Genomic DNA, 72,089 nt, shown 5'->3' on the forward strand with positions numbered 1-72,089 from the left:
TAATTGATACATTTTATGTATCAATTTATTCTTTGCTTCTATATCCAATCAGATTTATATTGAGAGCTTGGGAGTCAAGAGTTTTATATTGTTTTGTCTGAGTGGTTCATCTGTGGAAAATGTATACCTCAACATTCTTTTCAAACAAATGCAAAGCTTTTATGAAGACAGATATATTCTGGACCATAAAATGAGTGTCATAAACTTAAAGAGCCCATTTATACAAAATATATTCCCTAACCATAGAACATTAAATTATAAATCAACAACAGAAAAATATCTGTGAAATCCAGAAATATTTGGAAGCTAAATAACAAACTTCAATCTAACAGGTATTTCAAAGAAGAAAAATGTTTTTAAGTATATGAAAATGCAAGCATGACATATGAAAATTAAGGCATGCTACGAATGCAGTAACTAGGTGGAAATTATAACCACAAAAATCCTATAGTAGAAATAAAAAAAGTCTCAAATTAGTGTCCATAGCATTATCCTTGAGAAACTAGAAAAGCAAATTGAACCCAAATTAATCAGAGAAAGAAAACAATAATAAAGGCAGAAATCAATGAAATAGAAAACAGTAAAAACAATAATGAAATCAATGTAACAGCAATTCTGTGAAATAATCAATAAAATGGATAAACCTCTATCTAGCCAGGCTAAACAGGATATGAAGAAGGAAGACACAAATTATCCATACCAGGATTGAGAGAGGTGGCATCAATACAAATTCTACAAGCTATTAAAAGGATAATAAAAGAATATTCTTAATAACTTTATGGCCATAAATTCAACAACTTAGATGAAATGGTTAGATTTCTTGAAAGACACAAACTCTCAATACTCGTACAATAAATAAAGTCTTCTCTATGTTAAAAAATATTCTGAAGAGAACTATATCCATTCATTGTATTTATAATTGCAAACTTTTCCACAAACTCCAGGCTCCGATCACTTCATTGGTGAATTCTTCTAGACGTTTAAAGAAGAAATAATACCGAAACAAATGTTTCCAGAAAATTTAAAAGAAGTTAATACTTAGTCAACACATTTTCTGAAGCCAGCATTACCCCAATTCCCAAACCCAAAGACATCACAAGAAAAAAATAACTACAGACTAATAGCTTTCATGAATATAAGTGTAAGCAATTCTTAATGAAAACTTAACAATTAAACATAGTATTATGTAAAAATATGACAGCCTAACAATATGGAGTTTATCTCAGGAATTCGAGGGTAGTTTTATATTCAAAAATCAGTCAATATAATTAATATGTCAACAAACTAAAGAAAAACATATGATCACTACAGTAGATACAGCAAAAGCACTTAACACAATCTCAAATTCACAGCTGATATGACATGTTCAGAGAATGAAAAGACAAAGCAAAGATTAGGAGTGCTGATTGGTGCATTTACAAACCTTGAGCTAAATACAGAATGCCGACTGGTGCATTCACAATCCCTTGGCTAGACATAAAGATTCTCCAAGTCCCCACCAGATTAGCTAGACACAGAGCGCTGATTAGAGCATTTACAAACCTTGAGCTAGACACAGAGTGCTGGTTGGTGCATTTACACACCTTGAGCTGGATACAGAGTGTCGATTGGTGCATTCACAATCCCTTAGCTAGACATAAAGATTCTCCAAGTCCCCACTAGACTCAGGAGCCCAGCTGGCTTCACCCAGTGGATCTCGCACCGGACCACAGGTGGAACTGACCTGCCAGTCGCGCGCCGTGCCGGCACTCCTCAGCCATTGGGCGGTGGATGGGACCGGGTGCCGCGGAGCAGGGCGCGGCGCTCCTCGGGAAGACTCAGGCGGCGCAGGAGCCCACGGCCGGGGTGGGGAGACTCAGGCATGGCAGGCTGCAGGTCCGGAGCTCTGCCCCCGGGGGAGGCAGCTAAGGCCCGGCGAGAAATCGAGCGCAGCGCCAGTGGGCCGGCACTGCTAGGGTACCCGGCGCACCCTCCGCAGCTGCTGGCCCAGATGCTGAGCCCCTCACTGCCCGGGGCTTGCGGGCGGGCCAGCTGCTCCGAGTGAGGGGCCGTCGAGACCACGCCCACCCGGAACTCGCGATGGCCCGCAAGCGCAGTGTGCAGCCCCGGTTCCCGCCCGCGCCTCTCCCTCCACACCTCCCCGCAGGCTGAGGGAGCCGGCTCCGGCCTCGGCCATCCCAGGAAGGGGCTCCCACAGTGCAGTGGCGGGCTGAGGGGCTTCTCAAGTGCGGCCAGAGTGGGCGCCGAGGCCGAGGAGGCGCCAAGAGTGAGCGAGGGCTGCGAGGGCTGCCACCACGATGTCACCTCTCAGTTCTAGGCAAGTACAGAGCTGCAGCCGGAGATCCTGGGTTGGGGGTGAGGTAAGGGGGTGGCTGGGGTGCCAGGTGGCGAGGCCCTGCCCAACAAGGAGTAGGAGGGGCGGGAACCTGCATGGAAAACAGTCTGCCACTTTTCCATGAGGCAGCTACGCTGTGCTAAGGGTCTGCGTTAGTCCCTAATCACAGCCCTCCCTCATGAGGCTGAGAGCAACAGAAGTGCAGCCATGATTCCTATTTTATTAATAATTGTGCTGATGGTTTAATGCATATATTCATAGGTCAGAATATTAAAGTGTCCCTTCAAAATGTGTTTTTATTTTATGTCAATTATACCTAAATAAATATTTATAAAATCTCACCATGCAAGTAACATTTAGCGTAAGAAACATTGTGTGGAAATACGAGAGTGTACTCAAATATATGGCTGTCTGTGATGTGTGCCTTTCCCCCCTCTGAATTTACTTGCATATTTAATTTTATGTATGTCAGTTAATTTATTATCTTTAGTAACCTATATTCTGCTCCTTGCAATTTTCTTATTTCCTGTCTCTGGCATAGTTTTGATTTGTCTTCAGTTTGTTTCTTTATCTCAAAGTGTAGGGCTTTCTTTTTTTTTTTTTAAACTCTTTCACTGTTTAAAAAAATCAAATATATGGTCAGAGTAAGTTTTTTCCTAGTCTTAGTTGTAATTTTCAGAGATTCTTTTCTATTCTTTGGTTTTGTTTGTTGTTGATGTTTCAGTTTTTTTTTTCTTTGCTTTACGTGATGCATTTTCCTCTAATTGTTTTTTCTCTCTTTTTCTGCGAGAATGTTTAGTACTGGCAGCTGCATTTTTCTAATATTGTGGGGAGTAAATTATCTTGAGTCCATCCCCTCTTTCTTGAGCTCTATCTTCTCCTTAGGGTGTGAGGATTTAAGTATATCTTCTGTTTCAGGAAGTTAATGGCAAGGAAGAGATGACCTTAGTTGGAGTTATATAAAACCTCAGAAGAATTGTGTTTCTACTTTTCCTGTAGATGTTAAATTTCCTGTCATGGTTCACTTCCCGTACTGGAGCTAGGGCTTGGAGTAGGCAGTGATGTAGTGTTTCACGATGTGGGGTATGCCTTAGAAGCATTTCTTTAATTCAGTTTGATACTTTGTAGCTTGTACTTAAGTCAGAGAAACTTGTCCCCAGGAGTTGCTTGCTTAAAAGCCATGTTTACTTCCTGCTAGTCAGGTAGGGTAATTTGTATGTATTACAAGAATTCTGACGATCATTTATATTCAGCATTATGATTTTGGGGCAAAGAAAATTCAGAGCCATGTCACGCAAAACTTTTAGTATCGTTTTGTGTTTCCTTGTTTTGAGTTTTTGGCAAATTAGGTATATTATTTTTAGTGGTACTTTTTTTGTAGCTATTTTGTATTTGTATAGGGAGAATATTTTACCAGGCTTGACTTCACTATCTTTATGCATAAATTCCAAAGATAAACTCCATATATAAATATCTGAATTATCATTTAAAAGAATTTGCCAATGTATCAATTACTTAAAAATGTGATTTTAAATATATAAAATGGTTTGAATTTTAACCTAAAAAAATTAATTTTGCCCTGAGTGGATAGATCTATTAAATGAAATTCCAATGAGAATTCCTAAGAATTTGTCTAAGAAAGAGCTCTAAATCCTGGAGAGCTGATATAAAGTTAATTTTTAAAAATGTCTTCTCTGAGCTTTCTTTATTTAAATTTTTCAGTTTGGGGTGGTGGACCTAACAAATATGTACTTTGTTATTGCTGGAGTTCATGTTTCTTAGAATGCCCTTGGCAGGGCAACATATTTAATGAATAATGAAACTGGTGAACAGGGGCAGTGTCCAAAGATTAAGAAGCTCTAAGTAAGGTGACACTAAATTCCTCATTTGCTTAATCCAGCCTAAAATCATATACATTTTTTATATTAAAATTACAACATATTCACCACCTTTTATACCATCCTGAGAATTGTGAAAAGGGTGAAGAAACAGAGTTAGATCTTACGTATTGAAAGATCCTATTTCTAGTGAGAAATTGACACTATTAAGACTATTTTTAAATTTTTAAAAATTATGATAATCAGTATGCTTTTGCAAAGATCAAGTCTGGTTGAATATCATTAATCACTGGATAAATTTAATCTACAATGACTTTAATAAAGCTTTTGATATATTCTTGAAAGATGCTTATCAATTAACCAGCATAATATCATATGTAGGATAATAAAATATAGAGCGATAATTTTTCAAAATTTCATTTTATTTTGTTTTATGTGAGGATCCTATTTGTTTCAGCATTGAGAATTTCATCTCTTTTTTTGCTTTGGGTAATTTGGGGTTATAACCACTTGATTTTTCAGTGGCTCTGCATGAAACAGGTACAGCATGATTCCATATCAGGATTTAGGGCAGCCTCAAGAGCAAAGATTTTGAAATCATGCTCTGAAGATCCTTTGAATTTTTCTTGCCATCTTATTATTATCAAAAGTGTCAAGTGGGCAGGAACAGCTGTTAATGAGAACAGCTCTTTTATTAATGCCTTATATACTGGGTTTCTTTGTTAAATGCAGTAGCACAAAGAGTTGTGCTCCTACAAAATTAAACCTAAACTCAGTGACTACAAAATGTCAGTGAGGGAGATATTTCTTAGATTAGATGATCACATCCAGAGTGGACATGGATCTCTTTTGCCTAAATTCTATTCTGGAACTACAATATTTTAACATTAACAACCTATATGAAAATAATTAATATGTTTTGAAACAAAGTAGAAGGGGTGATAGTTATTAAGAGAAAAGCTAACATAATTCAGAAATATACTACAAATATCAAAAAGAATAAGGCTGCATATGGAAACTTAAATGGGAACATGACAAGGGCAGGAGACATTCTCAAATTAAAGATGGGTAATGATAAAGTATGGCCAAGTGTCATCACAACCTAACCATCAAAAAGAATCTTCTGTAAAGAACGCCTTACATTTAAGCATGATATTGTGTAATCAAAATATAAACACTAAAAATAAACCAAAATTCACTAGGCATCTATTATGAATTATATTAATGATAGGTAACTTGGTTTTTTAACTTTGGAAATTAAATAGAAGCATTAAGAGATTATCTAATTGGGTGATAACACACTATATTCATTGGTGGAATCTCAAAACTAACAGAATCTATACTTAGAAATTACTTATTAGATGCTCAGTGAAGTAACAGTTGGGAAAACAAACTATGAGAAAAATAGTGAGGAATTTTTAAACAGATGACCAAGTTTAAGAGTAATTCCAAGTAACTTGCTAGACAAAGGATGATGAATGAATGTTAATTTTCTCTGCTGAAAACCAAACTGACATACAGAAACACACACCAAGTCTTGCACAGATATGCAGAAGTGTTGTGGGACTTAAGTTAGACATCTAAGGGATAAAGTGAAAGTGAACTTTACCATGAAGTGGCCAAAAACACCAAGAATATATAAAGTTTTGTTTTTCTAAATTTTATTGAAATTGACTTTTTTTGCTGAAAAGTGGGATGATAATGCATAGTAGTTTTATTGAATATTAATATATTTTTAAAAATTTCTCATAAATAACATTTCAGACAAAAAACAGAAGAATAGAGAGCAAGAAAGACAGCAATATGTGAATAAATGGATATAATTATGAGTTTAGAAATTAGATCTCATTTCTAGTTAGGGAACATTTTGAGCAGCATTTGTTTGCATTCTTGGGCCCTGTCATGGGCAGTTTGGATTGCTATTAAAAATGGAGAAACCCCATCTCTACTAAAAATACAAAATTAGCCAGGTGTGGTGGAGCATGCCTGTGATCCCAGCTACTTGGGAGGCTAAGGCAGGAGAATCACTTGAACCCAGGAGGCAGAGGTTGTGGTGAGCGGAGATCACGCCGTTGCGCTCCAGCCTGGGCAACAAGAACGAAACTCCATCTCAAAAAAAAAAAAAGTACTATAGACTGGGTGGCTTAAATAACAATTTTTTTCCTCATGGTTCTAGAGGCTGGAAAGTCCAAAGTCAAAGTGCCATAGACCTGTGTGAGAATTAGGATGTTGGTCTCTTCCTACCCAGAAGTCCTAGGCACCTATTTACCTACTCACTAGTGACCAACTATACATGCTAAGGGGAGGGTCATATTTTGCCAAAGTACTAAAAGAAAACAAAAGTGTTTTCCCTTTGAATAATAGATTTCTTCTTATCATAATTTGGCTTATAGAGTCTTTCATAGGAGGTTCATTCCAAGTTGACTTGTGGTCCTTTACTCTTAGACATCAGGTAATATAATTTTGTGGACACCTTTCAAAGAATTGCTTAATCTCATTGACTCTCTGCTTTAATAGACACCCCATTATACCAATAATATTCCCGGTGGGACAAGCACCCACATATACACACAGAATTGGCTGTAAGATATTGTGTTCGTTTGCTAGGGATGTCATAACAAAATACCACAGACTGCATGGCTAAAACAACAGAAATTTATTTTGTCACAGCTCTGGAGTCTGGAAGTCTGAGATCAAGGAGATTTTTTTCTGAAGCCTCTGTTTGTGTTTGGCTTATAGATGGCGATCTTCTTGCTGTGTGTTGACATGGTTGTCTCTTTGCACATGCAAGTTTTTGGCCTCTCTGTGTGTGTGTGTGTATGTGTGTGTGTGTCTCAGTCTCCTCTTATAAAGACACAGTCATATTGGATTAGGGCCTACCCTAAGACTTCATTTTAATTTAGTTACCTCTTTAAAGTGCTAACCACCAACTGTGATTACATTTTGAGGTACTAGGATTTAGAACTTCAACATGATTTTTTTTTTTTTGGTGGGAGGAGCACAGTTAAGCCCATAACAGAGAGAAGAGTAAGTATGACCATGAAAGGAGAAGTGAGCTGGTGTCCTTAAATTACAATGTTACAATGAGAGTTCTCAGAGGTCACATGTGGAAAACCATTCCATGAGTCAAGCTGCTGAAACAATGAATGTACTTACTGGCAGATTTTATTATTGGATGCTGACTCTTGGAATTATACTGATTATATTATCTCATTGTAGATTTGATGAGATGATTTTTGAGGGCTCTTGTTAGTCTATAAGTACAGATGAAAGGAAAAACAGTGAGGAGACAAAGGGAAGAACTGAATGACTTAAATATGTACTCAGCTTGATCCACTTGCTGAAATGATTATTATTGTCTATCACTACTATATTATTTGCCCTTCCTCATTTCCTCCTAAGAATTTATTTACATGTACACATCAAATGATAGCATGAAATATCCAGGACTCTCCAACAATAAAATTAATTTGCTCTTTTCCTGAATGTCAAAGGTAGACATTTGTGGGGGTGAATTATGATATACCACCATTTTACTCATTTTATAATGTAATATATGCCTTAGACTTTTAAATGTTAATTCTGTACCAATACTGTGGAGGAATTTTTATGACATGAAATTTTAATGATCTTTCATTGTGATAAGCCAATAAAAAGAAAAAAGACAGAAAACCAGGTCTAAAAATATAGTAAACTTCAGAGCCTCAGCAGCTGCGACCATAATCATGCACCACATAATGATGTTTCAGTCAATGACAGGCCGCACAGAGGACAGTAGTCCCATAAGATTATAATATCATATTTTACTCGACCTTATCTATGTTTAGATACACAAATACTTACCATGTATTATAATTGCCTACAGTATTTATCACAGTAACATGCTGTGCAGATTTGTAGCCTAGGAGCAATAAGGCTATACCTTATAGCTTAGGTGTGTAGTAGGCCACACCATCTACATTGGTATAATCTGTGATGTTCACACAATAACAGAATCACCTAAGGACACATTTCTCAGAATGTATTCCAGTCATTAAGCAACACATAATACTGCATTTATGATCAATCTTGATAATGAGCTGATAATAGGGTATTTGGTATAAGGAAAGTTTCATGCATACCACATTCCAACATTATAACACAGCCACCTTCCTCTCCACTCAGGTTATTTGTCTGGATAAGCTAGGTTTTAAAGCTTTTGTTTACTTTTTCTGTAAAAAAAACACTACCTTCCATTTGCAGTAATTTAGAAGCAGAATGTATTGAGTTATATACTGTGCAATTTCATGTAGCAAATGAAAACAAAAACATATTTTGATGGGTATTTATAGCCTAAGTAATCTCATTTAAATTATGCCCTAGTTTGGTTTGGGAGGTTTTTTTCTTTCTTTCTTTTTTTTCTTTTTACTTTGAAGGGTAGTATATGCAATGGCATTTATAATAAGATATTCCCAAGCGTGAGGAAAAAAAAGAGATAAAAAAAGAGAATTTTTCTTTATCAGTAATTCAACAGAACTCAAAGAATGTACAATTGCAGAAAAAAATGGGTCTTTTTGATGGTTAACTTAGCAAGAAAATGGAATTTTAACATGGATACAGTTTTTTCCAAATAAGAATCTCTTGCTTAAATCTGTCATTGAGAAAAGTATCAACCAATATAATAACAGAATTTATAGCAATAACAATAAAACTTGTATTTGTTTTGCCTTTTATTTCCTTCCAAAAAGCTTATTGTCCTTTATGAATCAGATTTTTAAATCTCCCTGGTCAGCGGATTACTCTGAAGTGGGTATTAGTCTTCATTTTATAAGCTGCAAAGACTCATGTGCTGAGAGGAGGCTTGCCTGAGATCATGTAGAAAGTCCATAGAACTAAAAGGATTCAGAATTTGGGGCTCACAAATCAGTGCATTACTCTTTAGATAATACTGTTTCCCAGCAAATCTAACTTGTGTGTTAACTAAAAATTTGCTGTTTTGAAGTTTTTATTCACTGAAATAACTAACAAAATGGAAAATGCATAATAGCTCATTTACAGAACATTTTATATCCTGTAATTAAGGCTCTATGGATCAAATTATGCAGTGTCAGCTCTATTTCTTTTAGCAGATATCATTGAAAATGAGGCAGTTAGCATCTGCCACTGACTTTGACTTGGAGACAGCTAAATTAACCTTTTGCTTTTATAACAATCCTATTGGCTAAAAATATAGATACTTTCATATAGAGTGAGTATAGATGTCTGGCAAGAGTAACACATAACCATATTATTTTCTCATGCACTAGTTCTTTTATGATTCAGTAATTAGTGAATATAACTGTCAACTTCTTAGCGATATGCTTGAAAACATACAGTAGTTACCTTTTATCCATGGTTTCACTTTCCGTGGTTTCAATTACCCACGGTTAACCATGGTTCAAAAATGTTAAATGAAAAATTCCAGAATTAAGCAATTCATACATTTGAAATTGCATGCCACTGTGAATAGCATGATAGAATCTCATGGCATCCAGCTCTGTCCCACCTGGGACATTAATCATCCTTTTGTCCAGCATATCCACGCTGTATACACTTCCTGTCCCTTAGTCACCTAGTAGCTGTCTGTTACGGGATCAACTGTGGCAGTATCACATTGGTTGTGTTCAAGTAACACTTATTTTACTTAATAATGGCCCCAAAAAGCAAGAGTAGTGATGCCAAAGAGAAGCCCTGAAGTTCTTTTTTAAGTGAAAGATGAAATTCTTGACTTAATAAGGAAAAAACATAGTGTATGTAATGCTATGGTGGGAGTGTAAACTAGCTCAGCCATTGTGGAAGACAGTGTGGAGATTCTGCAAAGACCTAAAGACAGAAATACCATTTAACCCAGCAATCCCATTACTGGGCACATACCCAAAGGAATGTAAATCATTCTGTTGTAAAGATACATGCACACTTATGTTCATTGCAGCACTATTCACTATAACAAAGACATTCAGTCAACCTAAATGCCCATTAGTGATAGACTGGATAAAGAATATGTGGTACGTATCCATCATGGAATACTATGCAGTCATAAAAGAGAATGAGATTATGTCCTTTGCTGGGACATGGATGGGATTGGAGGCCATTATCCTTAGCAAATTAACACAGGAACAGAAAACCAAATACCACATGTTCTCAATTATAAGGGGGAGCTAAATGTAGAGAACACATGGGCACATAGAGGGGAACAACACACACTGGGGCTTTTCCGAGGGTGGAGGGTGGGAGGAAGAAGAGGATCAGGAAGAATAACTAGTGGGTACTAGGCTTAATACATGTGTGATGAAATAATCTGCAAAATAAACCCCGATAACACAAGTTTACCTATGTAACAAACCTGCGTTTGTACCCTTGAGCTTAAAATAAAAGTTAAAAAAAAAAAAAGAAAAAAACATGTTGTATATAGGCTGGGCTCACGCCCATAATCCCAACACTTTGGGAGGCCGAGGTGGGTGTGTCATGAGGTCAGGAGTTTGAGACCAGCCTGTCCAACATGGCAAAACCCCGTCTCTACTAAAAATACAAAAATTAGCTGGGCGTGGTGGTGGGTGGCTGTAATCCCAGCTACTCGGGAGGCTGAGGCGGGAGAATCACTTGAGCCCAGGAAGTGGAGGCTGCAGTGAGCTGAGATAGTGCCACTTCACTCCAGCCTGGGGGACAGAGCGAGACTCTGTCTCAAAACAAACAAACAAACAAACAAACAAACAAAAACCCAAAAAATAGTATATATAGGGTTCAGTACAATCTGTGGTTTTAGGCATCCCCAGAGGGTCTCGGAACATATTCCCCACAGATGAGGGTGAGCTACTATAGTTTCAAATTACTCAAGTCATTTTAGCAGCATTCCTAATTTCTTATATTTTACTAAGTTTTGGCACTCTGGCAGTTGTTTTAAATCATGAGCAAACTGTGATATCTGTCAGATATCTAACTGTGATATCTATCAGAGCAAACTGTGACCACTATCAGAGTCAGGTCAGTATATAAATGTATGAATTAGATCTGGGAAAATAACAGGTAGGGGTGAGGGTTTGACTGAGCTGAAGAGTTTATGCCTCCTCTGTCAGAAGTCTAGTTCAATATATATTTTTTTGAGACAATGTCTAATTCTGCCTTCCAGGATGGAGTGCAGTGGCACAATCATGGCTAACCACAGCCTCAAACTCCCAGGCTCAAGGGATCCTCCTGCCTCAGCCTCCCAAGTAGCTGAGACTACAGGTGTGCACCAATGTGCCTGGCTAAATTTTTTAGTTTTTGTAGAGATGAGGTTTCACCACATTGCCCAGGCTGTTCTTGAACTCAGGGGCTCAAGTGAATTTCCCGCCTAGACCTCCCAAAGTGCTAGGATTACAGACCTGAGCCACCATACCTAGCCTTAATTTTTATTGAAGACTTCGTCAGCTTGAAAAAGCATTGTATATATGGGCTGTGTCTTGCCCGCTAATTACCACAGGGCAACTCCTACAGTGAGTATTTGGCATGGTGTAATTGCCACTCCAGGACATTTCTATTCTAGTGACCTGAACATTTTAAACCCTTATTTATAGTTGCCTAACTTCAAACTTAAATTGGAAGAAGCTATAACATTAATATAGAAAAGCCATTAATGCAGCAAAAAATCAATTGTTACACAATTGCTTTAGATAAAAATCCCATGCAATTTGTGTAATCCATATGAATTGTATTTGACATTAGAAAGGTGATTTAAGAAAAAATCAGAGAGTGGTGTGAATCATAACTTGTTACCATTTCTCCCATCCAACTACTAACCAGGCTTCACCCTGCTTAGCTTCCAAGATTAGGTGTGTTCAGGGTGGTATAACCATAGACAACATATCAACATTTCTGTTCATCAAATTTTATTTTTCTGCTTATTTAACAAAGTTATGGAAGCTATGAATATTCACCAGTGACATTGGGAATTGGCTGGTCTCTGGATTTTAGTTTAACTGCCTCATCATTCCAGAGTTGATAGTCTCCACAGTGGCAAAAATCCTTCCCCAAGTTATGTATTATTGTGCATAGGAAGTATATACATCCAGTGCCAAGATCTCTCTGTATTAGTTTGTTCTCACATTGCTATAAAGAACTACCTGAGACTGGGTAAATTATAAAGAAAAGAGGTTTAATTGACTCACAGTTCCACAGGCTGTACAGTAAGCATGGTTGGGAGACCTCAGGAAACTTACAATCATGGCAGAAGGGTGAAGGGGAAGCAAGCACATCTTCACATGGTGGTAGGAGAGAGAGAGAGTGAAGGAGTGATGTGCTAGTCACTTTTGAACAACCAGATCTCACGAGAACTCACTCACTATCACAAGAACAACAGTGGGTAAATCCACCCCCATGATCCAATAATCTCCCAACAGGTCCCTCCCCCAACATTGGGAATTACAATTCAATATGAGATTTGTGTGGGAACATAGAGCCAAACCATATTCTCCAAGGAAATCGTGACTCCTTAGCACTTCCACACATATTAGGAAAGAAGAAAAATACCATGTAAATCAATTGTACACATGAGAAAACTTAAAGGGAGGCTAAGGTTGTTTTCTAGAATCACACAATGAACACAAATTAGAATGGTAGACTTTGGTCTCTTGTTTCCTCCTTGAATCATCCATTCTGTAGGTTTTTTTCTTTTTTTTGAAGAAAACATTTGTGGAAGTTTGTAGCATAAACAATATAAAAGAAAAGAGAGACGCATTTCCTAAAATGATGGAAACAGATCTATTATGTAAACATTAATTGATGGAACCAGGAGTGACCTGGTTGTTCATTCCTATGGAATAACTGAGCATGCCTTATGGCAGAGCACATTGTAGTGTATCAGAGTGTCTGCATATTTTTTAATGAAACAGGTTTACTTGATCTGTCGTTTACATCTAACCATCTCTCCAAATCTATAATCTATATCTGTATCAGTCATTTATACATATCAATCATCTATATTTATTCATCTGTCCTCTGTATCTCTCAGTTATCTATTTGTCTGCATCCATCAGTTCATCCATCTATCCAACCCTTTATCAATCATCTATCTTTTTTTTAATAGAAAAAGAAGTTTACTTATGAAGTCTTGCAAAGGGGCATGCTTTAAGTGGTGTTCAAATAAATATTCCAATTTGTATTAGAACCTTGAAATTGTGAAGTTGTGGAGCTCGCGGGAGGCCCTTTTTACCTTCATGTGCTTTAGCTTTCTTGGCTACCCTCAGGTGCCATGTGGGTGCTATTCTTGCCTGTCTTGGGCTCTGACTCCCCATAAAATATCCTCTTCTGCTGCTGATACTGATGCCATCTTCACCCTGTCTGGGCTCTGATACCCTTCACAAGTGCACTCCTTTGACAGATATCCTCCTCACCCTCTTAGACTGTAACTCGTCATGCTAAGTCTTCCCCTGCATGGATGTCTTTATCTGAGGCCCATGCAGGCTGTTCTTTTAGTAGGACATTCTCTTTGCTCTCTTGGACTCTGACTCCCTGCTAGATCATTCTCCAGAAGGATGTCCTACTCATCTTGACTGGACTCTGACCACCTGAGTATAGACGCTGCAGCTATTTCCCCCCAATCACCACTACAGACACCTGCTTTTTGTATACCACGTGATAGCTGTAGAATGGAATTGCTTAGGAAAGGAGGGAAAGAGAGGATTAAAAAGAAGGGGGGGGAGAAAGAGAAAAAGGAAGCTAAAATATACTTAATAAAATACTAGTTCAGATATTTACGAATGCCAGTATTTTATCTGCCAGCTACATTTACACAGAAGTTTGGCTTTGGATTTAGGGCTTATCAAATAGATGCTCTGGTGCTTTGGTCTCAGATTCAGCATTTGGAAAGCTGAAGACCAAATGCATGTTCTGCTTTAATTTTTGGTACCTCTGAACCTGTTTGTGAACAATAGTCATATAATTATGTTAGATCATGTTTAAACAGCATTAAAAAGTAGTCATTGAAATACGCCATCTGCATTTTGCTCAAATCTTATAGGTTAATATCTTGTAATTCTTTCAATTATAAATAAGAATTCCAGCTGTAACTTAAAATGAAAATCTCCTCAAGTGCTTTATATGCCGAAATTCTATTAGTTGGGTATATATAAATGTGTATTTATTATTTCCACATTTATTGATGATTATGAAAGTGGATAATTTATGTATAAATATTATTGGGCATATTTATCTTAAATAATATACATAAATCATCTGCTTTCATAATCAATAATTAAAATAGGACATTTTAATTTAAATAAATAATAATTATTTAAAAATGTTAAATAAATAGGACATTGTAAAACAATGTTTTGCAAAACATTGTTGGACAATTAATATGAATATTATGTAGCACAGTGCTAAAATACTGTGAGGACTTTAAATCCTTTTTGAGCCTTATACCCATATAACCTTACATATCCATGAGTAATAATTTAAGCTGCAATGATGGAGATTATCTTATTATCCATATTCTAATCTTTGTGCTAATATTTATAACATTAACCAGAAAAACTTTACAATTTAAGAATTAAAGTTTAGCTATTATTCCACTCAGGCCTGAAACATCAAAGAAAAAGTCCTATCTAGATATACTTCACATTATAAAAGAAGAAAACTTTCACTTCTCAAAAATTTATAAGAAAGGAAAATTTCAGGGATGAAGCCCACTTGATAATGGTGGATAAGCTTTTTGATGTGCTGCTGGATTCGGTTTGCTAGTATTTTATTGAGGATTTTTGCATCAATGTTCATCAAGGATATTGGTCTAAAATTCTCTTTTTTGTTTGTGTCTCTGCCCGGCTTTGGTATCAGGATGATGCTGGCCTCATAAAATGAGTTAGGGAGGATTCCCTCTTTTTCTATTGATTGGAATAGTTTCAGAAGGAATGGTACCAGTTCCTCCTTGTACCTCTGATAGAATTCGGCTGTGAATCCATCTGGTCCTGGACTCTTTTTGGTTTGTAAGCTATTGATTATTGCCACAATTTCAGATCCTGTTATTGGTCTATTCAGAGATTCAACTTCTTCCTGGTTTAGTCTTGGGAGAGTGTATATGTCGAGGAATTTATCCATTTCTTCTAGATTTTCTAGTTTATTTGCATAGATGTGTTTGTAGTATTCTCTGATGGTAGTTTGTATTTCTGTGGGATCGGTGGTGATATCCCCTTTATCATTTTTTATTGCATCTATTTGATTCTTCTCTCTTTTTTTCTTTATTAGTCTTGCTAGCGGTCTATCAATTTTGTTGATCCTTGCCAAAAATCAGCTCCTGGATTCATTAATTTTTTGAAGCGTTTTTTTTTTGTCTCTATTTCCTTCAGTTCTGCTCTGATTTTAGTTATTTCTTGCCTTCTGCTAGCTTTTGAATGTGTTTGCTCTTGCTTTTCTAGTTCTTTTAATTGTGATGTTAGGGTGTCAATTTTGGATCTTTCCTTCTTTCTCTTGTGGGCATTTAGTGCTATAAATTTCCCTCTACACACTGCTTTGAATGTGTCCCAGAGATTCTGGTATGTTGTGTCTTTGTTCTCATTGGGAAAATCTCCTTAAGCTGATAAGCAACTTCAGCAAAGTCTCAGGATACAAAATCAGTGTACAAAAATCACAAGCATTCTTATACACCGATAACAGACAAACAGAGAGCCAAATCATGAGTGAACTCCCATTCACAATTGCTTCAAAGAGAATAAAATACGTAGGAATCCAACTTACAAGGGACGTGAAGGACCTCTTCAAGGAGAACTACAAACCACTGCTCAGTGAAATAAAAGAGGATACAAACAAATGGAAGAACATTCCATGCTCATGGGTAGGAAGAATCAATATCGTGAAAGTGGCCATACTGCCCAAGGTAATTTACAGATTCAATGCAATCCCCATCAAGCTACCAACGACTTTCTTCACAGAATTGGAAAAAACTACTTTAAAGTTCATATGGAACCAAAAAAGAGCCCGCATCGCCAAGTCAATCCTAAGCCAAAACAAAAAAGCCAGAGGCATCACGCTACCTGACTTCAAACTATACTACAAGGCTACAGTAACCAAAACAGCATGGTACTGGTACCAAAACAGAGATATAGATCAATGGAACAGAACAGAGCCCTCAGAAATAACACCGCATATCTACAACTATCTGATCTTTGACAAACCTGAGAAAAACAAGCAATGGGGAAAGGATTCCCTATTTAATAAATGGTGCTGGGAAAACTGGCTAACCCTATGTAGAAAGCTGAAACTGGATCCCTTCCTTACACCTTATACAAAAATTAATTCCAGATGGATTAAAGACTTAAACGTTAGACCTAAAACCATAAAAACCCTAGAAGAAAACCTAGGCATTACCATTCAGGACATAGGCATGGGCAAGGACTTTATGTCTAAAACACCAGAAGCAATGGAAACAAAAGCCAAAATTGACAAATGGGATCTAATTAAACTAAAGAGCTTCTGCACAGCAAAAGAAACTACCATCAGAGTGAACAGGCAACCCACAAAATGGGAGAAAATTTTCGCAACCTACTCGTCTGACAAAGGGCTAATATCCAGAATCTACAATGAACTCAAACAAATTTACAAGAAAAAAAAAAACAACTCCATCAAAAAGTGGGCAAAGGATATGAACAGACATTTCTCAAAAGAAGACATTTATGCAGCCAAAAAACACGTGAAAAAATGCTCATCATCACTGGCCATCAGAGAAATGCAAATCAAAACCACAATGAGATACCATCTCACACCAGTTAGAATGGCAATCATTAAAAAGTCAGGAAACAACAGGTGCTGGAGAGGATTTGGAGAAATAGGAACACTTTTACACTGTTAGTGGGACTGTAAACTAGTTCAACCACTGTGGAAGTCAGTGTGGCGATTCCTCAGGGATCTAGAACTAGAAATACCATTTGACCCAGCCATCCCATTACTGGGTATATACCAAAAGGACTATAAATCATGCTCCTATAAAGACCCATGCACACGTATGTTTATTGTGGCAATACTCACAATAGCAAAGACTTGGAACCAACCCAAATGTCCAAAAATGATAGACTGGATTAAGAAAATGTGGCACATATACACCATGGAATACTATGCAGCCATAAAAAAGGATGAGTTCATGTCCTTTGTAGGGACATGGATGAAATTGGAAATCATCATTCTCAGTAAACTATTGCAAGGACAAAAAACCAAACACTGCATGTTCTCACTCATAGGTGGGATAATGAGAACACATGGACATAGGAAGGGGAACATCACACTCTGGGGACTGTTGTGGGGTGGAGGGAAGGGGGAGGGATAGCATTAGGAGATATACGTAATGCTAAATGACGAGTTAATGGGTGCAGCACACCAGCATGGCACATGTATACATATGTAACTAACCAGCACATTGTGCACATGTACCCTAAAACTTAAAGTATAATAATAATAGAAAAAAAAAAGAAAGGAAAATTTCAAAATCGAGTACAATTAATAGTCAGGATAAGTCAATGTTGATCAAGAAATAATCAAGCATATAGGGAGTTTAGAGATTTAAGAAAATGAAAATATTACAAAAAAACAAAGTATTCTTCAAATAGCTGACTCTTCCATGGCCCTTAGGTGAAAATAAGCACCCGTAAGTACCATTTTGTACCACCAATCTTCATTAGATACTGCAGAAATCTAACTGTTGAAGGTGCTGAGAAAGTATTGTTCCTGTATTACCTGCATTATTAAATTAAAAATCAACTTGTTAAAAATTGTTTTTTAAAAATATTTAGATTATATTTAAAATTCAATCTGTATTATATTATTACTTTCTCATTCTATTCATAATGATTTTGGCTTTGTCTTCATTCAGCCATTCAACATTAATCTAAAATGTGTGTTAGTAGGAGCACCTCTAAGCCATACCTTTGCTTGAAAAGAAATCTCTTTCGAAACATAGATAGATGCCTATCATTTTCTCACATCACAGATTTGCTCCTGACTAATTTGTGTTTATTAGGACAGTGGAAATTGCATTGAATCAGTTTGGCTAAGCTACTGAAATTTCTCAGATAAACTGTTTGTTTTGCAAATTGTGTAAATGCAGATACCCTCAGAGGATTTCTGATACTTCCTGATTCTAGTCTCTTCCCAGAGCATTTGTAACTTCTGTAGGGTGTATTGTTTTATGTTTTCATCAAAGCTTCACTGGAATCATAGGGCACAGTCAGGGTGATACTGATTCAATAATCCTTCTTTCCTTAGTACTTTATAAGAATCACTCTCTTTTATTGCATTTGGTTTCTTTGAACTTTCAACAATTTCTCTTGGGCTTTCTGGAATATATTAAGATGTATGAAACACTAAAATATGATGTCTGAAACCTAACAAATGAGAAAATCATACTGGCTTCCTATGATAAATGTACTCAAGATGAATATAAGAGTTTAGTTTAGATATCCTAAAAGAAATTTAAACAGTAAATCACTTTAATGTGAATTATTTTCTGAAATCTTTGTCATCGTGTAATCTTTGCTAATCATTCAGCAATTGCATGCCTGAACTATTAATTTTTTAACGTGTTAGACATTTAATGAGTCACATAAAATTTATTGAGTTTCTTTCTATATATTATCTAATTTATTCATCACAACTCTGTGGAGTCAGTACTATTAATATCACTATTTTACAAAAGAGGAAATTGATGCTTAGTGAGGCTATTATGCCCCAAATTATGCTGGAACATGTAGAGCTAGATTTGAACTTAAAGAGTCTCATTTCAAAGCTCGGCCCTTTATTCATATGCTACTCAGAATATAGTTAGTGAAATCAATAAAATATAGTGGTTTACATAATGGTGATTCTTAACTCTGAGCAGTTAGATTCCTAATACCAGTAAAGACAGATAATATGTGGCTTAGGGTGAACATACAGTCATGGAGGAAGTGATTGGGACAAGGTGGGTGGTAGTAATATTGGATGAATCTCAGAAGCTTTTGTATACCTTACATAGCTCATTAATATCTCTTTTTTTAATCATTTCCTTGTTTTTTATTTAAAATAAACTTTCAAATTAAATCATAGTAAACTATGATTAACATTAAAGTTACTATTTTAAAGTTGTACAATAAAGTTTTTAGTATATTTACACCACCACCACCACTATCTAATTCCAAAACATTTTCATTACTACTAAAGAAACCCTGGGCCCATTGAACAGTTCTCTCCATTCCCTGCTCCCCGCAACACCTGGTAACCTCCGTTTTACTTTATGTCTCTATGAATATACCTATTCTAGATACCCAATATATGTGGAATCATATAATATTTGTCCACTGATGTCTGGATTATTTTAATTAGCATGTTTTCAAGGTTCATTTATGTTGCAGCATGTGTCCCTCATGGCTTTTAATGGCCAATCTTTCATTGTGTGTGTCTGTGTGTCTGTGTGTGTACACACAGTACATTTTGTTTATCCATTCACCTTTTATTGAACACTTGGGTTGTTTCCACCTTTTGGGCATTGTCAATAATGCTGCTGTGAACACTGGTGTACAATTACCTGAGTCCCTGTTTTCCATTCTGTGGGTATATACCTTGGAGTGGAATAGATAGCTCATATGGAAATCCTATGTTCAGCTTTTTGAGGAACCACCAAACTTTTCCACAATGGCTGCATCATTTACTTTACCACCAGCTATTCAGGAGGGCTCCGATTTCTCTATATCTTTGTTTACACTTATTGTTTTATATATTTGTTGTAGTTGTTACTGTATTATAGCCTTCCTAATAAGTAGGAAGCTTTATCTCATTGTAGTTTTGATTTACATTTTCATTATGACTCATGATATTGAACATCTTATCATGTGCGTATTTGTATATCTCTTTTGGAAAAATATTTGCTCAGATCTTTTGTCCATTTTTGAATTGGGTTGTTTTGCTGCTGTTGAGTTGTAAGAGTTTCTATATGTTCTGGATATTAATAGTTTGTCAAGGATGACTGTAGTCAACGAAGTTTACAATAATATGTTATATGGTTTCAAAAAGCTAGAAGGAGAATATTGAATGTTCCCAACACAAAGAAATGATACATGTTTGAGATAATGGATATGCTAATTACCCTAATCTGATCACTATACATTATATGTGTGGAATCATCACTATATACCCTATGAATATACAATACGTACAATTAATTGTCAGTTAAAAAAATAAAATTTAAAAAGATTAAAAAATTTTGTACTTCAAAGAACACTACCAAAAGAGTAAAAAGAAAATACACAGAATGGGAGAAAATATTTGCAAAGTATATATACATTAATATATTTCACTGTTGACAATTAGGATGCCGTCAGAAACTTAAATGGAAATTGGAATAACAGGTTTCAAAATACAGGTTCTGAAGCCTGTTTGAACTCAAATCTTGACCTTTCACTTTTACTTACATTTGACATGTTACTTAACCATTTTGTGCCTCAATTTCCTCACCTGTAAGATACAGGTAATGATAGAACTTATATCATAGAATTACTTTCAGGAGTAAATAAAATTAATACACGCAAAATACTGAAAATGATGCCTCCTCCATTGCAGCTGGTCTGTAAATATAAGCTATCATTAAATGTAGAATACATATTTCTGGGGCTCATAGAAGGTGACTCTTCTTTTGTTTATGTGTAACATATCCTCTTAAAGGAACAATAGTTGACATACGTGGCTGCACATCACAACAAAATGTCCTCACCAATAATGTGTCTAGATTTCCATAAAAGATTGAATGTAACATTTAACTTGAGCAAGGGATGTGGTTATATTTCCTCAGACAAACTCATCTTGGAGAGAGTTACTGTGGGCTTTATGGAGCTACTTAGTGTACCAGCTTTATTTCCTCAGAGAATTATAAAATACAAAACAAAACAAAACAAAACAAACTCTCTAGCTTGTCGTCCACAGCTACAGCATAGTGAAAAAGGTTTATTAACTTGCTAGCACAAAGATGACATGGTTGACAAAAATGTGAAAAGGTGACAGTTCAGGTTCTAACTTATATAAGGTATATGTGTGTGTGGTAATCTCAGGCAGCATTCTAATTTGTCTTGTTGACAAGAAAGATGTCCTTTTTTTTATCGCCACAAATAAAATATCTGAACTAAAAGCCTCAAGATTAAGATATCTTCAGTAAAATGAACACATGCAAATTTAGGTGGTACATTTCTTTATCTGTGTATGGACTTATGTTCCCTGGAAGATGATTTGTTTCTATAGTGCTGACAGGGATGCTACTAGATTATTAAGGTCCAAGACAGGGTGATATAGATGCAAGTTTTGGGAAGAAAATGATAGATTTATTTTACAAACAATATATCTGATTGTGTAAAGTAAAAGGCTGAGACTGTACAGCTGGGTGAAGGTTGGGCTATGAAGTCTTGTGAAGGGGTGTGACAGAATTCATTGATGAAAATCTCAGATCAGCAGGAAATAGTTTGAGTATAGGCTAAGTCTAACCAGGATGAGGAACTTGAGATCATAAAATGGAAACTGGCATTAATACACTAGGATTAGTTTGGGGTGTCATGTAAAATAATTCTTAAGACAGATATTTAATGAATACTTTTTCAGCCTTACCCTTTCTAATAGAAACATTTAAGCTTTGTATTTATTTTTGAAGTCACCCTGCCCCACAAATTTTCATATATAATATTTGTAGTTTCATTGATTTTTGTATTTTTTCAAGTTTTCATTATGATTAATTTGCTGACTACTGTTTTTTGGGAAAATGTTCTAAAATATCCAAAAGTATGCCCTCTGTTAAGAACTTGTTGTCAAATTTTATTTGATATTTGCCATTGCTATATACGATATCAATGGTGAGGATTTTTCACTTTAATTCTTCTGTTGTCAAAAATCACAGTCTGTATGATACAGAACTTACAATATGTTCTAGTAGATTATAAGTTTTCGTAAGCGTTCTGTATATGTTGAAGAGGAATGCCAATTTTATAGGGTTCTGTATATATGTATGTGCATTATACCAAGCTACCTAATTATGTTGTCAAATCTTCTGAATTGTCACTAATTCTTTGTTTGCTTCAAATTTTGATTACTAGAAGAAGAATGTTAAATTCTCTCACTAAAATGGTAAATCAGTTAAATCTTCTTTATATTGTGTCAGTTTTTGCTTTATATATTTTGAGTCTATGTCATTTCTTCAGATAAGTTTAGAATGTTTTTACTTCTGGTGAACACATCTTTTACATTATTTATTGAGACTCTAGTATTCCTCCTGATGCCACACTATAACTATTTCTGCATTATTTTCTTTAGTGTTTATTGCTATATAATTTTTATTCTTTTACTTAAAAACTTGTGATTTTTAAGAGGAATTTATAAATAGCACAGGAAAGAATTTTCTATTTTTAATTACAATCTGATCATCTTTGCTTATTGATGCCTGAGTCGATTTACTTTTGTTATGATATCTGATACATTATTGAATTATTTTACAATATTCAGTTGGCATACTTTTTTGATCATTTTATTTCACTTTCTTCCTTTTTGGGGTTGTTTTTATCGTTGCTAGTGCTGCTACTGTTGTCACTTATTATAATTCCCTTAAACCAACTTTAGTTTGGAAGGTTTACTATTATAATTTAGACAAAATTAACTAAAAGCTTAAGTTCACACTCTTCTTAAGCAATGAAAATATTAGAAAATTCTTGAATTCTAACTATACTCTCCACATATTGTATGTGTTAATCTTGAAGGGGCTTTTAATCTCTTTGAGTATCTCATAAATTTAACATTGATATTATTTTATATACTAAATAATCGTTTGTATTGCCAAAATATATGAGAATATATTTTCTCACCATTTCTTCTTGCGACTCAGATCCTCCTTCTGGGATAATTGTCTTTGTTTTTAAATTATTTCCTTTAGAATTCCCATTAGCAAGATTCTGTTGTTGGCAAGATCCTTGTTTCCTTATCTGAAAATATTTTTATTTTACTTTCACTCTTGAAAGATAATGTGCTTGGCTTTAAAATTCTGATTTGCTTTTCTCTATCAATTTTGAAGATATTGTATTATTATCTCATATCTTTGATTGTTGTTGTTGAGAACTCCTCTGCCATTTTAATTTGTGTTTCCTTGTAGGTAATCTGTTTTATATCTCAGCTAAGATGTTTTATTTCACCTTTTTCTTTCTGAATTTTACTGAAATATTTTCTTTGAGCTGGGTTTATTTTTGACATAATTTGTTTTTCCTCATATATTATGATAATGACATTTTCTTCTTGAGGTTTGCTGTGCATTTCAATCTAAATATTCATTTTTTAATTTCTGGGAAACACTTTAAAATAGTCTGTATAGTCCCCATTATCTCTGTTCTATCTCTGTAGATATCTGATTAAATATATGTGTATTAGTTTATTTTCATGCTGCTGATAAAGACATACCTGAGACTGGGCAATTTACAAAAGAAAGAGGTTTAATGGACTTACAGTTCCATGTGGCTGGGGAGGCCTCACAATCATGGTGGAAGGTGAAAGGCATGTTTCACATGGCGGTAGACAAGAGAAGAGAGTTTGTGCAGGGAAACTTCTCTTTTTAAAACCATCAGATTTCCTGAGACTTATTAACTATCACGAGAATATCACAGGAGACTCACCCCCATGATTCATTCACCTCCCACTGGGTTCCTCCTCCCAAAACACATGGGAATCCAAGATTTGGGTGGTGATACTGCCAGGCCACATCATTACACCCCTGGCCCCTCCCAAATCTCCTGTCCTCCCATTTCCAAACCAATCATCTCTTCCCACCAGTCCCCCAAAGTCTTAACTCATTTCAGCATTAACTCAAAAGTCCACAGTACAGAGTCTCATCTGAGACAAGGCAAGTCCCTTCCACCTACGAGCCTGTAAAATCAAAAGCAAGTAAGTTACTTCCTGGATACAATGGGGATATAGGCATTGGGTAAATACAGCCATTCTACATGGAGAAATTAGCCAAAACAAAGGGGCTACAGGCCTCATGCAAGTCTGAAATCCATCAGGGCAGTCAAATCTTAAAGCTCCAAAATGATCTCCTTTGACTCCATGTTTTGCATCCGGGTCATGCTAATGCAAGAGGTGGGTTCCCATGGTCTTGTGTAGCTCCACCCCTGTGATTCTGCAGGGTAAAGCCTCCCTCCCAGCTGCTTTCACAGGCTGGTGTTCAGTGTCTGTGGCTTTTCCAGGCACATGGTGCAAGCTGTCAGTGGATCTATCATTCTGGGGTCTGGAGGATGGTGGCCTTCTTCTCACAGCTCCACTAGGCAGTGCCACAGTAGGGACTCAGTGTGGGGGTTCTGACCCCACATTTCCCTTCCGTACCACCCTAGCAGAGGTTCTCCATGACAGCCATGCCCCTGCAGCAAGCTTCTACCTGGACATTCAGGTGTTTACATACATCCTGTGAAAACTAGGCGGAGGTTCCCAAACCTCAATTCTTGACTTTTGTGCACCCACAGCCTCAACACCATGTGGAAGCAGCCAAGGCTTGGGGCTTCCACCCTCTGAAGCAACAGCCTGAGCTGTACTTTGACTCTTTTAGTCATGGCTGGAGCGACTGGGATGCAGGACACCAAGTCCTTAGACTGTACACAGCAGAGGGACCCTGGGCCCAGTCCATGAAACCATTTTTTCTTTCTAAACTTCCAGGCCTGTAATGAAAGGGGCTACTGAAAAGGTCTCTGACATTTCCTGGAGACATTTTCCTCATTGTCTTGGTGATTAACATTCAGCTCCTTGTTACTTATGCAAATTTATGCAGCCAGCTTGAAGCTTGAATTTCTTCTCAGAAAATAGGATTTTCTTTGCTACAGCATTGTCAGGCTGCAAGTTTTCCAAACTTTTATGCCGTGTTTCCTTTTTAAAACAGAATGCCTTTAACAGCACCCAAGTCACCTCTTGAATGCTTTTCTGCTTAGAAATTTATTCTGCCATATACCCTAAATCATCTCCCTGAAGTTCAAAGTTCCACAAATCTTTAGGGCAGGGGCAATATGCCACCATTCTCTTTGCTAAAACATAACAAGAATCACCTTTGCTCCAGTTCCCAACAAGTTCCTCATCTCTATCTGAGGCCACCTCAGCCTGGATTTTATTGTCCATATCATTATCAGCGTTTTGGTCAAAGCCATTCAGCAACTCTCTAGGGAGTTCTAAGCTTTCCCACATTTTCCTGTCTTCTGAGCCCTCCAAACTGTTCCAGTCTCTGCCTGTTACCCAGTTCCAAAGTCGCTTCCACATTTTCAGGTATCTTTTCAGTAGCACCCTGCTCTACTGGTACCAATTTACTGTATTAGTCCATCTTCATGTTGCTGATGAAGACATACCTGAGACTGGGCAATTTACAAAAGAAAGAGGTTTATTGGACTTACAGTTCCATGTGGCTGAGGAGGCCTCACAATCATGGTGGAAGGTGAAAGCATGTTTCCCATGGTGGCAAACAAGAGAAGAGAATTTGTGCAGGGAAACTCCCCCACCCTTTTTTTTTTTTTTTTTTTTTTGAGATGGGGTCTTGCTCTGTTGCCCAGGCTGGAGTGTGCATTGCTGCAGTCTTGGCTCACTGCAACCTCTGCCTCCTGGGTTCAAGTGATTCTTCTGCCTCAGCCTCCCAAGTAGCTGGGGCTATAGGCACACGCCATCATGCCCGGCTAATTTTTGTATTTTTAGTAGAGATGAGGTTTCACCATATTGGCCAGGTTGGTCTCGAACTCCATGTGATCTGCCTGCTTCAGCCTCCCAAAGAGCTGGGATTTCAGGCTTGAGCCACTGTGCCTGGTCCCCCCTTTTAAAATCATCAGATCAGCCAGGCATGGGGGCTCACGCCTGTAATCCTAGCACTTTGGGAGGCTGAGGTGGGTGGATCACGAGGTCAAGAGATTGAGACCATCCTGGCTAACACAGTGAAAACCCGTCTCTACTAAAAATACAAAAAATTAGCCGGGTGTGGTGGCAGGCGCCTGTAGTCACAGCTACCCAGGATGCTGAGGCAGGAGAATGGCGTGAACTTGCAGTTCACGGGAGGCGGAGCTTGCAGTGAGCTGAGATCGTGCCACTGCACTCCAGCCTGGGTGACAGAGTGAGACTCCGTCTCAAAAAAAAAAAAAAAAAAACAAAAAACCATCAGATCTCCTGAGACTTATTAACCACGAGAACAGCACGGGAAAGACCCATCCTTATGATTCAATCACCTGGCACCAGGTCCCTCCCATGACGTGGGAATTCAGAATGAGATTTGTGTGGGGACACTGCCAAACCACATCAATATGTTATACCCTTTCATTCTATCCTGTAGAGCTTTTAACCTTTATCATGTTTCTCTCTGCTGCATTTTACATAATTTCTGTTGATCTATCCTTGAATGCAACAATTCTCTGTTTTTATATATTAAATCTTCTGTTTAACATTACTTCTAATTATTTAGTAGTAATTTTAATTAAATACTTCCAATGTTTATATTTCTACTCCTGGAATTCTGTTTCAGTCATTAACACGAGAATTAAATGTTGATCATAGCATATGTGCGTGTGTGTGTATACACACAAATGAATTACCACATAATAATAAAAGTGAGTGTATTACAGCTGTAATTGTGAACATATATGAATATCAGAAAGACTAATTTTGAGCAAAATAGGAATAACCAAATGAATAAAGTACAGTTCTGTGTATGTAGAATTTAGATATAAACAAAGCTAAATATTATATTAAGAAAACTGTGAGTAAATTAAGGGAATAATTATTCTATAAGTCAAGGTAGTGGTTACAATGGTGAGGGGGAAGATCTTGATTGTTAAGAATCATAAAAGGATCCTCTAAGGTTCTACAAAGGTTTTTTTTCTTAAAAACTAAGTGGGGTTTACGTGGATATGGGCCTGTAAATTTTATATGCTCTTATACAAAGATTCTGTTTTATTCTTTTAAAAGCATTTCCAATTTTGCTTGAAAATACCTTTTGTCTTATTCATGCTCTAAATTCATTTATTTTAAAAAAGAAAAATCAAATGCACTTACTCCAAAATGCACATTTGGTAGTTGGAATAGCTAAACTCCTTGCTTGTCTAATTCAATCATATGTTCTTTCTGCTCACTACACCTCTCATTGGCATAGTTCTTTCTGTATTGGAGTTCATGTCTGGTTGGGGTTTGTCTTTTTGTGCTGCATGTAGTCTCAGTGGTTATGAATTCTTATAGAGAGGACTTTGGAGCCTACCAACACAGGACCAACTTAATTGTTTAACTTGAGATTTAGTTAATTGCAAGAGCTATAAATTCAAATCCCTATCAGTGTAAAGGCAGGCGTGAGTTACACATTTTTAGAGCAGATTTTTTCTATTTTATTATATTTTTCCACCAAGAGTCCTTTCTAAGACAGATAAGTTTCCTGTGACATCTCCTTCCTGGAGGATGGATTTTCCTTAGTCCATCTTCACACTGAGCTTGAAGGCCTTTCAATGCTCCAACTTTATTCAGGTGGTATTGAATAAACTGTCTGTTTGGACCACGATGTCTTATCTTTCTTCTCTGGCTTTGCTCCTAACATTCAAGATTCTAGATTATTGGAACAGTAAGTATCCCGAGACTGCGGTGGCTTCAGTGCAGCTTCCCAGCTTGGCATCCTAAAACCCTTTAATTTTTGATCAAAAATGTTGAGATTATTTACCTTTTTCTATTTACTTAAAACGCATGTTTATTTTTATTTTATCTAGCATTTTTTTTTTCAGGAAGACTGTTAATATGTAGTCACAAATAAACAAGAAATAGAAGATACAACCAACCATTGTTGGTTTGGAATCTGCCTGTTAAAAGCCATGAGCCAAGTATTAGTAAGCAACTACGTGATGACCACAGAATATACCTTGAAGGCAGAATGCGGGTTAAATCTGTAGCAAATGGCGCAATCCTCAAGTCACTTAAATCAAACTAAATTTTAAAGAGTCCCTGACTCACCAGACCAGATTGCTGAATAGAGCTTTACACTTAATATGTAAATATGTCACTATAAGAATAACATTTTTGGCCAGGTGCAGTGGCTTACACCTGTAATCTCAGCACTTTGGGAGGCTGAGGCAGGCAGGTCACTGGAGCTCTTGAGTTTAAGACCAGGCTGGCCAACATGATGAAACCCCATCTCTACTAAAAATAAAAAAATTAGCTGGGGGTGGTGGTGTGTGCCCATAGTCCCAGCTACTCGGGAGGCTGAGGTGGAAGGATGGCTAGAGCCTGGGAGGTTGAGGTTGCAATGAGCTGAGATCATGCCTGGGCCGTAGAGCCAGACCTTGTCTCAAAAAAAAAAAAAGATTCACTTTTTAAGGTATGGCATTAAAGACTATGTCATTATCTACAAAAGACTATCATTAGATTTCCATGGGTTACCCTATAGGGGTTCAATTTTGTTTTCTAGGGAAAACAGTATACATAGCCTCATTATTTTTAAGTCTACTGTATGTAAATGTAATAAGATATGTATCACATATATGTCATATAGAGAAAGATGATTTTTGGTATTGATAACTTTGAACCAGCTCCTTTTTATGCTTTAGGATGCTGAGTTATCTGGAGGAGATGAGATGCTTATTGGGGCAGAGCTAAAGAAGTAATGCAGCACTTGTACTTCAATGATGTAGTTGCTAGCTCGGGCACAAACGTGCTTACTGAAGGGTGGGAGACTAGTGAATGAATTTTATTGAGCTGGGGATTGTCAGGAACAGAGAATATGCCATCATGGTGACTGTGAGGTGGTAGGATCTCCAACATCTGGCAAGTCTCAGCAGCACAGTTGTGCCTTCAATGACCAGCTAAACATCTGATTCACCCAGCATGTTTCTTAAAGTATATACTGTACTCTGGGATGTAAGCAGCTCTTGGACAGGGCAGGTCAATCTGTTTACTTATGACTCTCATGGAGATTTGGACACAGACTAGATAGCAAACCACCTTTGTGCCTACAGTGTCTTGTCAAGTGCCAAGGATCCCAGAACCTACTGCTCTCCATGATTCCAACATAATAGGTTCACAGCCCTGCATTTTGGAACCCTTGAAAAGATGAACAGGCCTCAGGAATCATGAGCACACCACTCACCAATAGTCCTGGGGTCTGCAATTAATTGCCACTACTTGGGCCTGCCGCAGTCTTGTATTTATGGGTCTGTTTCACCCTGTGTTACAGTTTGCCTTGTTTATGGTCAGATGGGAACCTCTTTTTCTCCCTCTACATTTGCCAAACTTGTGGAGGGCAGAATCCAGACCTTGTTAAAAATTTAATCCTCTGTAAGAATTCAAAAACTACTTTCTGAACTGAATTAAATTTTAATTGTTGTCATTTTCCCAGTTATGCTCACCCAATATCCTGATTGGTTGTTTATAATAACAATAAATCCTGTCAAGCACATAATATGTAGCTATAGGCTCTTTTTGGAACTAACACCACTCACTATTTTCTGCTGCTTCTGTAAGCTTTGTGGAGTGGCACTGTATTTTTTTTAGTCTACATTGACAGCATACAATATAATGGTTCATTTAGGATGAGTTTTTATGGGGCCTGTCAAGATTTAGCTATGTTTTGCATAGTAAACCTAATATTAAATGACAAAATGCATCATAGCAGATACTTCACAACCATTAAGGTGGAGGCAGCAAATGTGTAGAAGATTACTGTGCATTGCAAATGGTGGAGCAGCTAAGATAATAAATAAAGTATAATTGAAATCCAGGGGGCTTTGAATATTAGTGGTGTAACAACTCTCTGATCTACAGTGTGTGTGAGAAATGCTGTAGGAAGATTGGCTGCAACTCGTGTGTGTTGGTCTCTTTGCACAGCAGGTGATGTGCTGAACTTAATAACCCGCTGTTCAATTTTTTATTTAAAAAATAAGATGGGAGCTAAGTCACAATTGCTTTGGGCAAGTGTCTTATAAAAATGTTTGTGTTTAGAAGTGAGCTAATTTGATTAGAGAGCCGTGAAATCTGTTCAACAGGGTAATGGAACGTCAACTAAATCTAAACTGGCAAAAACCCAGGACTTTGAAAATTAATGAATATTCAATATTGACATGCTCTGAAAATAGATATCTTAAATACGAGGAAGGAAAAAGGGCAGGAGAGAGACGGAGAGACTCTACAGCGTTTGTGACATTTCCATTTCTGTCATAAAGTGTTGTGGGAAAACAATCACACAGGTAAGTCACCATAACAATTTATAACTCTGTGAGGTCAGGGAATATATTTTATTTATTTTTGTAATTCCTGACCCTCAAAATCCATATCTCATGCTTTTCACCTAGCAACATTTCAAACACTTGCTACATTTTTGCCAGATAAGGAATAACATCATCTATCAGGATGTACTTCACGTTTATTGGCTACAGAAGCCAGTTAGATACAGAACAGGGAATTAGGTTTTAATGGCAAATAAAGGAATGGCCCCTGCTTTTAAAAAAGTAAAATGAATGGGAAAGACATTACTTATATCTATAAAACCAATTGCTAAAAACATGAGAGTAAGTAGCCCGCTGGTGTTCACTTTGTTAGAGGTCAGACACTGACCTGGGTTATCAAAGTGTTATTAATACTTAAAAAATTCCTCCATTTATTTTTATTTTATGTATGTATGTATGTATGTATGTATGTATGTATTTATTTATTTATTTATTTATTTTTGAGACAGAGTCTTGCTCTTTCACCCAGGCTGGAGTGGAATGGTGTGATCTTGGTTCACTGTAACCTCTGCCTCCCAGGTTCAAGCGATTCTCCTGCATCAGCCTCTTGAGTAGCTGAGACTACAGGCATCACCATCATGCCCGACTAATTTTTGCATTTTTGTAGAGACAGGGTTTCACCATGTTGGCTAGGCTGGTCTTGAACTCCTGACCTTGGGTAATCTGCACACCTGGGCCTTCCAAAGTGCTGGGATTACAGGCGTGAGCCACCGTGCTCAGTGCATTCTTATTAAAATAAAAAAGAATATTTTCCAACACCTCAAAAATATCTCCTCAAAAATAAATAAAAAAATTTTAAAAATATCGCATATAAATATGTAACACTACTTAATCAGTGTCACAACAAAACCTTTGTCTACTCCATTGCTCAGTAAAGACATGAGACCTTTATGTGCGACACAGTTAAATTAATTTATATTTTGGCTCACTTTCCTTTTTTCTTTTTTTTTGAGACAGGGTCTTTCTCTGTCACCCAAGCTGGAATGCAGTGGCACAATCAGAACTCACTACAGCCTTGGCCTCTTGGGCCCAAACAATCCTCCGACCTCAGCCTCCTCCTTTTTACCTGGGACTACAGGTGCACACCACCACACCTGACTAATTAAAAAAAAAATTTTGTAAAGATGGGGGCCTTGCTGTGTTGCCTAGGCTGGTCTCCAACTCCTGGGCTATCCCAAAGTGCTGGAATTACAGGTGTGATCTATTGCACCCGGCCTCCAGCTCACTTTCAAGCAACACAGATCTTACTATAGCTCAGTCCCTAGCTGACATTAATTCTTAGACTCTTCTTTATTTCTACATGGCAAAGCATATTGAATAGTAGCAGGCTTTGTTTAGGTGAAGGATGAGGCATGGCAAAGCCATGGCAGGACAGAGACACAGTAACAGATGCACTATTTAGGTGGCCTAAGTAAAACACACCTATAACTCAACAAGTATTTATTAGCATCTTTTCCATATGCAGCATTATGCTAAACCTAATGGTTTACAAAAGTGAATTAGAAGCTGGCACTGCCCCAAAGAATCTTAGATTGCAGCAGAGAAAATAATTCACAGACATAAATAGTTAAGAAGGAGAGAGTTTCTACCAGAGAAATTACCTCTGTGGTAGAGCAGATTCATTGTTTATGTTGACAAGATTTCAATTTCTATTTCTTGTCTCATGTTCTCAACTGACCATTAGTTTGGCCTTGTACTATCAAATGCTCTTTGAGCTGGGAATTTCCAATCTTATGTCCAAAAAAAAATGGCCCTTTTATCTCTTTTCCCAACTCCCACATACTTTACTTTATTGCTCAATTTCTCAATTGCACAAAAATCAAATCTATTTCTGAAGAATTCAGGTTTATAATCTAAAAATGGTTTATTCCTAAACTGACTATATGTCTCTGTTTGATGGAAACCATCCTGGAATATACCTATTTTCTTACCTGAAATATTAATGGAATTTTTAAAAATCACTTCCAAAAGTGTTCTGCTTTGGATAAATTATATGATTACCCTATAAATCCCATCCCCTCATGTTTCTTATTCTCTATAATTAAGAGATCCCATGTGTCCCTTGTGATTCATCTTTACTTTTTGTCAGCCTCATGACTCAGGCTTGTATCAGTTTTTGCCCAGATGTCTTTAGGATTGTCTAAATTATCTTTGAATCCTTCAGTCTTTTCAGCACCATTTTACTGTAAAAAACAAAAGGAATAGGCTGGGCACAGTGGCTTATGCCTGTAATCCCAGCACTTTGGAAGGATGAGGTGGGCAGATCACTTGAGGTCAGGAGTTCAAGACCAGCCTGACCAACATGATGAAACCTTGCCTCTACTAAAAACACAAAATTAGCTGGGCGTGGTAGCATGTGCCTATAACCCCAGCTACTTGGGAGCCCGAGGCAGGAGAATAGCTTGAACCCAGGAAGTGGAGTTTGCCGTGGGCCGAGAGCATACCATTGCACTCCAGCTGGGGCAATAAGAGCAAAACGCTGTCTCAAAACAAACAAGCCAAGAAACAAACAAACAAAAAACAAAAGGAATATAATGAAATTGTACTTTCAACATGCTCTGATTATACTTATAAAACTTTTCTAATTTTTTTTTTCTTATTAATCAAACTCTAAAGTCCTCTGGATTTGGGGCCTTTATTAACTGCCCTTCTCCTGGTGATTCCACTTTACTTTTCACTTTCCTTAATATTTCTGTCTAGTTTAGTTAGGCCAGTCCCACTTTTTGCTGAGTACAACTCACTGTTTCCCATATTGTTCCTATATCCTAACTGACCTTTGGTGTCATTCATGGTCTTGACAGGAAGTGGATGGCACATTCTACCAGGTGGGTTGAAGGAGTTTAGTTAGTGGACTATGAAATGTGTGCATGACTTAAGGAATCCAGCATTCCAGCCCTTGGGCTAGCCAGAATAGGAAGCCCCTAATCCTAGCTTTGAAATAACTGAGACAGGAAGAGTTACTGGAACCAGAATAGCTCTATGAGAAAGGCCTGTTAATTAGAGCAGTGAAATTGTATAGAGGGACACAGCCGACCCATGGCGAATTACTAGAGGAGAGAGAGCTGGGTAAAGAATTTCTATGACATTATTCTCTACGTCCTTACTTATTTCCTGCTGGTGCCTTTTAATGGCCAAACCCAACCGGGAATCAGAAGAGCAAAAGAATAGATTCAGTCTGTACAGATGAGGTACTGGAACACAGGCCAGGGTGCAGAAATGAGGGCAGTGAATCTGGAGGAACAAATGGAAAATATCCAGCACAGCTCTAATTTGTGCAATGACCTCTTCTCTACTTAGTGAAGCCTTATTATATATGATTTTGCATGGAGAATCTGAAGTCACAAACACCCTTATGCCAGGTTAATAATTTGTACCTGTTCATCTATTCACATATTTTACGTACCCACTGACTTATATTTGGACTCATACTAATTAACTCAGGGGCCCAATTAGAAAAACAGAGAACCAAAAACTGAGGAACTGAAGCATGTGGTTTGCTTTGGAAAGGTAAGAGAATTGTAGAATATAATTTAATTAGTGGTGGGGCTGTATGCATTATTATCTCATTCTACTATTGGATAGAAAGCCATTTACTTTTGAGATTATTTTTTAAGTATTAACCAGTAGAGTACATTATCAAAGGGATTGTGTTCAGTGACTTCTTGGGTCATTTTCCATGAATGTTGGAACTCTAAATTGGCAGGAGAAAGGGAGAAGGCAGCTTCTTGTAATAAACACATTTGATGATGAGGCTCTTCATGGAAGGAATGAGAATTGGCTTAGTAGTTTTGTAGACTGATTTTTACACAGATGATTTTTCTATTAATTACTTAAAAGACAAAGAGACGATTAGTAAGAAGGTAGAAATGTTTGACACAGTTATGTACATTTCTGTTAGACACCAGCATCCATTCCCCTTTCCTCTTGATAAAAGTATATTCTTCTTTTTATTGGGGTTTTCTCATTTCCCCATGCAGCCCATATATTTCAGAGGAAACTAGATGCCTCTTCAGCCACAGAAGTAAGGCCTCATTGGCTAAAAATAATCTACCACATCTCTTCCTCTGTTCAGAGTGATTGATTCAGGGCCTATATTCTAAATGTGAGCAAGGAACTGAGGGGTAACATTATCTGAAATTCCTGTAAAATATACTTTTTCACTATTCTGACAGAACCATGGTAGAGACATTTGCTCTTATCTATGTGACATAAATGAAAAAGAATAGAAGCCTGGGAGACATTGTAAGACAATGTGAGACCACAAGGACAGAAAGTTGCTAAGAATGGAGTGAATACCAAGGAGGAAGAACTGGGGAAAGGAGAGGGTTTTGGTCAGAAATGTGAACTGCCAAAGCAAGCTTTCTCTGAATATAGATAGAAAAGTTCATAACATTTTACTTAGGTGGGCCAATATAATTCTTTTATAGTTTGTGCTATTTTGACCTAACTTTTCTTTGGTAACAACCAAAAGATTATACATTGATATTGAAGAGTAGAACCATAATAGTAACTTAATTTTTGGCATCTTCCTTCCTCATTTTGGTCTACTGCTTATTTGATATGATTATTTTTTATTTCTGTGAATTAATCATTCTTCACCTTTTAAAAGAGTTACATGTATTAAAATTTAAATATAAGAACCATTTTGAGTTTTGCTTAAATCTTTTATTAGTCTTTCCCTTATCTGCAGATAACTGTAAATGCCACATATTCCTGTTAACCAGTATCAGGGACAGACTGGGTCTGGGCAGATTACATTAAATGGAGCCTCACCCAACCCTAATTACCACCCAAAGGTCCCGTCTTCAAATGCCATCACATTAGAGGTTAGAGTTTCAACATATGAATTTTGGAAGGACGTAAACATTCAGCTCATAAGAGCAGGCCTGAAAAGCTTTTATTTAGCCGATGCAACTTATATTGGCCCCAACTAATTTTCCTGGCACTCATCCCCAATCTTTCACTGTTTCTATATATATCACAGCAAAACTGGTGATAACTTAATGTAAGGGACTAGTGCCCATATAAGAAGAAACACCAGATAGCTTACTGTCTCTCTTTCTCTTTACCATGTAAGGACACAGCCAAAAGGTGGTTGTCTGCAAGCCTGGAAGTGAGCCCTCATTAGGAACTGAGTTGACAAGAACCTTGACTTTGAACTTACCAGCCATCAGAACTTTAAGAAAATAATTTTTTTGTTATTTAATACATTTGGTATTTTTTTTGTTACGGCAGCTTGAGCAGACTAGGACATCACCCTTTCTTCGTGAATATTTGGCCATGTTTTCATTCGTATTTTAATATTTTGAAATTTTAACCATCACTTTTGAATTTTTTGCAGAGGGATGATGCATTCTTCAAGGAGGTTATATATGACAGCAGTAATTTATAGATGTTAGTCATTATGTGAAATCCAGCAGTCTTTACTGGGCTTTTCTATTCCTTTAGAAGCTGGACAAGTGGAAAAATATAACATTTCAATAGAAAGAAAACCTATGGATTTGCAGAAAAAAATGTAATTCACTTACATACACTAATAAAAGTTTCAGTATGTTAGTATAGCTGACAATCAAGGTGTATTAAATTCTTAATTTGAGGAGTGAATATTGTTAGGATGAATAATAATCAGTAATTCTCATTTTCGAGCATACAACATTAAAAACATTCATTTCCTCCAAATGGCTGAGCAGTTTTATGTCAACCGTAACAAATTTAACCATGAAAATCTTTTAGCAAATTTCATGTGTATTAACTTAAAAATGTGTAATGAAAACTTTAGTTTACAACAAAGAGCACCTTAGTTTATTAAATTAAATAAGGAGTGCTAAATATAATAATATATACTGCTCGAACAACCAACAATTAAGAAAAATTATTTCTGAATGTTTTGTCAATTACTTGCTAATCTGCAAAGTTCTGTAATATGGCCTCCTGCCATAGTAAATTGAGGTTTCAGTGTAAACTAGATGATGCATTTTTCTGGAAATTCCTTTTACAACACAACCTCTTCACCTTGCCAAAAACACATTGTTACCATATTGGGATGCTATTTAATTTAATATGCTGTATATGGTACTAATCAGTGCCAAATAACATTTTTAATTTCCCTAAAATTTATTTTACATTTGTTAGGCTTTCAGCTACTAATTACACCATATTTCAGTTTTTATACAATACTTTGATCCAGTATATAATAATAATGTGATAAACATTAACTGCAGGGCATTCTGGTGGTGGAATCTGTTTTATCAGATGTTAGTGAGTTGTTCAATGAAAAACCAAAAGAAAGTCACTAGGAATAACTACATGATGTATCTTGCATGAAACTACCATTTCAAAAGACATGCCGAGCTTTTTCTCTTTCAGAAAATGTTTCATTCAAGAAGTAATAAAAGTGTTTCAGAAGGACATATGAATAATGAATAAAGAAAATCATAAACAGGAACAAAAATACTAACACAACAGCAAGCGAATGCTTTAAGAAGGGGTTTATTTTATAGCTTTAACTGTAAACTATATTATTTTAGGGCTTATGTTAAAATTGGAAGTGCACTTAGAAATGATTCACTGCCACTCTCTAGCCTCATATCAATCCCTGTTATAACAATGCCATTGAGTGGAAGGCCAGCCTGTGCTTGAACACCTCCAGGGAGAGGACATTCATTACCTTATAGGGCAGCTCATTTCCTTGCCATGAAATATTCCTTCATAATCTATAAGGCTGCATATATGTATGTCACCCTTCTTTGATTGTAAACTAGAGATCGAGACTAAGTCTTATTCATATTGTTATCTTGTCATAATATCTAGCACAGGGCCACTTACATGAAAGGTGTTCAACTAGTGTGTTAACTGGATGCTGAGCTAAGGATGGATGTCTATTCTAAGTAGCTTTAAAAGAGTCCTAGCTGTGATCTCTTTAAAGAATCTCAGAAAGCTTCCCTAGGGTGTCACCACAGATATGTGTAAAAATAATAGGTAACCAACATGTGTTTTTATTTAACTCTACTGCCAGTGTGATTTTATTTCATGAATTCTCCTTTTGTTGCTCATCCTTTTGCTGATGCTTCTATTAAATGTGTCTGAACTAGATAAATTGTATCACAAAAACTTTATTTTACCATATTTAGGAGGAAAACACAAACTCAGACACTGGTCATAAAAATTTACTGTTTCAGCAGCTGTTTGGTTATAAAATTATTGTACTAAAAGCTTATAAATATGTGCTGCACATTCATTTAGGGGGAAAGTAGCACTTTATGGCTTTTTATCACTTTTTAGACATGATATTCAGTAATGAGTTAAAACAATTTTTAGGAAAACCACTTTTATGAATTTGATCCAGAATCACACTGTCTTGTCAGAGTTAAGGCAGGGAAGAAAAGGAATATTGACCCAGAGTCCAAGGTCTGAGTTTTGAGTACTGATCTGCTACTTTTTACCAAGTGACATTGAAATATCATTTAACTTTGAAAAGATTCAGCTTTCTTATGTGTAAAATGATGAAAAGGCACATGCCCTGCCTATTCAAAGGGTAGCAGCAGGATCAAACAAATCATTGTGCTGAAAATTACTTTGTGATATAGAAAGCTCTCTATGTGCCCCGATGGACTATGTCCTCCCTGCAGTGTCCCTGCTTTCCCCACTGGAGCACTTTTTCTGACAGCCTCCCACCAGGGTGTGTTTGTCTACAACCCCACTGCCATTCCCCAACCACCAGAGTGCTTTCTGCCTCTGCCATCCCCACTTCCCCCACCAGAAAGCTTCCCCCCAGCACCCCTGCCACTCCTGATGGAGTACTGCTGACAGTGGTCTGGGAGCACGTTGGCCTCTCCAGCTCAAATGGGACTTGACCTCAAGAGACCAGAAGACAAAGTCACAGGTCCAGTTCCAGCCACCCAGAGTTACAGCATGCATCCCAGGAGTGAGGAGTTGAGCTTTGGCCCTCTGAAATGAAGTCATTTAACTATACCCAACTTGTACGATAGTCAAACCCTCAAGTACAATAAGGAACATAAAAAAAAAAAGCCCCATCTGAAAAACAGCAACTTTAAAGGATAAAGTAACATCAGCCCTCACAGATGAGAAAGGATCAACTCAAGAACTCTGGCAACTTAAAAAGCCACAGTGTCTTCTTATCTCCAAATGATTACACTAGCTTCCCAGCCATGGGTCTTAACCATATTGAAATGGCTGAAATGTCAGAATTAGAATTCAGAATCTGGGTGGCAGGAAAGCTCATCAAAATACAATAGAAGATGTAGAAACCCAATCCAAGGAAAACAGTAAAGTGATCCAAGATTTGAAACATGCCACAACCATTTTAAAAAGAAACCAAACTGAATTTCTGGAAATAAAGTCACTATAGGAATGTCAAAATACAATTGGAAGCATTAACAAAAGAATAGATCAAGGTGAGAAAGAATCTCAGAACTTGAAGACCACTCCCTCAAAGCAACACAGCAGACAAAATTTTTTTTTAAAAAAAGTATTTTTAAAAAATGAACAAAACCTTTGAGAAATACAGGATTCCCAAAAGAGACCAAATCTAGGTATCATTGGCATTCCTGAAAGAGAAAGAGAAAGAACAAGCAATTTGGAAAACTTATTTATGGATATAGTCCCCATGAAAAATTTCCCAATATTACTATAGAGGTCACCATGCAAAGTCAAGAAATTCAGAGAAACCTTGTGAGATTGTTACAAGATGACTACCCCAAGACACATGGTCATCAGAGTCTGCAAGGTCAACATGAAAGAGAAAATCTTAAAGGCAGGTAGAAAGAAGGGGCAGGTCACTTAGAAGGGGAAACCCATTGAGCTAACAGTAAACCTTTCAGAGGAACCCTTACAAGCCAGAAGAGATTGGGGGCCTATTTTTGACACCCTTAAGGAAATGAAATTCCAACCAAGCATTTCATATTCCACCAAACTAAGATTCGTAAGTGAAGGAGAAACAAAATTCTTGTCAGACAAGCAAATGCTAAGGGAATTCACTACCATTAGAGAGGCTTTTCAAGAGGTCCTAAAGGAAGTGCTAAACATGGAAATGAAAGAATAATAGTTGCCACCACAAAAACACACTTAATTACATAGTCCATTGACATTATAAAACAACTATACAATCAAATCTACATAACAACTAGCTAACAGCATAACAGGATTAAATCCTCACATATGAATACTGACCTTGAATATAAATGGGCTACATGCCATACTTAAAAGGCATTGAGTAGCAAGTTGGATAAAGAAGCAAGATCTAATTTCTGCTGTCTTCAAGAAACCTTTCTCACAAGTAATAACACTTATAGGCTCAAAGTAAAGGGATAGAGGAAAGATCTATCAGGCAAACAAAACGAAAAAGAGCAGAGGTGGCTATTACATAAAATAAAACAGAGTTTAAATCAGTGTGATCGAATAGGGCAAAGAAGGGCATTATTACATAATGATAAAAGATCCAATCTAACAAGAGACTTACATCTTAAATATATATTCACCCAACATTGGAGCACCTATATTCATAAAACAAGTTCTTAGAGATCTATGAAGCAGTTTAGATAATCACACAATAATAGTGGGGGACTTCAGCATCCTACTGATGGCAGTAGAAAGATCATCAAGAAAGATAACTAATAAAGATATTCAGGACTTCACCTCAACACTTGACTAATTGGCCCTAATAGACATACAGAACTCTCCACCCAACAACAAAATATACATTATTCTCATCTGCATGTGGCACATAATCTAAAATCAGCTACATGCTCAGCCGTAACACAAGTCTGCACAAATTCAAAAAAAGCAAAATTATATCAACCACACTCTCAGCCCACAGTTCAATAAAAAAAGAAATCAATACCAAGAAGATCTATCAAAACCATAAAATTACATGAAAGTTAAACAGCCTGCTCCTGAATGACTTTGGGTAAAGATCAAAATTAACACAGAAATAAAAAAATTCTTTGAAGCTAATGAAAACAGACACAACATACCAAAATCTCTGGAACACAGCTGAAGCAGTGTTAAGAGGAAAGTTTGCAGAACTAAATGCCTACATCAAAACATTAGAAAGAGCTCAAATTCACAACCTAATGTTGCACCTAGAGGAATTAGAAAAATAAGAACAACCCCAGAACTAACAGAAGAAAAGAAATAACAAAAATACAAGCTGAACCAGAAGAAATTGAGATGCAGAAATTGACACAAAAGCTCAAGAATGCAATAGCTGGTTTGTCTAAAGATTGCAGAAGATTGATAAACCACTAGCTGGATTAATAAGGAAAAAAGAGAAAATATCCAAGTAAACACTGGTATGGTCTGGCTATGTCTCCACCCAAATCTCAGGTTGAATTCCCACATCTGTGGGAGGCACTTGGTGGGAGGTAATTGAATCGTGGAGGCAGGTCTTTCCCACTCTGTTCTCATGATAGTGAGTAAGTCTCATGAAATCTGATGGCTTTATAAGGCAGAGTTTCCCTGCGCAAGCTCTCTTTTTGCCTGCTGCCATTCAAGTAAGATGTCACTTGCTCTTCTTTGCCTTCCATCATGATTGTAATGCCTCCCCAGCCATGCGGAACTGTAAGTCCATTAAACCTTTTTTCCTGTATAAATTATCCAGTCTTGGTATGTCTTTATCAGCAGTGTGAAAATGGACTAATACAGTAAATTGGCACCAGTAGAGTGGGTGCTGCCGAAAAGATACCTGAAAATGTGGAGGCAGCTTTGGAACTGGTTAACAGGCAGAAGCTGGAGCAGTTTGTAGGGCTCAGAAGAAGACTGGAAAATGTGGGAAAGTTTGGAACTCCCTAGAGAGTTGTTGAATGGCTTTGACCAAAATGCTGATAATGATACAGACAAGGAAATCCAGTCTGAGGTAGTTTCAGATGGAGATGAGGAACTTGTTGGAAACTGGAGCAAATGTGACTCTTGTATATTTTAGCAAAGGGTCTAGCAGCATTTTTCTCCTGCCCTAGAGATTTGTGGAACTTTGAACTTGACAGAGATGACTTAGGGTATCTGGCAGAAGAAATTTCTAAGCAGAAAAGCATTCAAGAGGTGACTTGGGTGCTGCTAAAGGCATTCAGTTTTATAAGGGAAGCAGAGCATAAAAGTTCAGAAAATTTCCAGCCTGACAATGTGATAGAAAAGAAAATCCCATTTTTTGAGGAAAAATTCAAGTTGGCTGCAGAAATTTGCATTAGTAACAGGGAGCCAAATGTTGATCGCCAAGAGAATGGGGAAGATGTCTCCAGGGCATGTCAGAGGTCTTCATGGCAGCCCCTCCCATCACAGGCCCAGAGGCCTCAGAGGAAAAAGTGGTTTCATGGGTTGGGCCCAGTGTCGCTGTGCTGTGTAGAGCCTAGGGACTTGGTGCCCTGCATCCCAGCCACTCCAGCCGTGGCTGAAAGGGGCCAACATAGAGCTTGGGCCATGGCTTTTGAAGGTGCAAGCCTCAAGCCTGGGGAGCTTCCATATAATATTGAGCCTGCAGGTGCATGGAAATCAAGAATTGGGGTTTGGGAACCTCTGCGTGGATTTCAGAGAATGCATGGAAATACCTGGATGCCCAGGCAGAAGTTTGCTGCAGGAGCAGGGGCCTCAGGGAAAACCTCTAGTAAGGCAGTGCAGAAGGGAAATGTGGGGTTGGAGTCCCCATACAGAGTCCCTACTGGGGCACTGCTTAGTGGAGCTGTGAGAAGAGGGCCACTGTCCTCCATTCACCTGAAAAAGCCACAGATACACAATGCCAGCCTTTGATAGCAGCCAGGAGGGAGGCTGTACCCATCAGAGCCACAGGGGTGGAGCTGCATAAGACCATGGGAATCCACCTCTTGCATCAGTGTGACCTGGATGTGAGACATGTATATAGTCAAAGGAGATCATTTTGGAGATTTAAGCTTTGACTTCCCTTATGGATTTCATACTTGCATGGGGCCTGCAGGCCCTTTGTTTTGGCCAATTTCTTCCATTTGGAATAACTGTATTTACCAATGCCTGTGCCGTAACTGTATCTAGGAATTAATTAACCTGCTTTTGATTTTACAGGCTCATAGGTGGAAGAGACTTGCCTTGTCTTGGATGAGACTTTGGACTGTGGACTTTTGAGTTAATGCTGAAATTAGTTAAGTCTTTGGGGGACTGTTGGGAAGGCATGATTGGTTTTGAAATGTGAGGATGTGAGATTTGGGGCAGGGGGTGGGCAGGGGCTGAATGATATGGCCTGGCTGTGTCCCCACCCAAATCTCATCTTGAATTTCCACATGTTGTGGGAGGTACCTGGTGGGAGGTAATTGAATCATGAGGGCAGGTCTTTCCCATGCTGTTCTCATGATAGTGAATAAGTCTCATGAGATCTGATGGCTTTATAAGGTGGAGTTTCCCTGCAAAACCTCTCTTTTTTCCTGCTACCATCTATGTAAGATGTTCCTTGCTCCTTCTTGCCTCCTGCCATGATTGTGAGGTCTCCCCATTCATGTGGAACTGTAAGTCCATGTATAAATTTCCTTATAAATTGGTTATGTCTTTATCAGCAGCATGAAAATGAACTAATACAAGCACAATCAGCAAAACCAACGTAACATTACAATTGACTCCACAGAAATACAAAAAATTCCCAGGCACTATTGTAGACATCTCTATGCTACAAACTAGAAAACCTAGAAGAAATGGATAAATTCCTGGCAAAACACAGCCTCTCGAGATTGAACCAGGAAGAAATTGAAATCCTGAACAAACCAATAATGCATTCCAAAATTGAGTCACTATTAAAATAAACTACCAATCAAAAGATGCCCTAGATCAGTTGGATTCACAGTCAAATTCTACCGTATGTACAAAGAAGAGCTAGTATCGATCATACTAAAATTATTCCAAAAATTAAGAACAAGGGACTCCTCCCTAATTCATTCTATGAAGCCAGAATCATTCTGATGTCAAAACCTGGCAGAGACACAACAACAAAACAGAAGCTTTAGGTCCATATCCTTGATGAGCATAGATGCAAAACTGCAACAAAATACTAGGAAAATGAATCCAGCAGCACATCAAAAAGTTAATTCACCACAATCAAGTAGACTTTATCCCTGGGATGCAAGGTTGCTTCAACATACACAAATTAATAAATGTGATTCACCACATTAATAGAATTAAAAAGAAAAACCACATGATTATCTCAATAGATACAGAAAAGGCTTTCAATACAATTCAGCATACTTTTGTGTTAAAAACCCTGCACAAATTAGGCATTGAAGAAAAATATTTCAAAATAATAAGAGCTATATTTGACAAATGACAGCCAATATCATACTGAATGGGCAAAATCTGGAAGCAGTCCCCTTGAGAACTGGAACAAGACAAGGATAACCAGTCTTACTACTTCCCTTCAACATACTGTAAGTCCTAGCCAGAGAAATTATGCAAGAGAAAGAAGAGGTCTCTATATAAGAAAAGAGGGAGTCAAATAATCTCCCTTCACAGATAATAAGATTCTCTATCAAGAACACCTAGTAGGTTTTGCCAGAAGGCTCCTAGAACTAATAATTGACTTCAGTAACCTTTCAGGATACAAAATCAATGTACAAAAATCAGTAGCATTTCTATGCCACATAAACGTCCATGCTGAGAACAAAATCAAGAATGTGATCCCATTTATCATAGCCAGAAAAAGAATAAAATACCTAGGAATACAGCTTACTAAGGAGTTGAAAGATTTCTACAGTGAGAATTATAAAACATTACTCAAATCAGAGATGAATCCGGGCTGTCATTGTAAAATTGTGAAGCCTTTGCTGCTGAGCTACAGCATTGGGTGATTTCCATGGTCCTTCTCAGAAGGAGCCTAGAGATCCAGTTTGGAGCTTGCAGAGGCTTTTAACTGCTCAAGATAATTTTTAGAGCTAACTATGACATGAATTCCAAAATTCCTGTTCTCCAGAAGGCAGAGACTAAAAGAAAGTACCACCATGTGGTTATAAGGTCAAGTTCCCAAGGACATAGAACAGGAGGAGAGGAGAGCCTCATCCAGATTTTTTTTTCAGGAACCTGCAGCAAAGTTTATAACTGACTAGTTTCCTGGGCTGTCTTGAACAGCAGGTTACAAGGAATCCTAGGACTACATTCTATCCTATGGTACCCCTCTTTTATGACAGAACAATACAGAAAGACACAAAAAGCACACGAGGTTTGCTACAACCTAAGACTGGCCTCACAAATCCTTTTTCCAATTACTCAAAACTTTGCAAGAGATAGTGATTTTTTTTAACCATTCATTCAATTGTTTTGCACAGAGAGAGAAAGGAAAGGGAGGGAGAAAAGTATTGCCTGTGGCAGGGTGGAGAAATTGAGGAGCTCAGGAAGGCCAGAGAAAGGCCTACCCATTGTAAGCTGACACTGAATCAAAAGTTCAGGTGGCCGCTTATCAGTTGGGAAGGGATATTTTCCAGCAGTCCCATCAGCTCTCAAGTTTCCCCCTTTAGGGAGAGAAAAAACTCCCCGTGTCCCATGATCATATTCCAGCTTAAGGAATGAGTTTTTTTCTGGTTTGATATCTGTGTGACCTTTACCATTTGTTCATTCTCTTCCCCTGATGAACTGTCTTGAATTTTCCTTTCTCTGAGCATAGAAATGCTGCCTATTTAGACTGGATAGAGTCTGTTAATAAGAGATTAAAAAAAAAACTTTTTAAAGAGTTAAAAGCCAGCTTAATTAAAAATGAATATTCAAGTTCTAACAGCTTGGGACTCCTTGGTAAAAACAGAGGAGGTGCCACAGACTCTGTTTTGGGAAAAATCTGTTTGACTCATAAAACCCCAGAAATTGGAAGCAAATAGATTCCTCACAATACAAGGCTGTCTTCTGTTTTGTATTGTGTTAGCTGATGTTTTTTACTTCTGTAGGTATCAGAAATTATTTCACATTATGAGAGAGCTTTAGTGTATAATAAATTAGGTAGAAAAATTACTTTTGGAGATGGCTAATAGCAGTTGTGGAGGGATACTAGGCTTCTTGCATGTTTGGATCAGAGATGCATGCTCTTGACCACCAAGGAAATATGGAAATGTCCCCACTCCCCACTGAGAGATAAGACTCCCACAGAGTTGGGCTGATTCCCCTTTTTTGGATCCAGGATTTGTTATAAAAATGGGAACCTTAATTTCTGAGTCCTGCTTTGCCTTCCAGCTGTGCCTGCTTATTAGGCCCTAGAAACCGTATGCTTTAAAGAGAAACTTAGAAACTGGCAAATGAAAAATATTACAACTACTGGATCTTCTGTCTGTCTGTGTGTTTATATGTGTTGTGTGTGTGATATAAAAGAGCTTCAATTAATTTGTTTAAAAATAATAAGTGTTCAAATCAAATATTTTGTCTGAAAAAGTATAAAGTATAATGTCTTAGTTCATGTGACTTAAGTAATCTTTGGGAAATAGAAACAGTGTTACATGCAAAGTATGTAAGGAAAGTGAAATGTGTTTTTGTAAAAAATTACAAGAAGGCATGGGAATGTGGATTTTTTACCTATACTAAAGAGTAAAAGGATTGTTTTGAGTGAAATAGGGAATATTCTAAAGGTTTAAACAAGTTGTAGAAGGTTTATAAAAATATTAATTGTAAAAGAGATTCTGTGTGTGAACATATTGGCTAAAGTTAAAAGCGTATTCAGTTTTTCTGTAAATTAAACATTGGAATAAAAGCACAACAGGTTTTTTGTGAGCACTGATCTGCTCTTCAACAAAAACTTGTAAAGGGTTATAGAAGGTTTGTGAGAATCTTACCTTTTGGTCAGACATTAAAATTTGATACATTTGTCTGTAAGATTTTATTAAGAAGTGGGTTTAACATTAATAGTACACTAATGTAAAGGTGAAATTTGGCTTTTTTAGTATAAGAAGCATACAGGACATTGTCAAATATCAAATGGTCTTTGGCTTTCTTTGTATGAATATGTTATTGTTATGTGTTTCAAACTTATGAGAAACACTTATAATTCTTATATGACTTAGTATATGTTATTAATAATTACAATTGTTATGTAATATAGTTATATGCCACAGAAATAACCCAAATTCTTTGTCAATCATGGCTTTAATGGAGGCTGCCCTAAGATATTTTGTTATCCACAGACAATTGTTGTTTTGATCCTCTTTAAAAGGTGGTTTATAATCTGCTATAGGACTCTAACAGGTGCTCTTAAATGCACATTTCTGATAACTTTGGATATTGTGACATTAGAATAGAGGAAAAATTTCAGGACTCATGGAAAGCTGAAATGTTCATGAATCTCAGGCAGCACAGGAGTTAACTGCATGGGCTAAACTAATAGAAAACTGAAGTAATCTTTTCAGCTTTTGGCTAAAAGTGTTGCTGATCCTTTGTTTTGTTTTGCAAAGTCAAGAAAACCCTGTTCTTTTGAGCTATTTACAGCTTTTTAACAATTGAATAGAAAATGTACTCCCATGAACAAAATGTGGGGCATATTTATTTCTCTCTACCTGGTTTCTCCAAAATTTGGAAACTATTTGTGAGTATTCTTAACTCATGGCAGTATTTGTTATTTGCATAAGTGCAATAAGAATCTGTTTTCTTTTTCTGTTTCTTTTTCTTTCTTTCTTTTTTTTTTGAAATGGAGCCTTCATCTGTTCCCAAGGCTGGAGTGCAGTGGCACAGTATTGGCTCACTGTAACCTTCACCTCCCGTGTTCAAGCAATTCTCCTGCCTCAGTCTCCTGCATGGCTGGGATTACAGGCACGTGCCACCACGCCTGGCTAATTTTTATATTTTTAGTAGAGATGGGGTTTCACCATGTTGGCCAGGCTGATCTCAAACTCCTGACCTCATGGTCAGCCTGCAAGAATCTGTTTTCTTTTGCAACAGAACACAATTGGAGAAATTGGTTATTTTACCAAGGTACGAGTAGAATGAGGTGCTTTCTTTAACGAATCAAATTTGACTTATAGAGCCAATGAAAGCCCCCTGGGAAAACTAGCCTGATACCTTGTCTACATAGAACCTGTGCAGAGTTCCTAGCCTGTGGTACATAAAGAATGTCGCTTTCAGACAGGCCCAGGGGTCCCAAGTTATCTTGGGACCTCAAGAGGAGAGGAATTTACCCAACTCATAAGTATTTGATGGCACAAAGCCATTGTTGGGCTTGGCTTTTTAAAAAAGTCTTATCTGAGATTACTTATAGAGTTCCATCAAAGCCAATTTTAAACGCCTATGTAAAAAATAATTATTCTTGCACTTTATACAAATAATCAGGCCAAGCATAATAAAGCAAATCAATCTTACCATGATTTGTCTGGGTAAATCTGACACATGGGAGACTGGAGAGGGAAAAATTATGTTTCAAGAACTATGTTACACCTGTTATTAAATTCTAGTCTCCTCAGTTATTTTTAAGGTGTTTTTCCTGTTATTTAGACTGACCCTGCTTATTCCTCTGAACCAACCACTGTTAGGTAATGTAAAAATCTGGATCAATATTCTAATTTTGGGCACACATTGGAATCAGCTAGCAACCACATTATCAGCTTGGTTCCAACAGTTGTTCAGTTCATGAAAAACCTTCTTATTTAGTTTACTTAAAATAATTTTGCTTATTTTGTTTTACTGTTGTGGAATATATTGCTGTTGTACTCTTTGTATATGAATGCAAGATAAGCTTACTGAATGTTTTCTTAAATTGAACACTTCTTAATCTTCCAGATACCACCTTTTTTTGGAACCCAAGGGTTATGAATGACCCTTATCATACTGACACTTTCAGACTGTACTCCTCCCTACACTGAATACAAGAGACTCTAATAGTGAAGCAGGAATATCATCACCTTCATTCAGCATGAAGAATTTACAAAAGATGGATCTTTGTCCTCTGTGACTCTTACAATTAAGGCTTCTCTTATAAAAGGGAGGAGGGAAATATCAGAAGTGTTTGAACCAGAGCAACTCCATCTTGAATATGGGCTGGGTTAAATAAGGCTAAGACCTCCTGGGCTGCATTCCCAGTAAGTTAAGGAATTCTTAGTCTCAGGATGAGATAGGAGGTTGGCACAAGATACAGGTCATAAAGACCTTGCTGATAAAACAGACTGCAGTAAAGAAGCTGGCTAAAACCCACCAAAACAAAGATGGCGATGAGAGTGACCTATGGTCATTCTCACTGCTACACTCCCACCAGCGCAATGACAGTGTACAAATGCCATGACAATGTCAGGAAGTTACTCTATATGGTTTAAAAAGGGGAGGCATGAATAATTCACACCTTGTTTAGCATATATTTAAGAAATAACCATAAAAATGGGCAACTAACTGTCCTCAGGACTGTTCTGCTGGAGTAGCCATTCTTTTGTTTTTTGCTTCTCTTATAAACTTGTCTTCACTTAAAAAAAGGAAATCAGAGACAACATAAACAAATAAAAAAACATTTCATGCTTATGGATAGGAAGAATCAGAATTGTTAAAATGGCCACATTGCCCAAAGCAATTTACAGATTCAGTGATATTTCTATCAAACTGCCAATGCCTTTATTCACCAAATTAGAAGAAATTATTCTAAAATTCATATGGAACTAAAAAAAGAACCTGAATCACCAGAGCAATCCTAAGCAAAAAGAACAAAGCTGGAGGCATCACACTACCCAACTTCAAACTATGCCGCAGGGCTACAGTAACCAAAACAGCATAGTACCATTACAAAAACAGACGCATAAACCAATGGAACAGACTAGAGAATCCAGAAATATAGCCAGACACCCACAACCACCAGAGCTTTGACAAAGTCAATAATAACAAACTATGGGGAGAGGACTCCCTAGGCAATAAATGGTGATGGCATAACTGGCTAGCCAGATGCAGAAGGTTGAAACTGGACCCCTTCCTTTTATCATATACAAAAATTAACTCAAGATGGATTAGAGACTTAAATGTAAGAACTGAAACTATAAAACCCCTAAAAGAAAACCTAGGAAATACCATTTTGGACATTGGCCTTGGGAAGTAATTTATGATTGAGTCCCCAAAAGCAATTGCAACAAAAATGAAAATTGACAAGCAGGACCTAATTAAACAAAAGAGCATCTGCACAGCAAAATAAACTATCAACAGAGTAAACAGATAACATACAAAATGTGACAAAATATTCACAAACTATGAATCTAACAAAGGTATAATATCCCGAATCTATAAAAAACTTAATTCAACAAACAGAAACAGACAAAAACGCCCTTTAAAAATGTCCAAAGGACATGAACAGAGACACTTCTATAAAAGAAGACATACACATGGGCAACAAATATAAGAATGAAAATCATCACTAATTAGAGAAATGCAAATTAAAACCACAGTAAGATTCCATCTCATGCCAGTCAGAATGACTATCATTAAAAAGTCAAAAAACAGATGATGGCATGCTTACAGAAGAAAAGGAATACATATACACTGCTGGTAAGAATGTAAATTAATTCAGCTACTATGTAAAGCAGTGTGGACGTATCTCAAAGAACTTAAAAAAGAACTGCCATTTGACCCAGCTATTCCACTACTGTGTACACACTCAAAGAAAAATAAATTGTTCTAAAAAGATGCATGCACTCATACGTTTATTGCAGCACTAGTAACAATAGCAAAGATACGGAATCAACCAAGATGCCCATCAGCAGTGGACTGGATAAAGAAAATGTGGCCATAGAACTCTACACAGCCACAAAAGAATGAAACCATGTCCTTTGCAGCAACATGGGATCAGCTGGAGGGCATTATCCTAAGTGAACTAACACAGGAACAGAAAACCAAATACTGCATGTTCTCACTTACAAATGGGAGTTAAACATTGAATATACATGGACACAAAGATAGGAACAATAGACACTGGGTACTATTTGTGGGGAAAGAATGGGAAGAGGTTGTGGGTTGGAAGGCTACCTATTGAGTACTATTCTCACTACCTGGGTGATGAGATCATTCATTCACCAAGCCTCAGTGATTTACCCATGTGTCAAACGTGTATATTATACCCTCACAATCTAAAATAAAAGTAGAAGGAGAAAAAAATAAACTCTATATCACTATAAGGAACTACAATCTATATGACTATAAGGAACTGCAATAATGAACCACTCCTGCTCCATATTTGAGTACCATACAACAGATCAATGGTTATGTTCATAGAAATCATAGACTAAGATATTATCCAGTCACTGTTCCAACCTGGTGGGTCAGTGCTAATGTGATCTGCACAAACAGATTAGGAAGGCACAGTAGTTTCATGCCTCTACTTAATTGAATATTATATATTTCCAGAGTAGGATCAGATAATTTTAGGTTTCATGAGCCATACATGCATCAAAATCCCACTTTAATAAAATTTTTAATTTTAAGGGCTACAATTATCAGTAAATAATTACCCTATTTATCAAAATTATTTATACAGTGGCTTGAATATGAATGAAGTGTGCCTTAAAAGGCTAGCAAATTCCCACCTCATACCATGTATAAAATTAACTGAAAATGGATCATGACCTAAATGAAAGATCTAAGACTATAAAACTCTTAGACTAAAACATAGTGGTAAATCTTCATGACCTTGGGTTTAATAAAGGATGCTTAAATGTGACAGAAAAAATACAAGCAACAAAAGAAAAAATAGATAAATTGGACTTCATCAAAATTTAAAACTTTTGGGCATCAATGGACAATATTGAGAACGTGAAGAGAAAATCCAAAAGTAGGAGAAAATTCTTTAAACCATATATCTAATAAGGGTTAATATTTCAGAATATCTAAAGAACTCTTACAAATCAACAACAAAAAGACAAGCAGTTGGCCTGGTGTGATGGCTCATGCCTGTAATCCCAGCACTTTGGGAGGCTGAGGTAGGTGGATCACCTGAAATCAGAAGTTCGAGACCACCTGACCAAAATCGTGAAACCCCGTTTCTACTAAAAAAAAAAAAAAAAAAAAAATACAAAAATTAGCTGGGTGTGGTGGCATGCACCTGTAGTCCCAGCTACTTGGGAGGCTGAGACAGGAGAACTGCTTGAATCCAGGAGGCAGAAATTGCAGTGAGCTGAGATCGCACCACTGTACTTCAGCCTGGGCAACAGAGCAAGACTTCATTAAAAAAAAAAAAAAAAGACAAGCAATTAATTTAGAAAATGGCAAAGGGCTTGAAGAGACATTTCTCCAAAGATGATATACAAATGGCCAACAAACACATGCAAATATCTTTAACGGAATTTGGTCATTACAGAAATGCACATCAAAACTACAATATGATAAGACTTCACACCCACCAGGAGAGCTGTAATTATCTACATTGCCCACATCATCTTATCATCATTAGTATTGAAAAATAACAAGTGTTGGAGAGAATGTACAAAAATTTTGACCCTCATACCTTGCTAGTGAAGCCATTGTGGAAAATAGTTTGGCAGCTCCTCAAAACATAAAAGATAGAATTATTATATGACCTAGGAATTTTTCTCCTAGGTATATACCCTAAAGAGTTGAAAACACAGATACTCAAGCAAATACTTATACATGAATGTTCATGGAAACACTTTCATAATAGCTAAATGGTAGAAACAACCCACATGTGTTACCAGATAAATGGATAAACAAAGTATGATATACAGATACAATGGCGTATTATTCAGCTATACAAAACAGTGAAGTACTGATACATGCTACAACATGGACGAACCTTGAAAGCATTATGCTAAGTGAAGGAAGACAAACTCAACAGGTTACATGTTTCATATTTCCATTTATTTGAAATATCCAAACTAGTTAAATTCATACAGAGAGAAAGCAGGTTCCCATTTACCGGAAACTGAAATAGGAAGAAATGGGAGATGGGGGAGTGATTGCTCAATGGATGCAGGGTTTCCTTTTGGGATGATGAAAATATTTTGGAACTTGATAGATGTGGTGATTGCCTAACTTTATGAATGTATTAAATGGCATTCAATTGTATATTTTAAAATGATTAATTTTATGTTACATAGATTTCACCTCAATAAAATGAAATAATTCTACCTGTTATTTCTTTTTTGCACTGGTAAAATGAAAAGTTTAAAATACATAATGTCCAATGAAATTTCCTTTCTGTTTATATCAATTCTAGTTTTGGATTTCAGTTTGGATAATAAATGTTGTTAAACACACACACAAATTGCAGCTGATAAAAATTAAAAGACTTTCATACATGTTATGATAGGGAAATAAAAGTTCTTACTGTTTTTCTGTGGCAATTAAGTTGTCATGGGGATATGAGTCTGAACCATAGAAAAGATCTGCTATTCAAGAGCACATTTTCCTTTTTTAAAAAAATTCTCCTTCCCTGTCTTTCCCGGGGGGAAATGGCTTTCCAGAAATTTAATGAAATTGCAAGAGATGCAATTGGATTTCGAGATACTCCATATTTGGAGACAGAAAGAGGCCAGGGGGTCAGGACATTGAAAGAAAGAAAGGAATTATTAAAAATGAATAGGTAAAGTTTCATTTTTGAAGTAAATATCTACATTTAGGAACATTTTGTCAATGCAAATGAAGTCCAGTAAATATAGAATCAATATTTTATAATTTTATCTTCACTTGAAGCTAATATTTTCATACGCAAAATGCAAAATAGTCTCTTAAACTGTTACCTAGTTTTTCTTTTCAAAAGTTGACAGATGATAGAAAAATTCTTGAATTAAAATACTGTGCTATTGGAATGGGAGTAAACAAACTCAAAACATGTCTGTATGATAATAGAGGACTTAAAGATTTGCCTCTGCAATTCATTTAAATAACTTTTATCACTGTGATATCATGTGACAAATACTGTTCTGAATCAAGTCCTTAATTTTATTTTTATTTATATGGGCAAGAATGGATAGCAATATTTCTGAAATACACTGTTTTAAACCTGGTAACCAAGAGAAGATACTTCAAATGTTTTTCTGTAGAAATATAATTATCATTGGAATATTCAAGAAAATGGTGATGCCAAATTTTAACAGAAAAAGGCAGGTATAAATAAATATATCTATAAGCAATTGAGTAGTTGACTAAATATATAGTGACTACTAATCAAGCTGAACTATTTGTTAGAAGCATATGAGATTATAATTTTTATTGCTCAAAAATAGCTGAATATTAGCAATTTCATATATTTATGTTATCTACTTTCTCCATTTATATATAAGGATCATAGACATCTATTATTTAGTTTTTCAAGGGAAAATACTATAAAAAGTGAAACTAGAATATATTCCATATCTATTTTTATATATTGTTACATTTATCAGGGCCCTGAGATACAGGTGACAAAGACCCAACCCAGACTAATTAAATAAAACATAAGAAACAAAGAGATGGATCCCTTGATTCAGAAATGATGATAGTTTAAGTCTCAGGCAAACCCTCTCCAAGTGACCAAAAGCTCCAAATCTACAAATAAATGATCAATGATAAAAAATAAAAATAAGAGCACTCTTTCTTTCATGATCCATGAATTAATCTCAGAACTGAGATTGATCAGTGTAAATCACACTTTCCATGCTTAAATCATTCATTCTAGTCAAGGGAATAAAGTTGCTTTATTGGCCAGCCTAGTTCTAGGCATTAATCCTGGCAGATGGGAAGCAAGGCCTTATCTAGCTCATGTTTAGTGTGGGGAGGAAACAGAGCATAACTTCTCTCCCCAAATATAGCTTCCTATTGTTAGAAGAAATGGAAATGGATACAGGCAGACATAAGTGAGAGAGGTCCACTGTTACACTTAGTTTTTCAAAATACATTTAAAATTTCATCTTTAGAATAAAGCTTGCCAAGTATAACATACAAAGTCCAAGAAGTAACTTTGATGGGGTTACTTTCAACCTAAAAAAATAATTAGTATATTTAAGAGGCTGGTGCAGCAAAGTGACATTATGATAAAACTTGAAAAATATTTTTTCAGTTTGAAATAATTATGAATTCATTTTGAAATTGAAAAGATAGTACAGATAGGTTCCATGCATTCTCAATCCAGTTTCCCTTAATGGTTACATCTTATATACTTACAGTTCAATATAAAATCCAGGAATTTGGCATCAGTGCAATGTGCATGTATATATTTTTATGTCTTTCCATCACATATGTAGCTAGCTTTGTATAATCACTACCTCAATCAAGATAAAGAACTATTTCATCACCACAAAGATCTCTCATACTACTCTTTTGTAGTCACCTCCATCCTTCTCCCCTCCAACATCTTCGATCCCTAGCTACCACTAATTTGTGTTTCTTCTCTATCATGTTTTCATTTTGAGAAAGTTATATTAGTAGAAACATGCAGTATGTGACTTAGAAAATAGATACAGGGTGTACATTTGCTTATTTGTTACATGGGTATATTGCTTGTTGCTGGGGACTAGGCTTCTAGCGTACCCATTACCCAAACAGTGAACATTGTACCCTGTAGGTAATCCTTAAGCCCCTGTCCCCATTCCACCTTCCACACATTTGGAGTCCCAGTGTCTATTATTTCCATCTTTATGTGCATGTGACCTTTTTAAATTAGCCTTATTTTTCACTCAGTGTAGGGCCGTGAGATCCATACAAGTTGCTGAATGTATCAATAGCTTGCTACATTTTATTATTGACTGGTATTCCATGGTATGGATGTACCACAGTTTGTTTAACCACTGACTTACTGAAGGACATTCTCATTTTTTCCAGCTTTTTGCTATTAGTACAAATGAAGCTGACATGAGCAATCATGTTCAGATTTTTTTTGGGGGGGCATGCAAGTTTTCATTCCTCTGAGAAAAATCCGTAGAGATACCATTGCTGGGTTGTATGGTATGTGTATGCTTTGTTTTTGAAGAAACTACTAAATTATTTTCCAAAGTGACTGTATTATTTTACATTTCCATCAACAATGATTGAGACATGCAGTTTTCTCTACATCCTCACCAGCATTTTCTGTTGTAACTTTTTAGATTTTACCCATTCTGAAAAATATCCCATGATATCTCATTGTGGTTTTCATGTGCATTTTCCTAAAGCTAGTGATGATCATCTTTTCATGGTCTTCCACCTTTCATGTACTACCCATATATCCTTTTTGGTGAAATGTCTATTCATTTGTTTGCCCATTCTCTGACTGAATTGGTATTTCAATGTGGAATTTTGAGAGTTCTTTGTATAATATAGATAGGAGTCATTTGTCAGGTATGTGTTTTGCAAATATTTTCTCCCAGTCTGTAGCTTGTATTTTCATCCTCTTTATAGGTTGTTTTGGAGAGCAAACATTTTAAATTTTGATGATGTCCAATTTATTACTTTTTGGAGGGCAAATGTTTTTAATTTTGATGAAGTCTACTTTGTAAATTTTTTCTTTTATGAATCATACTTTTGGTGTCGTGTCACAGATTTGCTCACCAGGCCTTAAAACTCAACCTAAATCTCACATCTTATACAAAAATTAACTCAAAATGTATCCTAGGTTAAAATGTAAAATTATAGAACTTTTAGAATATAACATGAAAATTTTTTTCATGTGAAATTGATTTATATTCTTTTTTGTAAAAAATTTTTTAATGTAAAATTTATTTATTTTCTCTTTAATTTAGGATTGATTTGAGAGTGTGGGAATGTAAGGAAATATTCATAATTTCTTTATGTAAACTGAAAAGGCAGTTAGTTGAGAATTATTTTGGATTATTTTCAAAGGGTAAGTAATCATCTTTATTTAGCCTGCTCCCTTCCTGACGCGTTAGACAATTTTAGCACTAGTTGATGAGTTCTTCCCTGATTGCAAAAAGGCATTAAAACTGATAGACACCAAAGTGGTCAAGGCATTTATTTCCATTGTAATAACATGAAAATCTTATTAATCAAAATGTTTGTGTAATAAGTAGTAATTGTGGTGTTTAAAGATTTTGACTTCAGTTGAAAATTACTGTGATAGAAAACCACTTTTGAGGTACAGGGCATTTGTCAAAAATATTTGTGGAAAACAGTTTCTCAGTACTCTGTTTTGAGGAGGTGCTGAGTGTTTTATAATAGGAGTATTTTCTACAGATTGAAGCAAATGATATCTGTCATAACACAGTGAGGGCCAAACTGAGAGTTGCTGAAAGGAAATGGCCTTTCCTTCCTCCTCAAGCTGTATTTAAAACTTCCTATTCATTTTTAGTTTGGCTACACTGGTGTAGAAATTTGCTTCTGACTGACCCATGAAATAAATAAAAATTTACTTCTAGCTGGTTGGTAGGTGAATTCAAGATCACCAGTTAAAACAATAACAGCACTGGGAATCGAATAAGGCAGACTTTCTTGGCAAGCATCCTTAATGAAAGTGTTGGATGAGTATTGATCTGGAAATTAAGTCCTAGACTCCTTTTAACAGAGAATGTTTAATCCATAAGAGCTATAACTTATTATAAGCAAAACATCACCTTACCTTTTGGCAGGTTTTGTAAAAAAGAAAGGTATAGTAGGCTTATGGTACTCTATAGTTTAGTTTTAAATAAAATGGATGTGATTAAATGTAAAAAAATTTGATAACTGACAGGAGACCAGAGTTAATTGAACTTAGCAGAGAGCAGAGTTTAGTTCTCCAGGCTACAATATTGACAGAAATTCTCAATGAGTCATTCAAAAAACTCAAGTGGGGCTGGAGTATGTTTGAGCTGTTGCCAGGCTAACCTTGGAGACCCTTTGTTGTAAAGAATAGAATAGTCATATCACATGGTAGTGCTGATAAGGTAAAGGAGAGGAGATATTCTTTATTACTGCTGTCAACCTCGTAGAGACAATTGGGAGACATGTTTTTGGTTACTGTGGATATCTCTTGGGATAGTAGTGACAACTGTCACCATCCAATTTATTAAATCCCAATAGGAATGTTTCCATCATCTCTTTGCAAAAAAATTGTTAGATGTAACATTTTCCAGAAGTACTGGAAAATTTATTTATGAGCCAAAAATAAGAGTGAAATTGACTAGCAGCAGAAAGTCCCTGTCCAAGCTAAGGAAATGCAAAAAGTAAACAAATGGTATAAATAGCAAAAGAATGTAAGTCTGTGGTTAGCAGTGACGTCTGAATGTCCAGTTTAAAGTTTTGTGCTTTATTCCCAACCCTAGTTACAAAGTGAATGAAACACACAATATAAATATCTGAATCTTCTGATTCTTCTTTAATTAAATGAACATTCCCTTAATATGTGATTCTGAAATGTTTTGAGATTTCAATGTCAGAAATGATTGTCTGTGTCAAAAGCAACTCATTCTAATTGCTCCTTTTAAGTTCATGTTGCAGATAATTGTATGTTCTCTTAACCTAGGCACCCCAAAGAGGCTTGTATTGTGAGTCATAGATTCTCCAATCCTGAATTATGTTGGTTGGTGCTATTAATTACCATTTGAAAAATCATTGATGGGGATGCTTAAGGAAACTTGTTTGATTTAGTTTTGTTTTTGGTCTTAAATCTTTAGGATATTCGTTTTCAAATGCAAATGTTCATAACCTAACAGACATGAAATATTTTCAGGTTTCTTTCTACAACTTCTTTGAGTAGAGATTCTCCCAGGTACTGGTTACCTTGAATATTACTGAATAAAGATTTTTTTAAAAAAAGAAATGTTACTATCAATACCATGTAATTTACCTGTTAATCATGTAATATTTTGAAAGTACAGCAACTAACTATGATACTATAATACAGGCATTTTTGTTCTAACACTTTGGAAAAGAGATTAGCATTATGGATGATTTAGATTCATGTTTTGATAGTAAAGGTATCTGTTGAAATATATAGCAGTTCATTTATTTTACATCCTGTATTTAAAATTCTATGATTATATTGGCTCTAATTTTAAAATGTGTTACAAAACTTATAGTACATATCTTTAATTGCAAGTCCTTATTATTTTACAATACCTAATGAAAATGATCAGTTATGCTCATTTCTACACAAGGTGATATAATAAGACACAAAAATGAGTGAAACAGGTGTTAAATCTCTTTCCCTCACACTGGGGTCATCATCTGCTTTTTTGAAATATATTTTGTACAAAGAAAAAGATATTGGAAGAGAGTCATTGGTAGTCTAAAATTTCTTGCCTGGCTGTATTTTGGAAAAATATTACACTAGTCCTTTCTCCTTTCCTTTCTGTATCTGTTCTATTTATAACTATTTTACAACTATTTAAAAATGTCTTAGAGTTTAACTGGCCTAAAATATATGAAATGTAGAGATTGATCAAAATAGTTTTTATCAAAATAGTTTTGATCAATCTCTGCAATTTTATATATGAGGAAACTGAAGTCTGAAATTATTATGCCCTTTGTGTCTCTATTTTGAAAGGCAATGACAAAATTAAGACATATGACCAGCATCTGCTGAACCATGGATCTTTTTTATAACTAACTATATTATTTCTTTTTTTTCCCCAGAAAAGATGATGGCAGGAAAAGCTTAGAATAATATATATGTTTTTTTCTATTCTATCTAATCAATCAATCAGTTTTGTTTCACTGTAACCCTAACCTTTGTCAATGTCATCAATAGCATTGCTTGTTCAGAAAACAAATGAACATTTTTGGAGTCAAAAAGTTAAACTCAAACTCCATCTTACTGATATGGAAGTGCTGGGAAGGGAGGAGCGTGGCTCCTTTAACTGATATGGAAGGGGTGAAGGAAAGTGCTAGGTAGAGGAAGGGCGTGGTCCCTGGCTGGGGCTCCACCCCCACGGACCTAGGTAAGGACAGGCACTCCTGCCTTCATGCCCAAATGTTGTATTTCCAAAGACCACCCTGGCCCACCATGCCCTCATCCTGTGTGTATAAAAACCAAGACCCTAGCAAGGCAGAGAAGAAGCAGCTGGACATTGAGAGGAGCACATCAGCAGAGGAACACACAGGCACAGGATGTTCAGAGGGATGCACCAGCACCCGCATGCTGGCAGGCTACTGACCAGCAGAACAACGTGGAGTTTGGCTGGGGTGATTGGAGGAGAGCCCGGGAGAGCCCGCGCCTCTGAGTGGCACAACTCCAGGGGAAAACCATCTCCTTTCTGGCTCCCCCATGTGCAGAGAGCTACTTCCACTCAGTAAAACCTTGCACTCATTCTTCAAGCCCACATGTGAACCAATTCTTCCAGTACACCAAGGCAAGAAACCCTGGGATACAGAAAGCCCTCTGTCCTTGTGACAAGGTAGAGGGTCTAATTGAGCTGACATAAGTCGCCTATAGACGGCAAACTAAAAGAGCACTCTGTAACACACCCCACTGGGGCTTCAGGAGCTGTAAACTTTCACCCCTAGACACAGCCCTGGGGGCGGAGCCCCACAGCCTGCCCATCTGTATGCTCCCCTAGAGGTTTGAGGAGCGGGGCACTGAAGTAGCAAGCCACACCCGCATCGCATGCCTGGCGAGGGGACAAGGGAACTTTTCCTGTTTCGTTACTAGATGTATGACCTTTGAAATTTACTTACATGTTCACATTTTAAAATGGGAACTATAATGAATACCCACAGGTGAAATGAGTGATTTTAACCAGTCTCATTTTGCTTAGTGACATGATCCAGATATATCTGTTAGTCATTTAGTGATTTGTTGATTGATTATTCCTGTTTCTAAAAAAAAATCCCATTTGTATTTGATGAAAACTGAAAAGGCATCTTCATCTTCAGTTTTAGAAACTGCAATGGACTGAATGTTTTTCTCCAAAATTTATATGTTGAAATTCGAATCCCCAAGGTGATAATGATATTAGGATGGAGAGTCTTTGGGAGCCCTCATAAATGAGATTAGTGCCCTTATAAAAGAGACCACAGAGAGATCCCCGACCCCTTCCCCCATATGAGGATACATGAAAAGATGGCCATGTTTGAATCAGGAAGCAGCCCCTCACCAGATACAAAATGTGCTGGTGTCTTGATCTTGGACTTCTCAGCCTCCAGAACTGTGAGAAATAAATGTTTGTTGTTTATAAGCCATCCAGTTTATGGTATTTTGTTACAGCAGCCTGAATAGTTTAAGACAGCAATTGAATAATATTTAAAAATGCATGAAGTACTGCTGCTTAAATATTAAAGTCAATGAGAACTCCCTGAAATTTATAGATGGAAGAGGATGCTGAATTTGTTTGTTACCAATCTCACATTTTACAGTACCAAAGGCAAAAAACTTAACCTAAGATGGCAGTGGTTACACAGAAAGTTAATGTTATGTCTGGGGCTAAAACACAGATCTCCTCATTTTCAGTTCTCAGCATTTTCCTCAATAGCATGCCACCTTTCTTAATAAAAGGGTAATTGTGTTGGGACCAGGAACACTGGTATATTTTAACAGATATGTCTAGACCATGAGAATTGCCAGATGCGTTTTGCAAAGATTTTATTAATTGTACACACACATTAGGATATTAATTTCTTCAGATGAATATTTAATTATTAATGTTACACAAGTTGGAATCAGCTGTTAAGTATGTGCTTTAAGTTATACCAAAACTAAGTGTTACACTGGAAATTATCACAGGCCATTTTCTTGTGTTAAAGTAAAGCTACAATTTTTTTTCCTATAACTCGTGAAACAATAACATATGTTTCCCTTATTCTTTATTTATTGTTTTTATTTTTAATGTTTATAATTATTATATATGTTGGTTCATAGGAAATGCAAAGGCATATTTTCAGCCCACTTAGGTATTATTTTATGGCATTCATTGATGTATTAACTTTCCTCTGACTTTATGTCATTCATTCTCTCTCTATTTTTATCACTTACTTTTTAGCCTATCAGAATGCATGCAATTGTATAAAGAGCCTTAAATCATTCTGAGAGTAGATGTTTGAATAAATAGTATTTGTTATTCAAAATGACCGTCACTGGAGAAGTGATTTGATATACATTTTTTTGCTTTACATACAGCTACCTAGTAGCTAAAATGCAGCTTCTTTAAAGGACAACTGAAAAATCTTTAGAAAACATAGGTAAGGGAATGTGTCCCTGAATGTGTGAAAATGACAATGACACTAATAGTATTAAACTAAAAGAAGAGAAATATTAAGGAAGTTAAAGGAATGAAAAAGGAAGGAAGGAGAAGAACTTAGTGTGTGCTAGGCACTGTGCAAACAACAAACAAGAAAACGTCTAACTCAATTTCACTCAGGAGGAAAATGAATCCTAGGAGTTAAGTAACTTGCCTGATGTTAGACAATGTGTAAGTAACAAAAATGAAACCTTTTTAACTCTACTACAATTTTTTAAAATTAAAAACGTGAATTAAAATTATGTTTTCTACTTTTACTTTCGTTTGATTCATTAATCTCACAAGTAACTTTGGATCCCACTGGAGTTTCTCATATAATCCATGCTACTACATCCTGAGAGAATTTAACTCTGTCCTGAAATGACATCTGAAGCCAATATTTATAACCCAGTCCTGTGTCCTTGCCAAGTTTCCTGTGCTAATGATCTTAAGCTTCAATAACAGCTGTCATGTAGATGAATTGCAAGGTACTTTGGGAGCTATATGAACGTATCGCATGGCTTATATCACACATACATTTCCTGCATCACCTCTGGATTAAAATGTCACCTATTTTAAGAATTCTAGAAAAGTACAAAGAAAAGCATGACTACCAATACCATGGCCAACTGAAAATTCCAAGTAAAAATTAAGCTTGACAGAATGTCATTATCACACAAATTAGATTGGACATGGAAATTAATCTTTGGAATTTATAAAATAATAAAATTATCATATCTTTGTATTTTTATTCATTTGCTTTTAAAAAGAAAATGTAGGAAGAAAACTAGTTATCAGCATTTTATGGTTAATTAATTCAGGGGTTATTCAATGGCATAAAATGACTTGTTATAATTGAGAAATAGCTAATTTAAATCTTGCCTCTACTACAGCATACTAAATAAATTATTTTTATTATAAAATATTTCTCTCCTATATATAATGTAACCTCAATATATTTTAAGCTGTTATATACATTTTGGGGGAAAACTTTGCATTTTGATTTTTTTTTTTATAGACGTTACTACTAAGCAAAATCCATTAGGTGGGTGTTTTACAAACATGTCTGGTCATAAGACTCTTGTTAAAAATCCAGATTCCTGGGCTCCTCACAGACAATATTGAATCAGCTCTCAAACGGAGGGCCTGAGAACCTAAACCTATTTTACAAATCTAGTGGATTCTTATTATCAAGAAAGTGTGGGAAATAATGCTTAAGATAATGTTCATAGCAGGATAGAAAAACGCTAAGTATATGAGTGGTGCTTTTATGTAATGAACCCGTTTAGCTCACCAATGTAACCCCAGTGTGCAGTGCACCACTCTAGTACCCCCTCAAATTCTGATTGCTTTAAATATGTTATTGTGTTAAAATTTTTATTGTGTCTTAATATGTTAATAATGCCTTTTACTAACATATTTACTTGATACTTTGTTACTTATTCCTTAATTGGTAATGTGGATATTTGGCATTTGCAACAGATTGTGATAAACCAAAATACATGATGCTTGTAAGTCAAATACTTTTGACAAAAAAATTGCATTTTCTAAGGTCGTAAATGCTCCAGTGAAAGCAGATCCACCTACCATTTAAAAAACAACTATCGAATATATATTGCAAATCTCAGTCCATATTCCTAAAGTTAAAGCCATAACTAAACCTCAGAAAAGACCCTTGTAAGAAGCAGGCTTATCAGGCTCAGACTCTAAGCACATTCCTTTGAAAACTTCTGCTAATATGCACCAGCTATCTTTCAGTCTGCTCATTCAACTTTGTGAATATAACACCACTCTCTGGAGACAGCCAGACTGTGAGAGTGCTTGGTGAGAGAACCCAGGTTTATTTGACCATAGAAGCTTACTTTTGTGGAATGCTTACTGTCATCTAGTAGAACACTAGAACCCAGGGCATACAAGCTTGTAATAAAAGGCTCACAGATATCTGAACCCTCTACGTATCCATCTTCATTTCCCATGATCTCTGGCTCACACTTTTTGATTGAGCAACACATGGAAGCTTGTAGCCCCCTGTATGCAGTATGTTGCTTTTCATCCCCATGTCTTTATTCTGCAACTTCCTGGATGGTAATACTTTTCTCCTTCATCTTTTATTCCTTCATCCTCACCATCTGTTTCCCTTGATTATTCCTATTAAAATGTTTCACGCATCCCTTGGTCTATAGAATCTTTTTTCACATACTCCTCATAAGTTACCTTTCCACACCTGAGCCTTTGTAAAACCCTGGGCACTCCTCAACCATTATGTTGACATAGATATGATAAGATCTGCAGAGTGTTATTTTCACCCAAGTTTGAGTAGATATTTTAGACAGCTAATATGGTGAAAGACTGAAAGCCATTCAGAGAGTGGCAAACATTCTGTATGATGTGCAATAAAACATCCATAATTTTTTTGAAAGTTTTATTTATAATATGAATTTTTGTGGCTGGGCGCAGTGGCTCATGCCTGTAATCCCAGAACTTTGGGAGGCCGAGGTGGGCGGATCACCTGAGGTCAGAAGTTTGAGACCAGCCTGGCCAACATGGTGAAACCCTGTCTCTACTAAAAATACAAAAATGAACCAGGTGTGGTAGCGGGCGCCTGTAGTCCCAGCTACTCGGGAGGCTGAGGGAGGAGAATCACTTGAACCCAGGAGGCAGAGGTTGCAGTGAGCCGGGATTTCACCACTGCACTCCAGCCTGGGCAACAGAGCGAGACTCCATCTCCAAAATATATATATATATGCATTTTTGTAGGAGAGAGGTAATTGGTACAGAGTGCATATTTTAGTCTTGGGTGAAAGTTAAGTTTGTGTTCATTTGTGGGGCTTTTTTCTTTTTTCCAATTTACAACAAGAATTTATTTTGGAAACGATATTTTAACCTTTGGAATCAAATTGTTTTTTATTTGGGAGCATAATGTATATAGATTGGTATTATGCTATACAATAAAATTCTTCTAACTTAGTGCCATTTGCTGGATGACAATGGTATTTTTGTATTTCAAGCCATTATTTTATGTTATGTGTCAATATATCATTGCACAGAAGAGCTTTTCAATCCAAATATTATATGTTCTCTGTGTAATTGAATTTTATTTATCTTTTGTAAATCAGAAACATTCATAGAGAAAAAATGCAGTTGAGGCTTTAATGACCCCTTTTTTCCTGTCTTAGTTGTAAATATTATGAAGGCATTTACCAGCACTTTATTCAGATTCACATGTCTAGCAACCTAGTCTGCCATATAATGGGTGGTTAATACTTGATGGCTGGCTGGATGGATGAATGGATGGACAGATATGTAGATAGATGAATGAGTGAGGATGAATGGGTAGATTTTGCTCTACAAGTAGACGTCAAGCCAAAGCATATGGTGTAGATTCTAGGCTTGAGTGAGTTCTCAAGCAGTGCACACAGCTTCTATAGTAAGTCAAGGCAGGGCTACAATCAGGGAGGCACCAGGAGGACACTCAGCCTAAAAGCGAGAAATCAAGTGCTGTAAGGTGAGGTGGTTGCTAACCTTCAAATGCTCACTGAAGCTCAAGGCAGGAGCCCTTGGTTCTGAAATCACCTTTCCTTACTCAGTTCTCTCTCAATTTGTGTGTGTGTGTGTGTGTGTGTGTGTGATAATCATTGCTAGTGCTGAACCAAACTTGAACAAGGTGAAGCTTCAGTGTAGCCACTTGCCACACCTGAAAGAGCCTGAAAAGTTCACACTGATTCATTGTAGTGCAATTGATTCTTGCTCTTTCTTCTAGTCAGAGGACAAGAGTCTTGAAGGGTAGAGTGTAATTTGCTTCCCATTTGAGAAACTTGGATAAAAGCTAGATATACAATCTCAAAACAAATTAAGTTATAAATGTATTAGGCAGAGCCTTGATTCGGTGTTCTAAAGAACGGGGAAGAGGGAGGTAGGTCAGAGGGTTGAGTTCCTCTCACATAGACTGTGAGTGATATCACAGCTTGGGTCCTCTTGATTTGTAATGGAAATTAGACCCAGTAAGGAGCATCTTACCTTTTAAGCCATGACATTTTTGAAATTATACATTCTAAGTAGGCTGGATAACATTTTAAACAAAACACAATTGAAAATTCAGTTCATCGGAGTCACTGCACATACTCAATTGCTGATTTTTATATTGCAGTATTTTTGGCTCTAAAATCATGATGAAATAACACCAAAAGCAAATGGGCCATATTATGCACAAATTGTTTGCTAAATCTAAATTGCTAAATTGAGGCTTTTTTCCAGCTGTGTCAGAACAAAAATATATTCAGCTACAAATATATAAAATCGAGATATTTTGAAGGCAAGAAAATATGCTACGGTTCTATTATAAAACTGATGGAAAAAACGACGTCTTTCCTTTAAATTATGTTTTTTAAACAGAGGAAATTCGTATTTCTGAATAAATCTTTTCACATTAACATTTCCTGGTACATGTGTCCCATTTGGTCTATAAACTCCTAAAATGGGATTATGAAAGAATAAATCTGCTCATCACATAAGAAGGAATGGATGACTGCTTTGTAAAATTAAAACTGGATGTCTATAGCTCAGGGTACCTTAGGTTCTATGGGATGCACAATGACTCAAAAATTTGGAATTAATATGTAGATCCTTAAGGTTCCTGGAAAGGTCCTTCTTGATAAATTTATTTTAGAATTACAATGCTGTAAAAACTAAAGAGAAGTTAATAAATATAATCATGTGTTTCAAATTCAAATGCCTAGAAGGCAGATAATGCAACTGGGTGGTGATTTTCCAGCTTCTTGTGAATTTGTAATGTGTAAGAATAGGGACCCACTGTCATAACATCTTTTTTATTTTGAAAGAGAAGTTCAAAATTCAAATTTTAAGTGGATTCTTCTCATGTTTAACTGTGTGCACTAAACTATTTTCATCTATGACATGCATTTGGGCTTTGAGTCACTTACTTGCCATTTATGTTTCAGACAATGACTCTACCTTAAGGTGGTAACAGAGCTAAACCCGCCCCATGCCAAGCCACATCCTCTGCTTCTGAATGTCTGCCCCCTTCTTTGAGGCCCACAAACTCCCCTTGACTTCCCACCCTGCTTTGAAAGTTTAGAGGAAGGTTGATTCTTTAGCAATCTTTCCTTCTTCTCAAGCTTACAGTATTCTCTTTGCCTCCATATTCCTTCAGAATGGCATTGTATCCCACCTGTTTGGTAGGAATTATATAGCATTGCCAGACCTCTGCTATGAAATCATCTTGTGCTGCCCATTACTTTTCACATTTTGAAATTGAGATGAAATTCATGTAATATAAAATTAGCCATTTTACCATTTTAAGGTGTATAATTCAGTGGCTTTTTGTACACTTACAATATTGTACGACATCACCAAAATCAAGTTCCAGAGTATTTTTATCACCCCAAAGAAAACAACTTACCCATTAAGCAGTCACTCCCATTTCTCCCTCCCTCCAATCCCTGGCAACCGTTAAATAGTCATTCTCTGTTCCCTATTACCCTAGACCCTAGGATCTGTCTATTATGACATTTCATATGAATGAAATAATAAAATATATTGCCCTTTGTGTCTTCCTTTTCTTACTTAGCATCATGTTTTTGATTCATTCATGTTGGTAGCATGTATCATTGTTTCATTTCTTTTATGGGTGACTAATATTCCATTGTATGCATATAGCACATTTTGTTTATCCATTCATGAGCTGATGGATATTTGGGTTATTGTCACCTTTTGGCTAATTTGAATACAGCTGCTTTTAACACTTATACAGAAGTTTTTGTTTGAACACTTGCTTTCAACTCTTTGGAGTATACAACTAGGAGTGGAACTGCTGGGTTTTATGGTAATTCTATGTTGAACTTTTGAAGAGCTGCCAACAATTTTCCACAGTGGCTGCACCATTTTCCATTCTTACCAGCGATGTATGAAAGTTCCCATTTTTCCATATGCTCACCAACACCTGTTCTTTTCTTTTTTAAAATATGTTTTTATTATAGCCATCTTAATTGGTGTGAGGTGATATCTCATTGTGGGTTTAATTTGCATTTCTCTAATGACAAATGATGTCGAGCATCTTTTCATGTCCTTGCTGAACACGTAGATATCATTTTAGAGGAAATGTCTATTCAAGTCTTTTGCTCATTTTTAAATTGGGTTGTCTTTCTGTTGTTGAGTTGTAAGTGTTCCTGTTATAATCTAAACAGACATCAGCAATATGCTTAGAAAGTAGTTTAACCCATTTTGTGGATTGTCTTTTTACTTTCTTAATGTTGTTCTTTGGAGCACAGTAGTTTCTAATTTTGATAAGGCCCAATTAATCTTTTTTTTTTTTTTTTGCCTGCACTTTTGGGATTATAGTAAACCATTGCTAAATCTAAGGTCACAAGGATTACCCTTTATTTTATTCTAAGAGTTTTGTAGTTTTAACTCTTAAATTTAGGTCTTTGATTTATTTTGAATTAATTTTTGTAGATGGTATATGGTGAGTCCAGTTTCATTCCTTTGCGTGTGAATGCCCAGTTTTTCAAGCACCATTTGTTGAAGAGACTATTTTTTCTCTGAAGAATGGCACTGACCTCATTGTCAAAAATGAAAGTATTATAGATATATGGGTTTATTTCTGGACTCTTAATTCTATTCTACTGATTTATATGTCTGTGTAGGGGAGAAAAAGTAATATGTTTTCCTTACCTGTTACAAAGTTCATAGTGATACTTCTATAACAAAAGAAAACAAAACTGTTTCTGTGGTCTTTCTCAATTTCCTTTGGCTTAAAATATTCAGCATGCCAATGTGCCATATTTTCAGGCAGCACTTCCTGCACCCCTTCTATCCTTATGCTGGTATCATGGTGTTTTAATTACTGTATCTTTGTGATAAGTTTTGAAATTTAGAAGTACATCTTCCAACTTCATTTTTCTTTTAGAAGATTGTTTTAGTTACTTGAAATCCCTTACAATTCCATATGGATTTTAGGATTACCTTTTCCATTTCTGCAAAAAAGACAGTTGGGATTTTAATAGGGATTGCATTATGTCTTTAGATTGCTTTGATAAATATTGCCATTTTGAAAATGCAAGCTTTTTAAAACTCTTAGTCACTAAGTTTCTCATTTCCGAGACTCTTCATTCTTAAGCATCTTAGTCTATATTTTGTTGTAGCTATTATACTTTGCTTCAGGTGTTCATAGCTAATACCACATTTAATATGTAATACTACACTTAAGCCTTTAAATGCTTTCAACAAATACTACCTAGGTAGTTGCTTCAATCCTATGGCAGCTCTGAGGCAGATAAAACACATCAAGCTTTTGAAATGATCCTTCAGAGGACCACCAGATAGGTAAAAATAAACACTCTGTATATAAAAATATACAGATTTTAAAAATCTGTATAAATGTCTGAGGTATAAGTGCAATTTTTACATGCATATATTACTTAGTGATCAAGTCAGGACTTTTAGTGTATCCCTCACCAGAATAAAACACATTGTACCCATTAAGTAATTTCTTCTTATCCATGCTCTTTTCACTCCCTCTTACTTCTGAGTCTCCATCGTCCATCATACCACTCTCTACTTCCATGTATATCCATTTTTTAGCTCCCACTTATAAGTGAGAACATATGATAATTGTCTTTCTGGGTCTGATTTGTTTTATGTAAGATAATGGCATTCGGTTCCATCCAGATTGATGAAAAAGACACAATTTCATTCTTTTGTATGACTGAACAGTATTCTATAGTGTATGCATACAATATTTTCTTTATCCATTCATCGCTTGATGGACACTTTGGTTGATTCCATATTTTTTTCTATTGTGAATAGTGCTAGAAAAAATATACAAGTGCATGTATTTTATATATTAATGTCTTTTCCTTTGGGTAGATATCCAGTAGTAGGATTGCTGTATCAAAGATAGTTCTATTTTTAGTTATTCAAGAAATCTTCATACCATTTACCATAAAGATTGTACAAATTTCATTCCCATCAACAGTGTATAGGAATTCTCTTTTCTTCATATTCCCACCAACATTGTTTTTTACAATTTTTAATAACAGCTATTCTGACTGGGATAAAGATATCTCAAAGTAGTTTTAATTTGCATTTCTCCAATGATTAGTGATATTGGCCTTTTTTTCATATACCTGTTGGCCACTTGTATGTTTTCTTTTGAGAAAATAGCTATTCACATCCTTTGCCCACATTTTAATGGCACACTTTGTTTTGTTGTTGTTTTTGTTGAGTTTGAACTTCTTGTATATTCTGGATATTTGTCCTCTGTTAGATACATAGTTTGCAAATATTTTTGCCGCTTATGCTCACTCTGTTTGTTATTTCTTTTGCTGTGGAGAAACTTTTTAGTTTAATGAAGCCCAATTGGCTATTTTTTATTTTGTTGCCTATACTTTTGAGATTTTGGTCATGAATTCTTTGCCTAGGCCAATGGCCAGAAGACTTTTCCTTGTCTTCTTCTAGTATTGTTATAGTTGCAGGTCTTATGTTTAAGTATTTAATCCATCTTGAGTTGACTCTTGTGTATGATGAGAGACAAGAGTCCGGTTTCATTCTTCTCCATATGGCAATGCAATTTTCCCAGAACCATTTATTGAAAAAGGCTTATTTTCCCCAATGTATGATCTTGTTGACTATCAAGGATTTGTTGGCTGTAAGCATCTGGCTTTATTTCTGGATTCTCTGAACTCCCTACTATTAACTGTACCTATCTCTGTTTTAGGTCCTGTAATATTGTTTTATGAATCTGGGTGCTCTGGTGTTGGTATATATGTATATATATATATATAAAATTGTTATATCCTCTTGCTGAACTGATCCCTTTATCATTATATAATGAAATTATTTGTCTTTTTTAACTGTTTCATTGATTTAAAATTTGTTTTATCTGATATAAGTGTAGCTACTTCTGTTCACTTTTGATTTCTGTTTGGGCAGAATATCTTTTCTACCATTTTATTTTCAGTCTGTATGTGTCTTTACAAATAAAGTGAGGTTTTTTGTAAGCAGCATATAGTTAGATCATATTTTATTAGCCATTCAGCTAGTCTCTCTTTTAAGTGGAGTATTTAATCCACTCATGTTTAAGGTTATTTTTGATATGTGAGGTTTTGTTTGTTATATTTTTAATTGTCTTCTAATTGTTTTATAAATTCTTTGTTTCTTTCTCTTTCTCTGACTGTCTTTGGGATTTGGTGGAATTTTGTAGTGATGTCCTTTGATACCTTTCTTTTTCTCTTTAGTGTGATTATTTTACCAGCGAGTTTTATACTTTCCTGTGTTTTCATGATGGTGAATACTGCTCTTTCCATTCCAAGTTTAGGATTTCTTTCAAGATTTCTTGTAGTACTGGTTTAGTGCTGATCAATTCCCCTAGCACTTACTTACCTGGGAAAGACTATTTCTCTTTCAGTTATCAAACTTAATATTGCTGAGTATAAAATTCTTGGTTGGCAGCATTTTTCCTAGCACTTTGAGTTTGTCATCCCATGCTCTTCTGACCTTTAAGGTTTCTGCTGAGAAGTCCACTGTTAGTCTGATGGGGACTATTTTATAGGTGACTAGATGCCTTTCTCATGTTGATTTTAGAATTCATTCTTTCACTTTGACTTAAGAAATTCTTATTATACTATGCTGTGATAAAGTCATTTTTGCATTGCATTTTCTTGGATATCACTAAGCTTCCCATATTGGGATGTCTAAATTGCTTTCCAGACTTGGGAGTCTTTCTCTAGTAAATAAGGTTTCACAACTTTTAAAAATCTTTTTGGCTTCTTGGGAATACTGATAATTCATAAGTTCAATGACTTTATGTAGTCCCAGTGTCTTGAAGTCTTTGTTCATTATTTTTAGTACTTTTCTTTTTTTGTCTAACTAGATTATTTCAAAAGACCTGCCTCTAAGTTCTGAATTATTTTTCTTCTGCTTGGTGTAGTCTATTTTTTTTAAGTTTTTGAATGTATTTTATATTTCCTTCAATAAATGTTTCAGTTCCAGGATTTCTGGGGTTTTGTTTGTTTTTTAAAGATATCTATCTCATTGGTATACATTTTTCATTCACGTTCTGAATTGATTTTCTGAGTTCTTTGTTTTGGAGTTCAGATTTCTCTTGCATCTCATCAAACTTCTTTAAAATCTATATTTTGAATTATTTACCTGGATTTTGAGGATTTTTTTGGGTTAGGATCTATTGTTGGAGAGTCATTGGGCTCCTTTGCGGAGAGTGTGGTAAAGTTTTGATGAGAAATGGAATGCCAGATGGGTACTTCCTCATGTTTTGGTGGTGATGGTGGTGGGCTAAGCATGCCTGTCTTTGTGTCCAGGGGCAGCATATGCTGACACCATTTTTAGTGGTTTCAGGGAGACCAATTCTTGGGCCTCTGGGTGGCTTTCTCAGATGCCAATTATTATAGTGGCATCCCAAGTGAGTGAGCAGGTTCTCAAGTTCCTGGCAGCTGGGGTGGGGTGAGATGGGCAATAGTGGTAACAGTGCGGTAAGATGGTCTTCTAGTTTCCAAGTGCTATGCTGTTGTGTTGGCAGTGGTCACAATGGAAGGTACCAGCTGGCCCCCAAGTGACACTTGCAGGTAGAAGCCAGCTGAAGTAGTTGTGGTAGGGTGTTTATTCCTGACATCTGTCCCTTGTGGGAAGTGTTCAGGTG

This window comes from Pan paniscus, chromosome 5 (assembly GCF_029289425.2).
Source record: "Pan paniscus chromosome 5, NHGRI_mPanPan1-v2.0_pri, whole genome shotgun sequence".
Lineage (NCBI taxonomy): Eukaryota > Metazoa > Chordata > Mammalia > Primates > Hominidae > Pan > Pan paniscus.